We start from the raw sequence: 71,263 nt of genomic DNA on the forward strand, positions 1-71,263 counted from the left end.
AGAGGGCCAGGTCTGGCTCTGCCTTTAGGCAGCTCACAGTCTTCTGGGAGGACTAGCTAGAGGCAGATAGGCTGGGTTAAAAGTGCAAAGCCCTTGGGGAGGTTCAGATGGCACGTGTCTCCTCTTGGGGGAGAAGAAGCACCTTTAGTGGGTGCTGTCCTGCAAATACTGTTGGAGTACCAGGCAGAAGAGAAGACGGGGTCCTGGAAGAGGATTCATTAAGGTCTCCCCCACCTGCCATCATTTACAGGACTCTTGGTTCCAGGGATTTTCCCTGCACCCCACCCGGGGCTGGTCTCCCCTGGCCGAGGCCCTTTCCCTGGAGAAGCAGGGCTGAGGGTGTGGGAGGGCACAGGAGGCTCCCCTAGTGCTGGGGGCAGCTGAGCCCACTAGGCCACACCAGGGTGACATCCAGTCCCGGTTCTCCCTCTCCTCTTCCTGCCTCTGACTCACTTTACTTGGAAGTGCCTTCCTTTGTCAACCTGCTTACTCAGGGAGTCTCCACCCTCCACACACAGGCCCGTGCCCTTCCCTGGGGGAGGGAGTTGTCGAGGAGCCCTGAGGTGTCCCAGTGAGCAAGCCTGACCCCCTCCCTCCCCAGCCGGGCCTCTCCACCCATCCCGTTAGTGGGAGCTCCCTGAGGGCAGGATGCTTCTTGGCATTGAGACTGGGGCTCCTGCAAGGCCTTGAGGAGCATTTTCCTCCCGGAGGCCTTGTTTCCAGGAACCCCCTGCTCCCCATTCCCTCCCAAAGGCTCTGAGGCCCCCCCTGGTGTACAAGATGGTGGGTGGCAGGTGCATCTGTGGGGCCCCAGCTCCTGCCTCCCCATCTGTTCCTGATGCTGAGGACTGTCTGTGGTTCTGGAGGGCTTGGCGCCCTGGCTCTGGGGAGCATGGGCAGACTTGGGGTGCGCTTCCCCATCAGAGCCCTCTCTGCCCATTCCACCCATAAAGCCCCAGGGCCCACTCCTTGCTGTGGCTCGGGTGGGGCTGGGACTGATGGGGCTGCTGGGGACCCACGGAGTCAGGCTTCTGGTCTCAGGCTGGCTTTCCTGTCTGCCCTGGGGTGCTGACAGCAGTGCCCTGCCCCCGGCATCTGGCTCCCTCCTCAGCCTCCTGGCCTCATGGGTCTGCTGTATAGACCAGCAACAAATCTGCACAGGGTGCTGAGAGCTGCTGTGTGGTCAGCACTGGGGAGAGGGAGAAGAGAATCTGCCGACCAGTACCAGGGTTCTGGGGCAGCCCCACCACTGGTCCCAGGGCTGAGACCTCAAGGCCATCCAGTCCAGCCCCTGCCTTCCAGCCAAGGGACGGGCTGTCTCCAATGTAAGCTGTGAACCGAAGCAGACGCCCATTCCTTGCTCTGGTCTTAACTACATTTTGGTGTCCACCCAAGCTGCTCAGATCATGGGGAGGGTGCTCAGGAGAATGGGATGCCTGCTTCCCCTGCCTGCTCCACCCCAGCACTCTCCTGTTCCACCAGCAGCCTTGGATGGAGTATCATGGAGACGCAGGACTTTAGAGAGGCAGCAGGGTGTGACAGCTGTGCAGAGGTGGCGAAGGGAAGAGAAAAGGGAGCTGGTTTGTCACCAGCAAGCATTCTAAGTGGAATCCTTGACAACTGGTGGAGCCGGCAGCCAGCTCCACGGGCTCCACTGTGTGGGTGAAGCAAAAAGACCCTGTGGGAGCCAGGGATGCCCGAGGGCTGTGGGAAGGTCAGAAGGTGCTGGGGCAGCCTATGTCTTTGAGGGCCTCAGAAATATCCCTTACAGATATTTCCAGAAGGACCAAAGAACAAGCTCTTGGGAGTAGCATCCAAATTGGGCGGAGCAGAACTGCTGGGGTTACATAAAAGAGAAAGACCAGAAGGTTGAGATATGGGGGGTGGGGAAGGGGGCCAGTGTCCAGTGCAGGTGGCGTTAAGGAGAAGCCATGTTTTTAACACTTCTCGTACCAACAGTGGGGGTGGGGACAGGGGTGGGGGGGACCCAGGAGCAGTGAAAGTGTGAAAACTCCCCTAGGATTCTCCTCCGAAATGTGCAAGAAAATCCTTATTTGAACACAAGCAACAGAAAAGGGCCATGAGCAAATGTGCTACAAAGATGTTTGCAAGAAAAAGGGTGGAATGCCAGGACCTTCTCCAAACAGAAGCCTACTGGTAAGTGCCGACCAATAAAACAAGGTGACGCTAACCCAGCTGGAGGGGATGGTGGAGCGGGCACTGAGGAATGGGCTAAGTGCCCAGCTAGTCAGCCCCTCCAGCTCCTGCACCCTCTCCCCCACCCCCGACTGGGGTTCTGTATGTCATGATATATTCCCACCTCCTCCTGTGCGATGAAGGAAGGAGGTGCAGAGAGGGCAAGTGGCTTGTCCAAAGCCACCCAGGGTGCTGGTGTGTGGCAGAGCAGGAAGTGGTTCCTGATGGACTCCCACCCAGCAGAGAGAGGGTGAGATATACACCTGTCTCCTCCTCACCGGCAGCCTGGCCTGGTTATGGGTGCGGTGTAAGTAGAAGGTCTGGGCTGAAGCTTCTTTGGGCCTCAGTTTCCTCACTTGTAAAATGGGGCCACACCCCCTGCCCTACCAGCCTTGTGTTGTTGAAGGGAGGCTCCAATGAGACCGAACCTTCAGTTCTGTAGCAAGTTGCTCATGAGTGAATTACGCTCTCAGTCTGGCCCTCAGGAGTCCGCAGACTCTGGCTCTGGAGGTCCTCTGGTCCACTCTGAGCCCTGGTGAGAGTCAGCTGGTACTTTCTCCAGTGTTGGGCCCTCGCAGGCCTCCCCCAGCCCTCCCGATCCTCCTCAGGATGAGTGCTCCACATGGAATGTCCTCCCACACTGTGAGCAGTAGGAAGTGGAGCATGGCTGGGGGACTCCCTGCGGTCACCTCCCCCCACCCCAGACACACACAGACACAAGCACGCACATATCCTGAGGTCTCGAAGAAGAATTTGCCGCGCCCTGGAGAAGTCTTTCCACAAAGCATTCCCTCCGAGCCCTGAGTCACCCAACTCCTTCACTCCAGACACCTCGCTGGCGACAAGGAGTTTGGCCTTTCAGTTGTATCTCCCTGTGCACAGGAGTCAGCAGGCTTAGGTTCAAGTCCCCCTGTCCCACTGCTTACTAACGACATGCCCTTGGTCAAATGTTACTTGCAAAGTTCAGTTTTTCATTTAAAAAATAGGGATAATCGTGTCTATCCCATAAAGTGGTTGTGAGGATTAAACGAGATACAATGTGTGCTACAGGAGGGAAGCCATTAGTGCGTGAGGGTCCCATCCCAGTCTTCCCTTCTCCCTGCTTACTGGAGGAAACCCTGACTCGGCTTACTCAGGATTTCTGTCTCCCTCGCCCTCTGCAGAGGTGCTGATCTACTGGAATAGTCCTTAGGCATATGTGATGCAGGACTGGGAGGAAAGAGACGGAGGGAGGAAGGACCAGGGGCAAGTCTAAGGGAGGAGGGGGGGGTGACAGCAGCTGTAACACGTGAGGGGAGAGACTGGGCGAGAGAGAGGAGATTTGGAAGCATCCCTGAGACCTGTGAATCTCTGTGGTCAGGGTTAAGAAATTCAAGTGAACAAACAGTTATTCTGAAATTATTGTTTTTTGGTTGCCATCCTTGATGATGAATGAATGACACAGCTTTGAGACTGGACCATTTGGGTGATGGCCTCATAAGTGACACATGTGTGACTTGCTTGGCATATAGTAGGGACACACTAGGCACACTAGACTGGTACTGCAGCCTCTCAGTTTAGAGGATGCCTGTGTGCAGTGCACTGTTCCCACACTGGACTGGGTCTGAGAGTGGATATGACCACATCGGCCTGGGAGCTACTTGAGGGCTGGGACTATACTTTGTCTCCCTGCCCCCATTAGAGTGGGGGCTCCTTGAGGACAGGGACTTTGCATTCATCACTAGGCCAGTGACTCCGGCATTGGTGGTGTTCTTCAGCACTTTGGCTCTACCTGAGGCCCCAGAACAGGGTCCTGTTCACATCTCTACATTTGCATGACTAGTGGCCTGACCCTACCTGGGAGAAGGAGGGGAAAAATCAGGGCACAAGATGTTTCCTTCTGCCATGTGCTGCCCAAGGGGGTAAAGAGAAGAATAACAGAGAAAGCATCCTGCCCCAGCCCTGCCCCATCCCTGCCCCAGAGCTAAACATGTTATTCAGGAGAATGAAATATCTCATCCCCACCCAGCAGATTCTCAGAAATCCAGGTGAGCTCTGTCTGGTCCAACTATCTTTCTTCTCCTGACTCTGTCTCATGGGGTAGGGCAAGGGCCAAGCCAAATCAAGGTTCTGTCTTGTGGAATTGACGTGTTTACTCGTGTTTGGCAAAGTGGCAGGGTTGGGGGCGGAGGTCATTATGACAACAGCTCAGAAGCTCCTGCAAGAAAGGAACAAAGTGTTTGCATTGTGGACAAGTCAGAATCTGTCTGTCTGGGTCATAGCTTGGTTTTCGTATCTCAGCCTGGTGGTGGGTTAAGACTCTCCACGATTTAGTTCAGTTTGTTGCAGTCCAATTAGATTCCAACACTTACTGAGTGCCCGCTGTGTGCTGCTACAGTACCGTGTGCCATGGGGAATACAAAGAACAAGATCAGGACACTGACTTTACGGAATTTCTCTCTGCCAGAGGGACAGGCATGTACACAGCTCTCTCTGTAGCAGAGAGGTTGGAGCTACAACAGAAGTGTGAACAGGTGCTGGGGGACACAGCAGACAGAGCAATTAATCTTCTGGAGGGTTGGAGAAGACTTTGTAAATGTGGGGATGTGTGATCTGAACCTCGAAGAATGAGTAGGGACCCAAGAAGTGAAGAAGGGGGGAGGTGAAGAAGAGGGGAGGAAATAGCACAAACAAAGTGGGACATGGTGAGTGGTCCAGCATGAAGTGGGAGGAGGAACAGTCATCAGCGCTTACTGAGCACCTCCGAATCACCAGGTTCTGTGCTAAGTGCTTTGCATGTACAGTATATTATCTCATTTAATCCTCACAGCAATCTAAGGAGGTAGGTACTAATGAGGGAACAAACATTTGGAGAGAACAGATGGCTGAACCAGGATTTGAATCAGGTTTGTTTGACTTACAAATTCCATGCTCTTTTTTTTTTTTTTTTTTAAATCATGCCAGTGGTTTCCTGAGTATATTCTAGGAATTTTTAGGGTTCTGAGGAAGTGCTTTAGGGACATGTCTGATTTTAGTCTCATATTTAAAATGTAATCAACAGACACTGAAATATGTTATATGACAAGAAAGCTTTCCTTCCATCTTTGTGCATAGTTTTGAGTTTCTTCTTCATGTGTCATTGATTAGAAAGACTGCACAGTCTGCTCAGGTCTATGCATGTAAAATGACAAAGGAGAGCACACTCCTATGCCCCCGGCCTCCATTACAACTCAGGCAGGACGTCCAAACTTCAGTAGTCAACCTTCTAAATGCACATGGGCTTATCTCCTCTTCTCTAGAAATGTCTTAGTAATAGACAGTAAACGTATAAATCCTTTCAAAGAAGAGAATTGGAATGGGGGCACCTGTGGATAAAGTGCTTTGATGCAGTGCAGTGCCTGAGCAAGCAGGACAGAGGAGGCTGCAGTCTGGAATGCACATGGTGGGGTTTGCAGCCAAGGAAGGAGCTGATGTGCCCACAGAAGCTTGGAGAAGCTTAGGACTTGGATGTGCTGGGTGTAATGAAGGGTGGAAGGAGACATGTGGCTGAAAGTGGGGGGCTTAACTGAAAGTCTGTAAACGAAACAATCAACTTCCGTGACTCTTGTATGCAGACGACTCAGCCAGCAAGATGCTTGCTCTGCCTCCCGTGTTGCCTCTTCTCCCCAGAAGGGAGGGTCTTCTTTAAAGAAATTAAACTGTCTGAAGAAGATGAGGACACTGGGTTTTAAGGTGGCATCCTAGAACAAAGCACATTGCAGGCTGACATTTAGAAGTCCCAAGGCATAAAGACCAGCTTACTGTGAAACAAAGCCCGCCATTCATCCCCTCTTATCCATGTACACAGAGCTTCCAGGAAACTTTTCTACTGCCTCATTCTTAAATATGAATGGACAACCATAAGCCAGAAGCTATTTGAGGGAGGCTGAAATATGAAATAGAAAGACTAAGATAAACAAACTGAAAATAAGACCTCTGAGGAAACAGAGACAGTTCATAGGTAGAAGAAAACTTAGAAAAAGAATTCAGGAGGACACTGTATATATCAAACATGAGCAGTGCTATGAAAAGGAATAATTAGAGAACAAAAAAGCCTTTGGATATGAAAAATATATTAAAATTCAGTGAAAATGTTGAAAGTTAAGGTCAAGGTAATCTCTCAGAAAATAAAAGAAAAAGGGAAAGAAACAGAATTTTATTAGAGAAAAGATGAATCATAAAAAAAAATCTGTGCAGGAGGTCCACATTTGATTAATAAGTATTTCAGGAGAAGAGAAAGCAGGAGAGGGAATTTCGAAATAAATAATTGAACAGAATTTCCCAGACCAAAAAGACAGAAGTCTTCAGACTAACAGAGATCACCAAGCCTCCAGCATAAACAACACATAAGATTTTGAAATTTCAGAATACTTAGGAAAATGAGAAGATGCTAGAAGTTTCCAGAAAGAGAAAAAGTCACCTACAAAGAAATGAAAATCAGAAAGGCACCAGACTTCACCAGCAGCACCAGATGCCAAAAGAAAATGGAGCAATGTCTTCAAAGTTCTGCAGGAAATGACTTTCAATTTGGAATTCGATACCCAGCTAAACTGTTTACTAGGGATGAGGGCATATCAAAGACAGTTTACGTTGCATGAGAACTAAGAAGGTTTACTTCCCACAAACTCCTCCAGAAAATGCCACTGCCATAAAACAGTAATAAATTGTGTGCTGCAATAAAACATAGGAGAAGCCAAGAAAGGGGGAAACATGAAATTTTTGTCAGCTTGTAAGTTAGCTTGGTATATGGTTTTAACTAATTAATTTTTCAATTTAGTGCACGTTTTCTCTCTATTAGGTTTAGGTATCAGGTTATGCCAGCTCTGTAAGATGAACTAAGGTTTCTATCTTTTTATGCTCTGTAAGTGTTTGCACAGGAAATAATATCTTTCTTGAATTTTGCCAAAAACAAAAACAAAACCAAAAAAACCTGTCTACATTTTTTTAAAAAAGCACTTCATTGACAGAATTTCCTATGTTTTCTTTCATCATTTTGTGACCTTTGTGGCAGGTCATTCTGCTACTCAATATTCATTCTTCTTTCTTTATTTAAAATAATCCAACTTTGCCAGGTTAAACATGTAATTTCTTAGACTCCCCTCCAGATAGCCAATGAGATGTGAACACACACTTACTCTGAATGAAGTTTCTGGAAAAGCTATTGCTTTCTTAATAAAAAGAGAAGACTTAGCTGTCCCTTTGTCCGTCCTTCCTCTTGCGTGGAATATAGACAGGATGTCTAGAAGTGGAAGAGCAATGTCGTGAGAATGAGGACAAAGTCACTTTCTAAGGATGGTGGAGCAGACAGACAGGAGGAGCGCTGGTCCCTGGTGTCTTCAAGGAACTTACACCAACCTGCCTACCTCTGGATTTCCTTTTATGTAAGAAAAATATATCCCTTTTCAGTTTGTTACCAATTGTTGAATTTCCTGTTGCTGTGTTTGCAGCAAAGTCACTTTCAATGGATACAATCTTTAACTTCAGAGCTGCTTCCTGGAACACAGGGCTTTTTAGATTCTATGAAAAGGTATTGAGTGAATTGAGGGCTACCATTAAGGGAGACAACTTTCTCCCTTCCTGTTCTCCTATCAGCCCGTAAAACAGAAACTGACATCCTCTTGGAAGTATTGGAAGGAAACCTTTTGACTTTCTCGGCACCTCCCAGCCTTCCTTCACTGGTTCCACACTGTGAGAGGACAAGGGACCTCTTGGGTTGGTGAAGATGGGAAAAGGTAGGTATTAAGTGTGCATTGTGCAGCCTGTGTCTGGCTCTCTCCCTGGGACTGACCTGACTGCAAGCAGCACGTTCTCTCTCTGCTCCTGCCTCCTCTGGGCAATGAGCATCAGGGCTGGCCTTCAAATGGGAGGACTTTGATAGTCCAGCAGCTGTGCTGTGAGTGGGTGGGTAAGTTCAAGTCAGGGGAGAAGGAATAGGAAGAACATTTGGGCCTTGGGTCTTAGCCACATCCTTCAATCCATCTGGACCAGCAATAAAGCTGACATTTTAATCCCTCCTTGTCTCCTGTGACTATTTCTCAATTGGATCAGAACCTGGAGAAGCAAGGGGTGTGATTAACTAGCACCCGCAAACCCCAGCAGCTGTTGAATACTTAGCCCCATGGGGAAAAGCCAAGGTTAGATGAAAACACTGGTTTAAAAAATTTGATGAGGATTAGATAGTACTTCTTTATACTTGTTTATATATTGTTTGATCTTACTATAAAATGTGTATCCCATTTTTTTTTTTCTCTAGGTAGGAGCCTCAGTTGAGAGAGAGAAGGCTTTTCTAGTCTTGGCTACCACTAACTTACTCTGTGGCTCAACTTTTCTAGGCTTCCATTTGCCAGTTATAAAATGAGCAGGTCAGACTGGATGCTTGAGAGGGGCCATCTCAAGTTTTGATGTTCTTTTATTCACCTTTTCATTGAGTACCTGTAGGTGTTGAGTGCTGCACTGGAGTCTGGTCATACAATGTTATACAAAACAAACACGGCCCCTGTCGTCTTGGAGTTTAGAGTCCAGTAGAAGAAACAGATGTGAAATGCATGCATAAATAAATGAGTAATAGCCAATACTTCACTCTCTTGATCAATCACATCTTAATAAATTTCTACTAGTACTCACTTACCCACACTCAGGGAAAACTGCTAGTTGGTCTGACAGCCACACGTGGTGCTGTCACCACTGACACAGCTGGGTCCCCATCACTGTGGTCAGGATGACACCACAAGGAAGATTCCAAAGGACTGGCCTTTTGGATTAAACAGAAAAGATTAGACATTTTAAAAGTTACAAATGAATAACATGCTTGTAATAAAAATTTAAGCAATACAGAAAAAGTAAATTAAAAAGAAAAAACTTTCCCCATTTCTCCCACAAACTCACTTAGAAATAAAAATAATGGGTAGATGTGTGCCCTCCTGGCAAGCTACATGCTGAACTGTAGGCTCGAGGAGGGCAGGGATGGGATTTGCCTTTTACTCACTGCTGTATCTCTGGTGAGTGCCCAGTGAATATTTGTTGACTGAATTAATGAAGAAGTAATAATCACACACAAAGGCTCATATATAGTTGTTTTTTTTTTTTTTTTAAGATTCAAAAGGACATCATGCTACATACGTTTTTTTCTTGCATCTTGCTTGTTCTTTTTTCCACTTAAAATTCCATAATGGGCATATTCCTATGTATTGATTCCTAATTTATCCATTCCCCTTGTTATGGATTGAATTTATGTCCCCCCAAAAGAAACAGTGAGGTCTTAATCCCTGGTAACAGTGAATGTGACCTTATTTGGACATAGTGTATTTACAAATATAATTAAGTTAAGATGAAGCCATACTCAATTAGAGTGAGCCCCAATCCAATGTGACTAGTGTCCTTATAAGAGGAGGAAAACACCGTGTGAAGATAGAGACACGAAGAATGCCTTGTGGTGACAGAAGCAGAGACTGTCATGATGCAAGCCTAAGACTGCCAAGGATCGACGGCCGCCACCAGAAGCTAGGAGGAGGCAAGGAGGGGTTCTTTCCAGAGTCTCAGAGGGAACTTGGCCCTGCCAAGACCTTGATTTTGGACTTCTAGCCTCCAGTATTTTGAGAGAGTAAATTTCTGTTGTTTTAAGCCACGCAGTTTGTGCTACTTTGTCACAGCAGCCCTAGGAAGTGCATGCCCTCCTCTTTAAGTATATTTAGGTTGCTTCCAATATTGAACTAAAATCATAATAAAAACTGCTGCGTTTTCTGAGCAGCATGGCCTATTTGGAGAGGGGAGCCCTGGGGGTTTGTTCTTTACTCCAAGAAACCCTTGGAACAATCATGTACCCCAGCCTCAGGGCCTCAGCATCAACTCATAACCTTGGCAGGAATATTTGGGACATATTTACAGTAGAAAATTATTTGTTGCTTATTTGAAATGCAAATGTAATGGGGCTTTTGTATTTTTATTTGCAGAATTTGGCAACCCTAAACCTTAGGCTTTCTGGTTGTAATCCTGAGCAGTGGGGCTGTGGGCAACCCACACTTTGCCAGGAGCCCAGGGATCTTGGTTTTCTCCTTGGTGACTGCAGGAGCTCTAGGAAGATCTCTCCTAGTCCTGGATCCCTGCCTCTCTCCAGCATCCTGATTGTTCTCAGTGGAAGCTGGATGTCCTACAGCACCGCCTCCCCCAGGACCCAGCTGGGCCTGTCTCCTGCTCACGTCAGGAGCAGCGTGTTCATTTGCTCCACTCCACCTTTGCATAGGCTCTTCCTGTCCTTCCTTTCCTTCCAGCCTGCCCTCTCCCTTCCCACTCACCGTCCTGGGCTTGGAGGAGACAGATGTGAGTCTGGCCCACAAGGAACACAGGGTGGAATGAACTAATCAGTCCCAGGGGTGCCGAGAGGGATGGGAGAGGGCAAGGTGCTGCGGGGGCCTGCAACAGCTGTAGGCAGTGCCTCCCAAACGTGCCTATTCTAAAAATCCCCTGGGGGATTGTTGAAAATGCTATTCTTGGTGGGAATCAAAAATCTCCAGTGAAGGAGTCACTGAAACTCGGGGGCCTTACCTGGTCTGCAAGGAAGTGTCCAAGCTGAGGACTGAAGGCCAGTAGGAGTCAGGCAGGTGAGGCTCTGGGAACAGAATGGGGGGTCCAAGAGAGGAAAGAGCATGCGCAAATGCCGTGAGGAGGGAGAGAGGAGTCTGGCCTGTTTGAGACCAGCAGCCGTTGTGGTTGGAGTGCAAAGAGCTCAGAGAAGAGTGAGTTTGAACTTGGAGAAAGCAGAGGAGGCCACATCTGGTCAGACCTTGTTGGGCTGGTTAAGATTTCAGCCTAAAAGCAATGAAATGTCCTCAGGGCAGGGACCAACTGAGCCTTTTTCAAAGGTGAGCCCTGGGGTGCCTCCCTCTTCTGAAATTGGGTTTCTAGAAGTGTCTACCTTACCTCCCTCTTACCCCCCTTTCTCCCCAGTCTGGCAAAGAGCCACCCACTCACCCAGCAGGGGTGTCCGCAAGTCTGGTGGGAACTCGATGCCGTGTGCTTTAGCTTCATGGGGCAGGGGCTGGGGGACCGGGGCTTGTGGGAAATGGAAATGGACATCCACCAAGAGATATAGAACATTTCCATATTACACAAGAAACTTTAGAAAATACTGTTCTTAGGGGCAGCCGGTTTGCTCACTTGTGGGGAGTGGTGCCGATAACACCAGTGTCAAAAGTGAGAGAATGTCAATTTTGAGATCAGACTATAAAGGACGGGGCCTCCGGTCTTGTTGCGCTCATTTGCCATGACTCTCTCCTGTGTCTGCTCTGCTGAAGGCAGTTGCCATGGTGGGGTGGCCCCGTGGAGAGGCCCACATGCCAAGGAACGGAGACAACAGGCAGGAAGGAAAGAGGGGCCTTCAGTCCAGCAGCCCACGAGCAACGGAATCCTGCTGACAACCACCCGAGTGGACTTGGACACAGATCCTTCCCCAGTTAAGCCTTGAGGTGACTCAGCCCGGCTGACACCTTGATTGCAGCCTGCAGAGATGCTGACGTGGAGGACTTAGCAAAGCTGCCCCTGGATCTATGACGTGCAGAAACTGCTATAATAAAAGTTGTCATGTTAAGACACTAAGCTTCTGGGTACCTTATGCAGCAATAGATAACTAATGCAAAGTGTGACTTGGAAAAGGCCAGCCATCCTAACATGTATTTACATAAGATGAAATGTGGTGCGTGCACTAATTTTGAAGTCTTTTTTTTTTTTTTTCTTTTTGTCTTTTTTACTGACCGGCAACAGGATCGCAACCCTCAGTGTCGCGCCCGCACCGGGGACCAGCAATGGGATCACAACCCTCAGTGTTGCGCCCGCACCGTGCTCAGCCAGTGAGCGGGAACTGGTCTCCACATGGGATCCGAACCCTCGGCGGGAGCGCCGCCGTGATCCCAAGCGGCGCACTCTCCAGTGCGCCACCGGGCCGGCACTTGAAGTCTTTTTTTTTTTGTCTTTTGTCTTTTTTCCGTGTCCGGCGACGGATCGCAACCCTCAGTGTTGCCCCCGTACCGGACCGGGGACCGGCAACGGGATTGCAACCCTTGGTGTTGCTCCCGCTCCTCGCTCAGCCAGTGAGCGGGAACCGGTCTGTATGTGGGATCCGAACCCTCGGCAGGAGCGCCGCCACGCTTCCCAAGCGGCGCACTATCCAGTGCGCCACCGGGCCGGCCCTTGAAGTCTTTTTTTAATCTCACTTATCATTATGAGGGAGCTATTGATCAGCGTCCACAGCCTGTGTCTGTATCTTTTAGGGTCCAGTTAGAAAACAGAAACCACACCAGTTATCTCAACAGAATTTAATAGGAAAAATTATGCTGCTTAATAACGAGTACAGTCTGAAAGGTGAAAATCACCAATGACCAGTAATCAAAATCACGCTCAGAAAATTCTACACATCAGCAGGACCTGGGGCCTGGAAACTCAAAAGCCAAGAGTTACTTAGGTTATTGTTGTTGCAATTCAGCTTCTCTTCTATTTCTTTGGGGCACTGGAGGCTGAGTCAATTTGGAACATGAAGAGAGAGATTTATATCTTTTTCTCTTTGCTAAGCATAATTAGTTGAATTAGCTAGTTAGGTGGGAGTGTGGTGGTGACGCTGTTTATCAAAAGCATTTTCCGAGTTCCCTGTCACAGTTGCACAGCTGTGGTTTTCCAGGCCCGATTGCCCATGGTGTTGATGGTCCAGTTTACGAAACCACTTCCCTATTGTGGTTCCCAGTTTTTGACCTTTAGAGAAAGACTTCAGTGCACGCATGTATGTAGATAACACTTGGCTTTTGTTTGGATGAATTCCTTGAAATAAGTTCCCAGAAACGAGATTATTGAGTCAAAGGGGGAAGAAGAGCTTTATGCCTTTTGCTAGAAATTGCTTTATTGCTTTCAAAAGGCACAATCCTAACTCAACGTCAACAGTTTATAGAATGAGGGATCCGCTTTGGGGCAACAAATTATTCACTCTTAGGAAATCTGCTTCCAGGTCCTTCAAAAACTACCCAAAGTGTCTAGGGTCGAGGGAAGAGGAGTCCAGCACAGAGAAGCCTAGGCTGAGAAGTAGGGCCTCTGAAAGTCCATCCCGGGGCAGCAGAGTTAGCAGCATAAACTATGGACAACAGGTCCTGAGTTCGAATTCTGATTATCACTGAGTGATCCAGGGCAAGTTACCTAATTCTCTGAGACATTAGTAATACTGAACCTTGCGGAGGCGAGAGGAGGATTAAATGAGTTGTTACATGTGAAGTGATTAGACTGGAGACCAGCGCGTGGTAAACATTCAGCAAATACGCAGAGCAATTATTCTCATCATTTCTATTACTCAGTGACTGAGCCTGGGTGACCACCTCCTCCTCTGGGTTTTCACGTGAGACCCCATCCAAGGATTTCCTTGTCCCTGAGGCCAAATAAGTAGTAAGCTTGGCTTTGAGACATTGACTCCCATGGTCTTTGGATGCCCCCTTGTGGACAGCTGGCTCTCTTTTGCTGTCCCCCAGCTAAAGGGGAAAAACCAGTCCTGTGTGCGTGTGTTTATCTCCATTTTTGCAGATAAAATAGGAAATAGACTGTCATGGCATCTTCCTTGCTGGCTAGGAAGGGATGGGTTTATAGGTCTCTCTACCCTTCCATGTATGCATGGATGGGAGCTGCATGTGTTGGTTTACATGTGTGTACATGTGTACATGTGCATGTTTGTGTGCACGTGTGCATACACTTGATGCCACTCTTCTTGTCACAAGGGTGTCATGTGGTTCCACTGAGACAATGTGATTCAGAAAACTAAAGTACCGTGGCATGGGAGGCCATTATTATTATTATGTAAAATAGCGTCTACAACCACCCAGTTTATCCATTCGCTCATCTGCACATTCAATTCCACAGATATTTACTGAGTACCTGCCACGTGCCGGGTCTCCCGAGGTCTGGGGAGACGACAGTGACCAAGACAGAGCCTGTGTCTGTCCACTCACAGTCCAGTGGGTGAGGCAGACAGGTGAGCAAACCACCGCAGCACAGAGGAGTGGCAGAGATGCCGTGCAGAGGGAAGGAAGGCTGCCTGGAGGAGGTGACATCTGAGCTGAGCCGTGGAACTGTGCGTGCTCTAGCTCTGCCTTAGCTGTGGGGCAGAGGGGTTGGTGCAAAGAGCACTGGTGGGTTTCAGAAACGCAGATTCTAACCGCCACTCATTGAGCAAGTCCCTTTCTTTTATTTAATTTATTTATTTATTTTATTTTATTTTTTTCCTTTTTGTCTTTTTTTTGTGACCGGCCGCAACGGATCGCAACCCTCAGTGTCGCGCCTGTACCGGACCGGGGACCGGCAACGGGATCGCAACCCTCGGTGTTGCGTCCGCACCTCGCTCAGCCAGTGAGCGGGAACCGGTCTGTATGTGGGATCAGTGCGCCACGGGGCCGGCCCGCAAGTCCCTTTCTTTGGGCCTGAGTTTCCCACTGGTTTAAGCTAGGGGGGTTGGCCATGATACCCATAATTTCTATCACTGTTGATGTTTTCTGATCTTTTACTCCCTCAGCCTGAGGAATTCTCTTTCCTTCCATCCTCTGTCATGCTCCACCCGCTTCCCTGAAGAAATGAAAACCAGACTGATGGAAGGCAGTAAAACATTGATACAGTCACGTAGGACACGCACGTGTGTACACACACCACACACACACACACACACACTCTCCTTCATTCCCACCCTGCCCTGCTGGAAACCTCCAGCTGTGTCCTGGGTCAGGAGTGACCTGTGGGGCAGCGTGGAGGTGAACACTCAACAGACAGTTGCTTTTATGCTTGGCCACTTGGGCAGGTCACCGTGGGAGGTCACTGAGCTTCCCAAAGCCTGCTTCCACTTCAGCAGAATACATACACCCCTGGCAGGGCTTCTGTGATGACTGGAATCTTCGATAAATGAGGAGTGGCCCCCACTCTGGGTAGGACCTAGCAGGCTCTCAGAAAATGGGAGCTAAAAGGCAATTACGTTAAAAAACATCTAGTGTGGGTCAGACACTTACTGGGGGGAAAGGTGGGACTAAAACACCCCCCCCGACCTTGCTGGTGATAATGATCCAGGGGAGGATGTCAGGCAGGTACCAAACTCACTGTAGGTGGCTGGGATCTCTGGTTCCAGATAAATGCAGCTTATTAACTGAGTAACTTTGGTCAAGTGACTCAACCTTTCAAGCCTCACTTTTCTCAGCTGTAGAATGGGGACGTAACAACAGCTCCCTCGTAGAAGTGCTCTAAGCATTGGCTGAGATAGTGAATGGAAGAGCACTTTGTGGAGCTCCTGGCACACAGTAGGTGCTCCACAAGTGGACAGCTACTTGTACTGGTCAGGATGGGCCAACTGGTGTAACAACTGAGAGTGGACAATGGCTTAGAGACCATGAAGTTTGTTTCTTGACCCTATTATGGTCTAAGGAAATACCGGGTTGGCAGTGGGGCTCATTCAGAGACCAGGTTGCGGACAGCTCTGCCATCTTCATGTGGCTTCCCAGATCATTTTGGCCATTGGCATCCAGCTAGTGGATGGGGAAGAGAGTGGAGAAGGCACATCAGCGTTTTAACTGCCTTGGCCCAGAAATGCCACATCTGCTCACATAGCAAGTGCGAGAACTCCTCACATGGCCCATCTTAATGCCATGGGGCTGGAAATATAGTCCCTGGCTGGGCAGTAGCTTCCCAGCGTCAATCCTACAGGTATGCATTATGGAAGGGGAAGCAGGGGCCTTTGTAGACAAAGGTGTCTATTACTGTAATTGTCGTTGCTGTTTCCATCCAAGGCAGAGTGACCGTCACTGCATGGGAGGTGAAAGCCTGGTGGGAGCCTAGGCAGGGGGTGATGTATTCTGACTAGGGGATGAGGCAGTGCTGCCGGGGGAAGGGGGAGTCTGAGGGGTCTTGGAGGGAGGCAGGATTTCCAGAGGGTGAGATGGAGAGAACAGGGAGGGAAGGTCACTGTGAGCTGAAGGAATCACGTGGACAGGCCCCAAAGGCAGGAGAATCTAGGCGAGGGGACTCCGAGGCGGGAAGGGGTGGAGAGGTGTGTTGGCAGCCCACCAGGAAGGCCTGCCATGTCAAGATAAGGGTGCGGGGATGTGGTGTGACACATGGCCTTTCTGCAGTGGAGCCCAGGGTGGTCGTGGGATAAGGAGTGAGCGATGGGGGAGGAGGAGGTGAGGAAGGAGAAAGAGAAAGGGGATGGGGGAGGAAAGTCTGGGGTCCACAAACAGAGGCTGGAAGGCGCTGAGGGGAAGGGGGAGAAGGGGAAGGGAAGGGGCTTGACTGACCCCATGGCTGTCCTTCTCCCTGGGGTTCCCCAGCTTCCCTGGGGCCCCATTGTCGCTGGCAGACTCCTTCCTGGACGTCTGCCCACTTGGGGCCCAGGCCTCCACAGCCCTCCGTGCAGGGGAGGCTTTACCTCCTCTTTGTGCTTTGTTCTCCTTCCAGGAAGGAAGTGGCTCCAGATGCTGGGGGTGGGACATTCCTTGGCTCTGTTCTCTGTTCCCAGATTTCTTGTGATTTCCAGTGACAGAGCCAGCATCTCTAACCTTGGAGAGGGGCAGAGTTTTGCTCAGGAACACCTACACCCCAGGGAACCAGAGTCTTGTTTTTAGCTGCCCCTCTGAGTGCAAGACCCACCTGCAGCAATGTGTTTTGCAAGGCGGTTCCACCCAGGCCTGCCAGCCACCTCCTGTGCATGTGTCGCATCAGGATGGGCACTAGCGGAGAAGCAAGGAGGAACAAGACCGGCTCTTGCACTCAGGAGCTCACAAAGCCTGGAGAATGAGATATTGCTTAAGGAATGTAAGCCCGGAGAAGTACCACAAGAGAGGCAAAGGCCAATGGGGAACTAAAGGAAGGAGTGTTCACATTAAATAGTTACTTGGAGGAGGTGACATTTGTAACGGCTCATGAAGGAGACATAGGGCTCTGACTGGTGAAGTGGGCTGGAGGATATTTCAGGGGGCTGAAGGGGCACTTTCAGGCCGGCCCGTGGCTCACTGGGTGAGCGTGGTGCTGACAACACCAAGTCAAGGGTTAAGATCCCTTTACCGGTCATCTTTAAAAAAAAGAAAGAAAAAAAAGAAGAGGCACTTTCCTAGGTGGAGACAAAGGAGAAGGCCAACCTCACTGGGGGACACAGACCTGGCCAGTTCAGCTGAGACAAAAGGAATGAAGGAAAGCCAGGGGGCTGCTCAGGCTGGGGGCAGTTGGGGTCAGATGGGGGAGGAGGGCTGTGTGGGAGGTTGTGTTTCACTGAGCAGGCAATGGGGAGCTTTGCACGGTGTTGGAGCAGGGGAGGTACCTGGAGGCTTCCTCTCTATTGGACACATCTTCTCGGCTGCCCTCGCCCTGTAGTGAGATCCTGCAACCTTTGGGCAGTGCAGAAGTTCCGCCCAGGTGGCACTGACTCTATTCCAGGGGCCGGAGGACTTAGAAGCAGGGAGGCTCTGCTTCTGGTCATGAGAATCAAGTCAGGTTCACTTTTAAAGGACCGTGGTCCTGGAGGAAATATCAGGCCAGAGTGGTTTGGCAACCTGGGCTTGCCTTTCATCTTCAGCAGCTGCTGGCTCTGGGTCTTGGGGCATGTTGATAAAAGTCTCTGAGCCTTGGTTTCTTCAAGGTGACATGGAATAACAGCACCTGCTGGTCATGGTAAAATGACATAGCCACCCTGGCTTACTTATAGTTGTGTTTAGTAAATATTAGTTTCCCCAATATTGGGATTGGCATGACGGGGGGAGGGGGAGAGGCTCAGCCCGCAGTGCTGCCGAAAGCTCATCCTTGGGGTGGGGGGGAGCTGGTGGTGTTTGGTGAAGAAGTTCAGTGGTGGCTGGAAGCCCTGCCCCCTTCTCAGGCCTAGCTGGCTCCTTCAGCTGCCCTCCTGCCACCTGGAGGGATGGCCGGGGACCTGGGGTCTGTGCCACTCTGGCTATTGTCACATCACCTGCGGCCCAGCCAGGCTGGCAGGAGCTGGGTGGCAGCAGAGGCTGTGGGCTCCTAGGAGTGACAGCACGGAGAGAGGATGCATGGGAGGTTGAGGTCCCAGGGCCCCAAGCCCATGCTGGCAGCACTGCTGGGTCCAGAGAAGGGCCGGGGATGCAGGTCACCAGCAGGTGGTACACGGGCTGGTTTGCCATCTCCCCTTTCTACTGTTAACCTTCTCTAGGAGGAGAGAGAGTGGGGAAGAGTCTGCAGGACGGACCTCATCTTGCCAGTTTTTTCCCCAAAGTCCATGAGGAGGGACATGTCTGAGCTGCCATCTGTCGGCCAGTCTTGGAATGAGGGCAAATGGACTCTGGCCTCACTCCTCTCGAGCTGGCAGGTAGTGGGAGAGTCGGACAGGTCATAGTTCTAATCCTGGCTCTGCCACTTATTAGCTGGGTGACCTTGCGCACATTATTAACTTCTTCCAGCCTCAGTTTCCTTGACCATAAAATGGGAAAACAGTGGTGAGAACTGTTAGCGGTGAGAACTAAATGAACTAGTGGTTACAGAGTTAGCATAGTGACCAAAACACTAAGGAGCCCCTTAAATATGTGTCCCTCCCTCTCTCCGTCCTTGGCTCTGCTTCCCGTTCCCACATTTCTTGTGACTCTCAGTGACAGAGCTGGCATCTCTAACCTTGGAGTGAGACTCCCTCCCTCCCTCCCTCCCTCCCTCCCTTTCTTCCTTCCATTCTGGAGAATATGATGCCCTTCTCGAGGGCCGAGCTCTGAGATGGGAGACCAGTGGGTAGGTGGAGGCAGCCCCCCCACCTCCATAGAACCCCTCAGAATCCCAGGCCAGGAGACTAGGGAGCAACAGGAAATTGGTCATCTGACCCTCAGGTGCAGACCTCTAGCACTGGGGTGGGGTCTATTACAGCATGACCAGTGCTGGCGCAGAGGCTTCTCAGCACCCCGGGTCCTGAGCCCAAGTGAGGCAAGCAGGAGTGGCTAGCTGGGATAGGTGGGAGATGTGGAAACTAGCTGGACCTGGGCTTTTACCTTCCTGGCACCCATGTCTCCCATGGAAACTGGACAGTTCCAGTTCACTCTCGGCCAGCCAATTAAGAAAGAGCCAATGGCTAATTCACACTAAAATGTTACCAGTAATAAATGAATCAATGATATTCACACCCTAGGGGTGTTGATAGCTGATAGTGGCTTTCAGGTTGGACGAATTGCCTTCTTAACAGCACAACTCCCCTCCCTGAAGCTGCCTGGGGCTCCGTTGGAGTGCTGAGTGTTGGCAGGGAGTGGAGGCCCAGGTTTTGGCTCTAGTCTGGGGCTGGAGGGCCGTCAAGGGGGTCTGAATCAGAGCTAACCAGGGGAAACAGGGAAGGGACAGAGGCAGGCAGAACTGGAGTACGGGGCCACCTTGGTGACCACCATCTGCTCCTAAGAGTGGGTGAGCCTTAAAAGTTTAGGTCAGACAAGATGAGACCTTGCACGTGGCCCACTGCCCCCCACTGCCGCCCACTGCCCCTTGCTTCTGGGAAGTCTGGAAGGTGGAGAGGAGGCAGCACGGGGAGGCAGGGCAGGGTGTGGAGGTTCCCCACGCACAGGAAGGGGCTGTTGTGTCCTGTTCTTCTTCATGCGGGCAGCTGGGACCTGAGGTTATGACCGCATCGACCTCATCCGACTCTTCAGGCTCTTTCGGCTGGAACCAAAGGGCAGTGGTGGCCGTGGCCGGCTGGCTGTGGCCTCTCTTGGGCATAGCTGACCAGCTCTTTGGCCGGAACATAGCTCTCGGGAGGCCTAGGCCTGAGCTGAGTCCAGGGGAGTTGCGGGTCGCAGTCTTATGGGGCTAGAAGGACCTGGGTTCTTGTTAAGATGCAGATTCTGATTCCCTTGGTCTGGGGCCAGAGGGTCTGCATTTCTTATGACGCTGAGGACTCTGAGCAAAACACTCTCCTCTCTGTGACTTCTGGCGTCCCTTCCATCTCTGATACCCTGAGCATCTCCAGGACCGCGTCCTGGGTAGGAGGCTAGGGTGCTGAGCTCATGACACCTGCTCCTCTGGGTGCTGTCTCAGGCTGGTATGAGGATGGTGGCTGGCCTTCGATGGTGATTAAAAATAAGAACAGTGACCAATCATCGAGAACTCACTGTGAGTGCATTTCATCACTTTTAAGTGCAGAATCTGGCTCAAAGATGTTTTTGAGGCCCATGGGACTCTGGGTTTGGAAAAAGGGCAGGGAAAGAAGATACTGGTTTATTTGGGAAACATTCCCACCTGGGACCTCTCATGCTCTTTTGGGGGTTGAGGCTCTTCTTAAATTCTTTCTGGGTGCCCAGCACAGTGCCAGGAGCCCAATGGGAAGGAGACTTAGATATGCTAGAGGCACTGTCTCCTGGCAGGGGAGGTACATCAGATCGGCAGTGCCCATGCGGCGAGGGCTCTGGGAACTCAGGCCTCCAACCGACCGCAGGTAAACACTGAGCTTTGTACCCGGGGAAGCTCCCTCTCAGGGTTGGGTTCCTGTCAAGGAGACAGAGAAAGTTTCCACTGTGTGTGTGCATATGTGTGTGTGTGCATGCACGCGTGCACGGAGGTGCCCCATTATCTTTTCCTCTCTGCAGAAAATCAGGTCAGTGGTTTGACTGTTGTCGTTAACCACAAAGTGCAGTGGGGAGGTGGCCCGAGCTGCTGTGGCTTCAAACAAGTGCTGGGCTGGAGTGTGAGGTGGGGGTCTGGGGCCTCCTGCCTATGGGGTCCCCAGAAGGCAGTGGGGACAGCTGCCAATGTGGGAGAGGACGCTGCCGCCTATGACCCGTTTCCTGCTTGGCATTCTTCCTGCCTGGCATGAAACATCCCTGGTAGATGCTGTTCAGTTGTGGGGGACTGGCACTCCACCTTGTGGCCCAGTACCGCAGGAGGGTGGCGAGTGTGGAGAGCGTTGGGGTTAAGCTGGGGTGGAACTCTCCCCACGGGTCATGGCAACAACAAGAGCCCTGCTGCTAAGCACTTTCACACCGGTGTCCTCACCTTGCCCACACGCTGGGGGCAGGGCACCAGCCAGCGCTGCGGCCAATGCCCCATGTAGCTGACAAGGGAGCTGGAGAGGAAGAGCTAGTTCAAAGGCGTCCCACCCTGGCCTCAGTCAGACTCCCCTCCTGGGGTCCCTGAGGGCACATGGGCCCCACTGCTGCAGGGGCTGAAGCGGGGGTGGAAGGAGGCAGCAGCAGCAGCAGCAGCGTTGGGCCAGGAACCTGAGTGGGCTCTTTTGGGTCCTTTGGCTCTGGGTGTCTTGGAAGCTGCAGTGGAGGTGTCAGCCAGGGCCCCGGTCATCTTGAGGCCGTAAGCTGGACTGGGATGGGGGACAGGGAGCAGCCCATCCTCTGGCACTGGCAGCCCCTCCATCCCCTTCTCATCAGATCCTTAAAGTTCCTGTGGCCTTGCCCACCAACCTCCTCCCCGCCCTCCTCCCCGCGCGTCTCCCCCAGTCCTGCTCAGCTTTGCTTTTGCTTCCAAGGCTGTTTCCTCACAGAGGCTCAGACAAAGAGGCTGATGCTCCAACTGCTGAGAGCGCAACCTCCCCCCTGCAGCCAGAATCATCTGTTACCCATCGCCTGCCGCCCCTCCCTGGGGCCCAGGCTGCCAGAACGAGACCTTTTCCTTCCCTCCCACTTCTTACTGGAAATGAGCCCCACCTCCCCTCCCCCTTCCCTCTCTCCAAACCTCCCTCAGGGAGGTTCAAGGACTCCTCCTCTCTGGCTCCGCCCACCTCCTGGGCACCCCTCTGCAGAGGGGAGGCCCTTCTGAGGGGGGGTTTGTTATGACCTCGCTAGGTCAGCTCAGCTGTCCTGTGCTGGACGCGGACCCAGAAGAGCAGCTCGACAAGAGCTTACGAGGCTGACGTTGCACAGGCTGTGCTGGAAATTAGAGTGCCTCGGAGGGAAAAACAAACTGAGGTTTCGGTTCCCATGGAAACAGCATCTATTTGCAGAGGTGCCTGCGTCAGAGCCTGGGACCCTGTGCTTGGAGGGGATGAGTTGGATATCAGAGGGCAGGGTCATCTGGTTACTGTCTGGGACTCTTCCAGGACAGCGTCTGAAAGGGCACCCTTACCTCTAGCCATGACAAACAGCTCTTCCCACACAGGGGCCCATCTGCCTGGGCATGTCTTGGCAATGCAGGGGTTTTTAGGTAAATTTTAAACTTATGAGTCAAGGGCGTGGGAAGACCCCAAATTCACCATTCATACATTTATTCCACGAGCAGTTTTTGACCTATGATGTGCCAGGCACTGGGCTAGGCCAGCCAATCAGGAGTTAGTCTGTACCTGCTAAGTTTGGTGCCTAAAGTTTCCCTTCCTGGAAGGAGCTGTGGTCTGATAGGCACAGTGGGGATCTGTGTGGGACCACGTGACCTGGGAGGACACAGGCTCAGCAATGCCATTCCCTTCACTCCAACCAAAGCAAGTGACTTCTGTTCTCAAGTGTCAAGGGGGGCTAATTCCTACATCTCCAGGGGAAAGATGATCCTACAGTGTCAATTGAGGTACCCGTGGGAGAGGGGATTCTTCCAGTTATTGCTATGAAAGGGTGCCCATCAGTGCCCTCCCCATCACTTTACGCTTTCCAAAGAGCTCTGTGTCCACTACCGCACTTAAAGTAATTCTCTAGGAAAGTTGCTGTAACAACATCATGCCTGCTTTCAACTGGGGAAACTGGGGCTGGGGAGGAGAAGGCACTTCTCAAGGTCACACAGATGATAAACAGTGAAACCAGTATGGGAATTCGGATGCCTGATCCCTTGCTTTACCCTTTCTCCCTGTCCAGGGCACCTGGTGACCAGGCCTCTCCAACCAGCCTGGCTGCTGCCCTCTTCTGGGTAAGGGGAACCAGCTGTGTGCTGGTGGGATGGGGTGGGGCATGGATTGTGGTGTAGCTGGTCTCATCGAGGCTACATATCAGAAGCGCCACTGGCCCCAACTCTCCTGCTCTCCTAAGTCATCTCACTCTTGAATGCCTGTTTTCTTCTCAGCAAATTGACAATGAGCATGTGCAGGGATCTAAGTGCCTCACGCCCTTGTGAGAATTCCAATGAGTTCTGTTTCTTGTTGGTGGCCACCCAGTGCCCCTTCCTCTCTCGTCTGTGGGTGACTGTAGTTGGAATGGGGCACAATGGCACACTCTTCAGAGCTGATTTGTTTTTCTGATGCACCCCTTAAGCATCTGTTGTCACCTAATAGAAGGCTGGGTCTTCAGGGAAGGGGCAGAAACTGGAACAGTCTTAAACAAGGAAGGTTAGAGTTGGGGTGGAGAGTAGAGGAGGAAGAAAAAGTTCCAGCGCTTGGGTTCCAGCCCTTGGCTTGGCGGAGTGCAGTGAGATCAAAAGGAGCCGTGGGACGCTGACGGTCCCGAGGGATGGTGGGCCGTGAACTACGTCCACCTCCCGTGCTTGCACCTGGCCTGGAAGCCAGGGGAGGAGGAGATGAGAAATAAACAGGTTCTGAACATCTGCCCTTAACGAGGGGGTCTGGAGTTTCTGAACCGACAATCAGATTGCAGGGCCTGGCAGGGACACAAGCTGCTGAACGCGGGGGGACCGGGAGGCGCCGTCCCCGTGCGTGCCTTACAGCCCTGCACCGCGGACGTTGTTCTCCCGGTCCACAGAGGCGGGCGTGCAGGCTGGGAAAGTTCAGTGGCCTGCCAAGGCCAGGTCCTAGTGAGAAGCAGAGGTGGGATCTTCTGATTGCCCCTCTGAGCTTGTGGGGAAGGACAGCCTATTGTTCTTACTGCTTTGGCTCCAGGAACTTCTAAGCTCTGACGGGACCACCGTTCGGGCTGGCTCACCTGGAGACTCGGTTCCCGCCCTCGCTGTCCACCCCTCGCCTGCCCCCCTCCCAAGCTCTCCCTTTCTTCTGGTCTCAGGGGCTGGACGGGGTCAATGGGCCCAAAGCTGCTGAGAGAGTCCGGCTGTGGCTGTTGGGGATGTTCGGAGGTGAAGGAAATGAATCGGTTTTCCTCCACGCCCCTGCCCCAGTGCTTTGTTCTGCTGTCCCCAGCATTAATTGCATCAGTGGGCTGCAAGTGAGCGGCTTGTGCATCTGAGTGCTGCTTGTGAGTGCCCATGCCCCTTCTGGGCAACGGTGTGTGCGCTACAGTGCGTGTACACAGGGGGACTATGATGGTGTGTGTGGGTGTACATGTTTGTACTTCTCCGTGTGCGTGCTCTTGTGTATAAATGCTGTGTGCTTCTTAAGCATACTGTGAATGTTCGTACTTACAGATACGCCAGCAGGACTGGCTCATCACTTGCAGGGCCCAATGCAAAGTGAAAACGCTGGGCCCCTTGTTCAAAAAACATTAAGAATTTCAAAACTGAGGCATTAAATCAAGTGTGTGCCCTTGTGAGTGTGGGCACGATGTGACTGTATAGGTCGCAGCCCATGAAGCCGGCCCGTATGCGAGTGAGAGTTCCACGTGTGCGTGTGCGTGTGTGCTGGTTGTGACTGGTGTGTGTGTGTGTGTGTGTGTGTGTGTGTGTGTGACTTATGCAGCGGTGTTCCTTGCATGAACTTGAGCATCGACTCGTGTGGGCTCTTCAGAGGCTGGACTCCTCTTGTGAGTGTGTGTGTGTGAGTGTGTGTGAGTGTGCTTGGGCAGGAAATCTGCTCTTTCCTCACCACCCAGAGGACAGGCCCCTCGGCAGCTGCTGGTGCCTATCAGAGGAGAGGCGTATTTTATTTTTGGCCCCTTCACTACGTGTTCTTATAGTGCCTGGGAGGCTTTTGTTTGACTGCCTTTGTTGGAAGGGTGACAAACACTTTCCTCCACCTGCTGCCACGGTGGCCCCACCAGAAACCACAGCTGGGGGTGGGGCAGCTTCCTCAGCCCCTCGCCACTCACCCTGCGCCTCTGCCAGGCAGCAATGTGCCCAGAGACCTGCCCGCCGAGCGCAGGCTTCCAGACCCCACCCAGACAGCGCATCAGAGCTGGAAGGGATGGGCGGAGATTATCTAGTCCAGCTGAAGAGGTGGACGCCCAGAGAGGGGAGGTGATCTACCCAGGTTGCCCAGTGGCTCTATGGCAGAGCTAGGATCCCTGCCTCCCAGGTGGTGTATAGCCTTGCAGGGTGGGCCTGTGGGTGAGAAACCTGGGTGAGAAGCAGGACCTGGAGGGGAGAAAGGGGGATCAAACTCTGGGGAGCAGCAAAGACCTGGTTGCTGCCTGGCTGTGGGGACCACACCCCCCGGAAGATGAAGGCTGTGTCTTTGTTATCGAATTCTTCCTCCCCCCAGGTCAAAGTTCTGCATCCAGCACATTTTTGAGAAATATTGGTTGTACCTAGCACAAAGTAGGGGCTCCATAAATATTTGGTAATGAATAAACAATTAGTTAGTTGGAGAGTAGACTAGGGTGGTGAGAACATGAACTTTGGAGGCCAGCTAGAATTGACTGAAATCACTTAGTAGCTTTATCACTTAGTAGCTGTGTGACTTTGGCAGAGCTGCGGCTTCCTCAAGTGTAAAATGGAACTTTAGCAGGGTTGTTGTGAGGATTAAATGAGATAAGATATGGTGCTTAGTACTGTGTATAGTACATAATAAAACCCTGATAAAGTTGTAGTTATCCTTGCTAGCTCTGCAAACCTGTTTCCTCACCTGTTGTGATAAGAATTCAGCAGGAGGTGGCATACCCAACACAGTTCCCGGCACCTCACAGGCACTCAATACATGTTAGCCTGTCTCCCCTCCTAGGTTCATTTCCCACTCCCCTTCCTCAGGGTCTCGACCCCCTGAGCCTTTGTGATCCCCGCAGTCGCTTCCACAACACCTGTATTAGTCTGTTTCTTTTGCTTATAACAAAATACATGGAAATGGGTGATTTATAAGAAAATGAAATTTACTGCTTACAGTGTTAGAGGCTGGGAAGTCCAGAGTCCAGAGAACACAGCTGGCAAAGGCATTGGTCTTGACGGTGACCCAGGGGTCTTGCATTGCAGAAAACGGCGGAGCAGAGAGGAAGACAGCTCCTCCTGCACTCTCTTTTTAAAGCCCTCAGAACCACACCCATGACCACCATTTTCAATCCATCCACTAGGCATGGTCCCCAGAATCTAATCACCTCTTCAAGGCCCCACCTCGCAATGACTATAATAGGGTTTCCCACCCTCTTAACAGTCACAGTGGAGATTAAGTTTTTTGGGGAAGTTCAACCCAAGACAACACCTCACCTCCTGTCTGCTAGATTCTGTCTGACACTCCCAGGGACAAAAGCTCACAAGCTTTTGTAGTCCATGGTCTTCTTAGGGTCTGGCTTTGATGGGGGTAGGGGGGAAGGGATGGAAGCAGAGTGACTGAGAAGGAGACTAGGGCAGAGCAGGTGTAGTTCTTGGTTAAAAATTCAAGTTCTGGGCCGGCCCGGTGGCGCACTGGAGAGTGCACTGCTTGGGAGCGTGGCGGTGCTCCCGCCGAGGGTTCAGATCCCATGTGGAGACCGGTTCCCGCTCACTGGCTGAGCGCGGTGTGGGCGCAGCACCGAGGGTTGCGATCCCGTTGCCGGTCAGTAAAAAAGACAAAAAGGAAAAAAAAAATTCAAGTTCTGCTTTTGACTAAGGATCCAGGTGGGTCTGGGCCTGTGTCTTGCTCTGGGGTACGAGGGCACAGGGATGTCTCCCTGAACGGCCCTGGCACAAAGCTGCGCATTGTTCTCCCCACTCCCTTCCTCTGACTTCAGGGAGTCAGCTGTGGGAGGATGCTCGGGCTTCCAGGCTGGGGGCAGAGCTGTTTCCCCCATAGGTGACTACTGGCACCCAGCTTGATCATAGGCCTTGGGCCACAGAAAACCCCTCCAGGCCTGGGAAAAAGAATGTACCACTCAGTCTTTGCACGTGATCAGGTTCTTGCTTCAGCCACTTCAGTGCAGTTGCATAAACCATACAAGAGGAATGTGCCTGCCTTTCCAGGCCTCTTTTTAAACATTGGGAAAGGGTTTGGGGGCATTTCATCTACAGCATCTGTTGAACTTCACAATGTCAGATATTTACTTAGAACAAATATAAACCATTCTGTCCTAAGCAAGCCCTGACACAGGCGCGAGAGGATTTCAGGGCAAGACCTGTATCCTTACCTGCCCTCTTGCTAGTGGGCATTGATATCTGACCTTAGGACCTATTGCCCCATGAGGGAATGAACAGAGCCAGTCAGAACCTGGCAGAGCAGGACCCCACCCTGCTCATGTGGGCAGATGTTTATTTATCCAGAAATGAGAACCTGGAGGCCAAACTGTGTGGTGGTTATTGTGACACATAAAACAACCCAGCCTGTGAATTCTCTGGGGTTAGTGAACAATAGACGAGAATAAGGTTCTATCCCTCCTCGAAGTGAATGTGGGCAGCAGAGAAGTCTGAACTGGGTCACGCACAAACACGGAGAGAGAAGCCCACGGGGAATTCACATCTTTTCATTTCTGATTTTGCATAGGATCAGTTGAGATTCACTTAGTCTGCAGCAGCCCTGGCTGGTGAGCCAGGGGCTAGGGAGCCTCTTCTGCAGACAGACCCCTCGTCTGTGTCTCTGACTGGCCCAAGACGAGTTCCGGGATGCGGGTTGCCCGATGGGCCAGACCTCTCCGGTGTCTGCTCCTGTGGGATGAGGGCTTGGAGCGCTTGTTTTCCTGAAGACTCACAGGGTTGTTCTTTTGAGTTTAGGGAGAGGCCCCCCTTTTTTTGTCCCTTGGGGTTTTTCTAGGGTCTCAGATCAGGGAAACTTGGACATTTCTAACTCTCCTCCCCGCAAAGAAGCCCATGGACCCACCTGTCTCTAAGACTAATATAGCCCCCTTTCTCCTAACCTGAGATTGGGAGGCGTGGGGGGCTGCATGTGTGTGCACAGATGCGTTTAGGCAGGGGCGTCAACCCACCTGCTGAAGCTTCTCTCTGCGTCCCACCCCCAGCATGTATCCCTAGGATCTACCCCTGCCCCACCTTCTCCTGCCTTCTACTCCGCACTCAGAATTGCTCCCCTCCCTCCCCATCTCCTTTGCCTGAATCCTCTCCCCCTACTCTCCACCCCCTCGCCCCCTCGTAGGTCTGTTTCTTCTCCAACTGTTCATCGTTGACACAGCAATGCAACTGGGAACCTAACTCCCGGAGAAGATGGCCTTTCTTCCTTTCTTAAAAAGATCAGTAGGGGCCGGCCCGGTGGCGCACTGCTATAGTGCGCCGCTTGGGAAGCGTGGCGGCGCTCCCGCCCGAGGGTTCGGATCCCACATACAGACCGGTTCCCACTCACTGGCTGAGTGAGGCGCGGGAGCAACGCCGAGGGTTGCGATCCCGTTGCCGGTCCCGGTCCAGTATGGGGGCAACACTGAGGGTTGCGATCCGTTGCTGGACACGAAAAAAGACAAAAAGGAAAAAAAAAAAAAAAAAGATCCGTTGCCTGATTTCCTTTGGGCCCACTGCCATATTTCTTTTGTATTTCATTCATTCTCCCAGACTCAATGGCAAGGACAGGAACTATTTAAGGGGGAGAGGGAAGTTCTTCTTAAGGACCTGGTTGTAGGGCAAGATAGACGGCGTCTGCCAGGGAAGAACCAGACAGTGTGGGATGGGGGTGGCGGATGCCAGGGTGGATGTGTGTGGGTGTTCACGCGAGTGCAGCGAGGTCTGGAGGGAAGAGTCTGGGTGGGAGCCCGGGAAGTTGGGTTCAAGTTTGAGCATTGCCAACAGCGCCTCAGGTGAGTGGTTTCCCTCTCTGAGTCTCAGTTGACTCCCCGGTGCAATTGGTGAGAAGGCCAGTCTAATCTCAAAATTGCCTTCCAGCTCGATTTATAAATTGTGTGGAGATAGAAATAGGGCTAAGAAATTTAATTTCGTTCTCTTGTGGTCAGCAATTTGTTTTTTAGCTGCCATTTCTTAAACACACAGCATTTATATAAGCATTTCTAAGCATTTTATATACAGGGATTAAATTCCTCTTCACAACAATCCTGGAGGGTAGGTACTATTAATATCCCCTTATACAGATTAGGAAACTGAGCCATGGAGAGGCTAAGTAACCAGCCCAAGTAGTGGAGCTGGGATTCAGGCTGCAGCGTCTGTGGTCCTCACCACCCCACTCAACATTCCAGACATTGTGCTAAATGTTTACCCAAATCCTCTCCATTTTGCAATTGAGAAATCTGAGACTCAGAGCCGTTGAGCAACCACTGAAGGTCACACAGCTGGGAAGCGACAGTGATGAGGCTCAGCGTCAGCCAGTCTCTAGAGCCTTTGCTCTCCCCTACCCGCTCCTGAAACGCTGCCAGACCCGCAGGCTCCCACGGCAAGTTTAACCAATACCCTTACATTGCAATGGCTCTTCAGGCAAGCCTAGCTCCTCTCTCCAGGCCTCAGTTTTACCATCTAGAGAATGATTGGGGGCTGGCCCAGCTGATCTTTAAGTCTATGAAGCGAGAGGGGTGGTGCTTCTAGTCAAAAGGGCAGGTTTGTGGCCTGGGAATGCCTTGGGCTTCCCCTGGAGCTGTAGCCAGGAAGGGTGAAGGGGAAACAGCAGAAAGCCTGGGGACCGTGAACTTGGGATGACAGGGCAGTTGTATGAGGCAGATGAGTGAGAAGGAGAGAGAGAGAGAGAAGCCCTGAGTGGGTCTCCCAGGGGGTTCTTTCCTTCTTCCCAGGGGTCCCCACAAAGCTCAGAGTAGGCGCGTGAGAGCATCGGGCCGGAGAGCAGGGGTCAGGCAGCACTGAGCTGAGGACAGAACTTCTGAGACACGACAGTTTGGGGAATTAGCACTGCTGGGGGTTTTGTTTTCTCTGCAAATATTTGGAGACGTCCAGTTATTCTAGAAAAATGTATTTGAGGCCGGGGTGGCGTGTTTGTGCGGCTGGCCTGGCTTCCTTTTCCATGACCGCTCTGTTACATTCCTGGCCGTCAGGAGCAGAGGGTTGTTTTCCCATCTGTAGCCTCATTAGGAGGTGCACACCCGCAGGCTGCACACCCACGCACACTCAGCAGGTCCCCCTCAGGGACACACACGCACGCTGGCATGGCCAGGGACACGCAGCCGCGCTGCACCTTTTAATATTTAATGCCCTCGTGCGTGCGTGCTGCTCCATGCTGACCTCACCCATGTGAGCCAGGCTCGTTCCTGCCAGGGCACCGGAGGCAAATCTTGTTACAAACCTTCCAGCCAATGCACCCCGCGGAGGAGGGTAGTGTCTTGCAGTTACCGGATTAGAGGGTGGGCGTCATTACCAGGCAGGCCCCACTTTCAGCTAGGCTCTTTCTCTTGGGGAAATGGATGGAACCATATTTTGTGTGTGTCTCAGCTTCCGTCGTGGGCGCCCTGCCCAGAGTGACTGCAGCACTGGGCCCTGCAGACACCTCCGTTCATCACAGGCTGGACCAACCTTCTCTCTGGCTTGGAGACATCATGGCTCGGGGTGGGCACCGGGGCCCCTGCCTGTGTGGGGGGCAGGGTTTGTTACTTTCCCTGCCCATCCGCACTGGGTATCTGCACTGCTGTGGTTTGGACATATGTGTCCCTCTAAAATTCATATGTTGGAACTTAATCCTCAATGTGATGGCACTAGAAGGTGGGTCTTTTGGGAGGCAATTAGGTCATAAGGGCTCCACCCTCAGGAATGGGATAATGCCCTTATAAAAAGGTGAGAGGGAACTAGCTAGGCCCTTTTTTCCCTTCCACCCTCCTGCCATGTGAGGATACAGCGTTCGTTCCCTCTGGAGGACACAGCAACAAGACACCATCTTGTAAGCAGAGAGAGAACCCTCACCAGACACCAAATCTGCCAGTGCCTTGATCTTGGACTTCCCAACCTCCAGTCTGTGGTATTTTGTTCCACAGCAGGAATAGACTATGACATACGCCATGGACAGCCATTGCTGCTAGTAGAGAGGGTCACGGGTGGTTCCAGCTCTCAAGCATTCAGCAAAAGGTCCGTCCCATCCAGCTTATGTCACGATCCCTATCCTAGACCCCTTAACCCAGCATGCCATGGTCTCCAAACCCAGGGAAAGGCCCTTCCTCCAAACACCAGTGTCGGGAGTTGAAGGGACTGGGAGAGGGTCAGGGGCTCTAGTTCCAGGATAAGCAGGACAAGAGAGCAGACCAGTGTGCAGACGCTGAGAAGGGTAAGACAGTTCCCAGGCATCGAGGTTACAGGGACAACTTGGTCTTTCCAAAGTTCCACTCGGATCAGTGTTTCTGGTTCAGTTCTGACCATACAGGCCTGGGTTCTATCCCACGAGCTCTGGAAGGGCATTTGCAAAATGGAAATCCTCCTACCTCATTCAGCCTCTTGGCCCTGTGTCACCGTACGGGCTCAGCGTACAGCCAACCTTGTGGTTCTGAGCATCTCTAAGAAATGCAGATGGGGCAGGCAGGAGAGGAGGGAGATGGAGGGGGTTGGGGGCGTGGGGGATTGCAAACCAAAAACACTTACATGCCATTTACCAAAGTTTTTCCTCCTTTTTTTTTAAAGCTGTGTTTCCTCAAGGGAAAGCTTTTATTTGTGTGTGAGTAAAATTTTGCTCTCTTAATGAATTGAAAGCAGAACATGACGACAGTGTTTCTGTCCCTGTGACAAAGAACAAAGAAGCAGCTCGCAGGCCTTCGGCAGCCAGCGTTGTCACCCTCTCCATCCCCTACCTCTCTCCCTGTCCTTGCCTCCCATCCTAGCAGAGTGGAGACCCGGCAACACATCACCCCAACTCCAGAGCCCTGGCTGAGGCAGCTGGCCTGGCCTGCAGGAAACGCCACAGCTTCCCTTGTTGAGAGCCTGGGAGGGGGACAGCCTGAGGAGGGGGCAGGTGTGGTCTCGGGAGGCTTGGGGGCTGCGTTTCTTGCTGATTTGGAGGACTGTGGGGAAAGGGATGGAAAGAGAGATTCACAGAGTTGATGTCCCACTTTCCTTGCCAAGACCACCATCTCTGAGGACAAGGCCTGCTCTTCTGGGAGACCTGGCCTCAGCCCTTGAATCACTGGGATGACTTCTCTAGGTCAGAAGAAGTTTCGTCAGAGGACTCAGCAGCCCCCTTCTGCCGCCCCAGTGCTCACCCACCCTGTCCCCTTCCCTCCAGGAGGTGTGAATGGTTTCTTGACTTTCACTTTTGGCTTTTGGTTTGGGGGACCACAGCCTCGGTTTTGGAGTGTTGTCGGTTCTGGCGTTAGCTTATCAGCCACGTCTCTTTCCAGCCTTGGTTGAGGTAGCTAGGGTGTGGGTTAAGCTGTCTCTGGGGCATGGGTTTTCACTCTGAGGTCAACCTTCACAGCCAGAACTGCTTTTCCCTCAGCAGCTTTTGGGCGAGTCCTGAGTCATTGCATCTGTTCCCGTCCCTACCCCAGGGCCCCTGGGAGAGGTCCCTCTAGTCCCAGCAGAGGCGCCACCTATGGGGAGAAGGTGGTGGTGGTCTCGGCCTCCACACTCATGGAGGAACGCCGGGTGTGCCTGCAGGAAGACCACTGCCGGAGCCGCTCCTGGCTGAGGCAGCCCAAGTCCTTGAAGAGCTTGAAGAGGTCATTGCGGAACTTGACGCCGATGAATGCGTACAAGAAAGGGTTGACGCAGCAGCGGACGCAGGCCAGGCTGTAGGTGACATCGTAGGCGATGTTGAGCTGCTTGCTGAGCTCACAGGTGCTGCTGGTGATGTTGAAGGTGGCCACCGTCTGGGCCAGGACCACCCCGTTGTAGGGCAGCTGGAAGACTACGAAGACCACGACCACGGCGATGATCACCTTGATGGCCTTGTTGCGCTCAAAGTTGCGTGCCTGGAGCAGGGTGCGGATGATGACGAGGTAGCAGAAGCTCATGGCCAGCAGGGGCACCAGGAAGCCTATCACCATCTGGGCCACCTGGATGGTGATAAAGGCCTCCACGTGCTCAGTGATGAGGGAGCATCGCCACGTTTGCTCGCTGCTGCTCTTCTGGATGCCACTGTACAGCACTTCTGGGGTGGACAGCACCGTGGCCAGCATCCAGATACCCACGCAGGACAGCTTGCTGATGAGAAGGACACGGGCGCGGTGGCGGTGGGCCGAGACGGCCTGGACAATGGCCACATAGCGGTCGATGCTGATGCAAAGAAGCAGGAGCATGCCACTGAAGAAGCTCATTTTGTAGATGCCAAAAATGAGCTTGCAGAAGTAGACACCAAAGGCCCAGGGCCTGGCTGCACTGTAGGCCCAGAAGGGCAGGGTCAGGAGGAAGAGGATGTCTGCCACGGCCAGGTTGAGCAGGTAGGTATCAGTCATGGTCTTGAGCCTCTTGAAGTAGATGTAGGTCAACACGACCAATCCATTGCCCAGTAGGCCCACGAAGCAAATGACTGAGTACATGATCGGGAGGAACCAGGCCTTAAAGTTCCGCACGTCCTTCTTGAAGCACAGAGACTCATACAACGTGTAGTCCACCGTGGTGTTGTCTCCGATGTAATCATCCGTTACCTCGTCTTGGCACAAGCACACCTGCTGGGAAGGAAATAAAAGCAAACAATCCAGCTTAGCCAGGTGTGTCCAAATCCGGCTGGGATTCAGCTCACAGCAGTGGTTTCAAAGTGTGGTTCCCATCACCAGCGTCACCAGCGTCACCAGCGTCACCAGCGTCACCAGCATCACCTGGGAGCTCGTTAGAAATGCAAATTCCCAGACCTTACATGATTGTTGCTGAACCACAAACTCAAGGGGTGGGGCCCAGGAATCTGTATTTTTCTAAGCTCATCACATGATTCTTTGGTTTGAAATTAGGGCTTTTTAAATTTTAACTTCTGTGTGAATGAACTGGGGATCTTGTTAAAATGTACGTCCTGATTCAGTAAGCTGGGGCAGGACCTGAGATTCTACTTTCCTACTGATAAGTAGTAGGGGTCTGATTTTTTCCAACTCAGAGACTGTACCTTACACGTGTTTTCAGTGGATTAGAAATAGCCTGAGGGGCTTTGGGGTCAGGTGAGACTTGAGCTGGTTAAACACACTTACTCTCTCTGTCTCAGTTTCTCGCCTGTGAAGTGGAGATGACTCCTATCTCCTTCACATGGTTGTTGTGAGGGGCCCGACCTAGCTTCTGCCACCATTTCATCTCCACGGAGGAAGCTCTGTGAGAGCAGGAATGTGTGTCTTCTGGAACCTCCTTTAGCAACTGGTGGAAAGAGTTTTCCAAGAGGCTACAAAATCCCTCAGCCTTTGACAGAAAACCCACCTGGGAGTCAAGGTTGCGGAGGGCCTGGAGTGAGAGAAAGGAGGCCATGAAGCCCGGGGTTTGGGGCAGATGGCTGGATGGGGGGTGGTGAGAGACCTGGAGACTTTATGGATACCTGGTGCCCACACAGCACCCAGCAGGAGCCCACGCCAGGGCCCTAGTGCATGCGCCGCACTCCGTGAATGGGTGACCGGCTGCAGGCTGTGACCGAGTTCCTACTGGCAGCTGTGCCCCTGGAAGGAAGTGTGGCTCCCGCTCTCTGTCTGAGCTCTCCCCCCCTCCCCCACCTCTCGGCCTTGCTCTTCCTCACAGTTTCTTCCGGCAGATCCCAATCAGCCAGGCTCAGCTGCTTGGGCTTTTTTTAGCCTGTCTGCAGGGCCGGGTGAAGGTTCCACAGCCTGCTGTGATTTTATCAGTGAAGGAGGGGACGCACGTGCCTCTGTGCACAGCGATGGATGGGCACGGAGCTGGGCTGGAAGACCCGCCTCAGAAGCTCAGGGTGCTTCCTCTGGGAACTGGACTCTTAGCAGCGCAACAAAAATAGATTTCTATACAATTGGAGAGCTGAGCAGACCCCCCCACATCTTGTCTCTGAATTTCTCACTTCCAAATTCTGGATTCATTGCTTATCCTGCTTGGGGACAGGGTGAGGACAAAACAATGTCCAGGGGTCTTTTCTTTGGACATTATTAGCTTGAGAGGAAAAGTCAGGGGCAACCCTCTTTCCCTCGTCCAGGCGTGGTTGCAGCTTAGGTTCCCTGGGACAGGCCCAAGGCCTTACGTCTGGAGTCCCCAGACATAAGGGGATCTGGGCCTTCCTGAAGGGCAGTACTCCCAGCCTCTATGAAGTGTGCTCCCCAGCACCCCGTCCTGCCTTCTCGTCTCCACCCCACACCTTACCCCTGCTCCACAACCCCCCACCCAGGTCTTGACACCTCTGCAGCCCACAGCCCCACCACATCCTGCCCTGTCTGAGCCCCCCTCCCCCCAGTGAAGGAGAAGAACGAGCCACAACTGTCCTCCTCCCCTCCCCAACTTTCCAGCCTCCACCACCAGCACCAGTGATCCAGCCCCCCCACCCCCCAGAGTCCTGGAGACAGAGGAGAGAGGGGGAGGGAGGGGATGGGGAAGGGGCCAGGCAGTGGGCTGTGGCCCAAGCTCTGGGGGACCTCTGGGATGGGGTTTTGGGAACAGTGCCCAGCTTGGGGCCTGCCTCTGGCTTGAGCTCCTGGAAAGCTGCCCCTCTGGCCTCCAGACCTGGGGAAGAGCCAAATTCTGAAGCACTGCCTCTCCAGCTCTGGGCTCAGCCGGGCCTCCCCCCACCCCCCAGGAGAGCTCCCACCTCTAACACTCGAGGGAAAGCCGACTCTGTGAGTTACAGTTTCTTCCAACTCTGGCACTTGGCGGGACACATTTTCTCTTTCCATTTCTGGGATAGAGAAATGGAACCTCGTAAGGTGGGGGGGATCTTTGCTCCTGCAGAGTTCAGGCTCCTGTAAAGTATGTGCTGCATCTACCATGCTCCCTCCGGTGTCCGGGGCCCCATCCTTTCTTCCCTCCCCCCACAGGGAGGCCAGATGGGTCTCTATTTCGCAAAAGAAAAGGGGCTGCAAGGGGAGCCTTTGGTTGAAGGTTGGGGGGAGGCAAATTTGGAGCGATAGGATAGTAACCAGGTCACCAGACCAAGGGTTCTTTTCTCAGCTCACTTGTGGACTTTTACACCTGCGGGTGTGTGCACACGTGTAAAACCTGGTAACCTCACAGCCTGTGCATTTTGCAGCTCTTCCCTCTCCAAGAACTCAGTTGGATTCTATGTTTCTGTCTCCTGGGTGGGGAGATTAGAGATGGGCTGGGGAAGGTGGTGGTAAGTTATTTCCCCCCATGTTTTAATTTAAATTCAGTAAAGGAAGTCCAGAGAACATCGGTGGCTCTCCAGGGTCACTCAACAGATGGGGGGTGGGGTGGGGGTGGGGGCATCAGCTTAATGAATGGCGGGTGGGTTTGTGTCTGGGTCTTCTGTTTCCTTCTAGCAAATGCCTAGCTCCTCCACCAGAATCCCTGGCTTGGGAGCGGGGTGTGGAGAAGGGAACAGAGCTTTCCTTGGCAGGAAACCTCACCTGGAAAATGACAAGCAGAGCCACCACCAGCACGCTTTTCATTGGTTTCCCTGTAGGAGACAAGGCGAGAAAGTTATTGCTTGGCAGAGACAACTCTTTGTTATTAAAGAAAGCAGTGGAGGGGGAGACACTCTTGGGAACTTTCCTCCCAGGCTCCAGGCATGCGTTTGCTGAAAAAGAACATCAGAACCAGATTGTGCCTTTGAACACCTGGCCCGCTGCCTGCATCGCTGTCCTCACCTCCTTCCCGGCCTCCTGCACTCCCAGGTCTCGGAAAGAAGCAGGACCAGGGTGCAGGGCAGCCCCTCCCCACCTCATCTTGGCCCATCTGGGGCTTCTTCTGGAGTTGGAAAGTCCACTCTAGCCCAGACCGCCCCTCAAGACTCAGCATCAACTGACCCTGCCTCTTAGGGCCGAGCACCCCCCACCTGCCCCAGATTCTGCAGGAGGAAGCAAGGCCCTGAGGTGGGGGCACGTGCGCACACATGTCCTGCACTGCTTGGGGACCTGGGAGCATCTCTCCGGTGTCCAGGTGAGTGGGCGGTCATGTGTGAATTCCTGAGTGTCTCCTGGGGAGGCAGGCAGAGGAAATAGGGTGATTTCACAGGGCTGGGTGTAGGAGTGAGGTTACTTATTGGCTTTTCAACAATGGGAGAGTGCTTTAGGGGACCTACTGGCTCCCCAGCACCCCCTCATTCAGCTGACATTCTTTCAGCACTGACCATTGGCTCATGGGGCCCACCCCTTAGCTTGCCTTTGGGGCAGGCACCTCTTTCCTTTTACCTACTGCAGGCCCAGAATCGAGGAGGTGCCCAGGAATTATGTGCTGAAGAATAAATGAATGAATGGAGGAATGCCCTGCCAAGGGAGGGAGCATCAAGGTGGCCTGAGAGGACACCGAGAGGGCACAGTGCCCTGTGGCAGTGTGGTAGGATGGACACTATTCCCCGATGTAACTCTGCTTTTTCCCCTGTTTAACTGAAGTGTGTGTATGTATTTTCTCTCCTTCAACTTGTTTTCTAATCCAAGGCCTTGGGTGACAGGTAGAAGAGGGAGCAGGGTCACCCTTGGTAAGGGACACATTCTGGAAATCAGGTGGCTCTCCCTGGGTCTGAGGAGCAGATGGAGGGCCAGGTTAGCCCAAGGCCTGGACGTGCTGTGGACAGCTGCTCAGCTCTGCTTTGTGGCTGAGCCTTGGGCCGACCTGTACTTTATTTCCTCCTCGGGGCTGAGCAGGGAGGACAGGTGACTGAGTAATTGATGCAGAAGTCTTATCCCACCTGCCCGTCCGAGAGCACCCCCAGGGCAGGAGCTGTGCCTTCTTTGCCCTGGCAGCCTCCTCCCCGTACCCTGACCCTCAGTTCCCAGCCACAGCCTGGCCTACAGGAGAGTCAGTAACTGTGATGTTACATGTGGACGCTAAGGCAGGACTTGCAGGCCCGTCACAGCTCCAGTCTCAGTAGGGACAGGAGGCTGGGGGCCTTCTGGAGGCTATGGAAGTGGCTCAAGCCCAGTGGATTCATATCTTTGGCCACAGTACCACCTGCTGGAAACCTAGCTGCATGACACCCAGTTGCAGTTTATTAGTGGCTTCAGGGGCACAGCATAAGGTCAGGGATTCAGGGCTTGTGAGTTCCACAGGGAAGAGGAAGGGCACCAGTTCACATAAATAAATAGATATTTCTCCCACCTCAGGCAAATTATCCCGCATGCTAGACATGTCTTCCTAAAGCATTGCTCTGATGCCAACCCCCACCGTGCCTTCCTCTTAAATCCTTAGGGGCTCGACCCAGCCCTGAGGATGAAGCCCCTATTTTCAGCATGGCAGTCAAGTCCTGCACTGTCCTTGAACCTACCTTCCTAGCTGTATCTTCTCTTTCTTGGGACAGGCACCCGCTGATCCAGTGTCCCCATGTGCCTGAGCGTTGTGGTCCTGGTGAATATGGACCCTTGGGCAGCATAGCTCCCCCTCCTCATCCCCCTTTCTCCCTGAGTCACCCCTTGAGCCTCTGAGCTTGAGTCCGCGTGTCTACACCTCACAACACTGTCTTCAGGGTCCAGTGCACCACCCGCCTTCCACTGACTCATCTTGATGTCAAGTGCTCGAGGTTTCTTTAAACACGTAAATGTCCTTTGGCTACTCTAGAGAAAGCCCACTCTGACTGTCAGTGAGAACTGAGAAACCTCAAAATTTTCACAAGTCACACCGAAGAAAATTCGAGGAGCACGAACTGTGTTTCTGTTTTAGTCTGTTGCTCCTTCTCCTGGGCCCTGGCCCCTTCCTTTTGCTACTGTTGGGAGGAGGGGGAGTGTGGGGGTGCTGGGCTGCGTGTGCGTGTGTGTATGTGTGTGTGCGTGTATGTGTGTGCATGTATGTGTGTATGTGCGTGTGCGTGTATGTGTGTGCGTGTATGTGTGTGCATGTATGTGTGTGTATGTGTGTGCGTGTATGTGTATGTGCGTGTGCGTGTATGTGTGTGTGTGTATGTGCGTGTGTATGTGCGTGTGTGCATGTGTGTGTATGTGCGTGCGTGTGCGTGCGTGTGTGTGTGTGTGTGATTTCTCATTCCAGGTGTCTTGGAGATGGGTGAACGGGGGTCTTGTAGGTTCAGAACAGGCTGTTTTCAAGAAAGGTAACAGGGGAACTTAGGGGATCTCTCGCGTGTGGCAGAGGAGTCCGTGGCCATGAGTCAGACCATTCCTGCCTGTTACAAAGTCATAAAGCAACTGGTCTTGGGCAGCAGCTTGGGTGGGACCAAGGAAGTCGGGAATCTTGGGGTTAAAGAGTGGTTGACCTGGGTTTTGGGTGTTTTCAGAGTTCTTGAGTTTTCAGTAATGATCATCATGAAAAGAAAATTCCCTAGAACTCCAACTCGAGCCCCCAGCATGAGACATCCTGCCTGGGAGGAGGCGGTTGCTGGCTGGCTAACACCCCAAACCCCGAGCTTACATCCCCACATTTTCTAGGCCAACCGGGCTGCTCAGGAAATCACGGCTGACCACCAGCTGCTCCCAATAGCTGCCCCGAGTTTTTCTCTCTCTGGACTTCCTCACCTGTCAACATAACTTTTCTGTTTTTGGGGGGCAGAAGGAAGCAGGGAAGCAGTAAGAGATCTTGGGAGGAGGTAAGAGGCTTGGGGGACCCCCTTTCAGACAACTGGCAGGGAACGGTGAGAGCCGGCTGGCTCTTGCCCTGTGATATCACTGCTTTATCCAGTGACAGAATACAGTTATTGAGCTTTCACTGTGCACCAAACTGTCTACATGTACAATCCTGTTTCATCACAAAAACCCTATGAGGAATAACTACTATTCTCCACTCTTGCCAATGAGGAAACTGAGGCACACCAAGATTAGTAACTGTCCCAGAGTCACACAGCCGGCCAGGAGTGGGGCTGGGCTTTGAACCCGTCTGAGTCTGGAAACCTTGCTCCTAACCACTCTTGTGTGCTGCCCCGTAGTCTGTATGTTTCTCTCCCTCATAACATCGTGTGAACTACCCCTTGTGATTCTCATTCTATATTCCAGAAAATAGAGGTCCAGAGCGGTTAAGCCACTTGCGTGGGGTCACGCAGCTGCAAAGAGATGGATCTGAGAGGTGAATGGGGCCACGTGATACGCGCTCCCACTGCTGCATCAAGCTACACCTCTGGTGAGTCTGCTGTGTGTAGGGTCCTGCACGGAGCACAGAGGGAATCCTCAGTGCCCCACATCCTGCTGGTCACCAGTTCTGTTGCTTCTGTCCCCTAACATCTCTCAGGGCCAGCTCTGCCTCTGCCCTGACATATGGCTTTGTGGCCCCCTTGCTGCCACAGAGTTTCTTCCAAAACACAAATCTCATCCTTTAACTCACCCAATTAAAAAAGACAAACCTTCACTGGCTCCCCACAGCTTTCAGGAAAGAGTCCAGACTCCATAGGGATGCACCACACGCAGTTTAGGGCTTGCCCACCCCTCCATTTTATCTTCCTCCTTGGCATGGCCAGCTTCTTTATACGCCCCTCGCCTTGCTCCTTTCTCATCTCTATTCCTTTCTCCGGAGCTGACCATCTATGATCCTGCAGGCTGAGTCCCCAGGTGACTCTACTTGCCTGCATGGAGTTTTAAAAATATTGAATTTAGATGCCTTTAGGTGACCCAAACTCCCTCTGATGCACTCTCCCCCACTTCCTGTATCTTAGGCTCTTTCCCTCTTTTACCTTATTGGCCTCTGATGGAAATAGAATTTGCCTTTCCTGCCATGTCCTGGGTCCCTTGCTCCTCCTTGTTTCATGTGACAACTCCTACACACCCATCAGAAGTCAACGTAAACACCTCCCTGACTCACGTTTACGATCCCCTTCTTGTGTTGCCCTTACCCATCAACACCGTGCCTCGCTTTATCTCAGTGGCTTATTGATGTCCATGTCTCTCTCCCCACCACACTGGTCATCCCTGAATTCATCAGGCAATGACAGTTGACCGAAAGAAAGTACCAGGAGTACGAAAGAGGAGAAATTTTCCCCACGTCTACCATTGGGTGCAGTGTCTCCTCCCCAGCCAAGCTCCTGGAAGGCCAGGAGGGTCGGCCCTGGGTTCTTTCAGCATCCCTCTCTGCCACCATTACGACTGTGCCGTGAGACAGAGGTCTCTCAAAAGTCTGTCTATCTTTGCTTTTGACAGTTCTGACTGAGATCTTTGGCCCCACTGCTCGAAGGTGGAGAGGGTGCCTCAGAACAGTTCATTCAAATGGTGAAAGGCCAGCTCAGCCCTGCTTTGGAGTTTTCATTCTGTGTAACAGAAACCCTGCCTCCTCACCCACGATTTGCTCCCTGCTGAGCACACGAGAGTGAAAAACAGTTCTTCGTGGCTTGCCCTCCCCACCAACGGCCCAGAGCCCGTTTTGAGCAAAGCTTCTCAGTGGCTGACCCTACTACCAGTATTTCGGGTTCAACCGTTGGGGCTCTCTCGAATTGAGTGACAAAGCAGAACCTCCCTTCCTCCCGGACCAGAGATGGCCTGCCCTTCCCCCATCAAAGCCTGTGAGTCCAGTGCCCCCAACCCTGGTCTGGGGGGAGGCACGAGGTGCTGTGCTGGGGCTGGCTCTCAGGCTCCCTGAGCCAATTGCACGTCTTCCCACCTCCGTGTTAGCCGTGTGGATGGCTGGAAATCAGCTCGGGTGGGAGAATGTGCACTAGGGAAACTGGCAAGCGCTGCAAATTCAGGGCCTTTCCTCCACCCTGGGGAGCTGCTTTTCTAACACTTAGCACCACACTCCTGGGCCATGCTTGGTTTTCTTCATGGGGAGGCTGGAGCAGGGTCTCCGGTGGATGCCTGCATTCCAGGATTGTGGTCAGTGGGGGTGGATATTGGGGTGTGGGATTGGTAACTGGGAGGACAGGAAGCTGGAAGAGATTTTGAAAAACTAAAATTTACTGACTTCTTGATACCATTCATTCATTCATTCATTCCACAAGCACATCTGCTCTCATCCCCAAAGCACATGGGGATGCAGAAATTCAAGAATCAGACCCGGCCTTCTAGGAGTTCATGGTCAGTGGGCGGGGGTGACCGCGTTAACCCTTTCACAGCTGCTCGCTAGGGCCAGACCCAGGGTTCAGGGGGTTGCGGAAGGAAGAGATCAAGTCAAAGAGGCTGTGGTGTGGCAGGGAGGGTGTGAGGACAGCACCAGGGAACCTTCACTTTTAAAGCCAACGCCTTGCGGCTTTGAGGCCGCTGTGGTGCTTCGATTGCTGGTGAATCAAGCCATCCAGGAACCGGGCTTCATAGCCTCAGCCGGGTCTGACTTGAAAGCTGAGATTTATAAATGGGGTGTCTGGACCTGGATGAACCCTTTGGTGCTTCCCTTGTACACCCCCTGGTCAAGTCCGAGGTTAGACCAGAGGAAGGACTGTTTACAGAGAAGAGTCATCTGCCTGGGTAGAGTAAGCGAGTTTTGCTCAGGAACAGAGGGCTACGCTGGAGGCTTGGTGGTGACGTCTGCAAGCTGAACGCCCTTTCCTTTGCCATCCCATTGCATGTTGCCCACCCACCCCTGAACCTGCAGGAAGCAGCAGCAACGGAGCAACCACAGCTGGTACACGCAGTGCACTGAATCATCCACACAACGCGGTCACCTTGAACTCGCTCCTCCTCCTAACCCCAAAAGAGCAGGGATTCTACTACCTGTGTAGTAGGGGAGAAAGGTGGGAATCACAGAGGGAGGTGGCAGGTCCTGATTCCCAGGAGGAGACTTTCCCCCTGATGGAACTGTCCTCAGAGGTCCCAGATAGCTTTACCCATTGCCCCAAGCTGAAAACACGTTCAGTCCAAGCCCAGCCCTGCCACTTTCTTCTGTCCCTGCTGTTATAGAAAGACACGACCTCGGCTCCCCTTGTCCTTCCTGGCACTGATGGTTGCCCCCTCCTCCAGGTCTATCAGGGCAGGTGCACCCGTTCTGGAACGACAGGGTGGCATTTTCTGGAAGCACCCACAATTCCCGCCAAATCAGACCCACTTTCTCCAGGAGGCTCCCCCATGCACCACCCCCATTCCACAGGGTCAGTTTGGGTGCCAAGACCCCGGTGCTATTCCCTCCATGCGAGGAGACTCACTCACCCAGGTCCATGACACTTTCTGGGCCGCTGAAACCACACAGGAAGGCTGTGCCCCGGCCTGGCGCTGCCCCTGTCTGGGGAGGAAGTGGCTCGAACCCCTTTTAAGTGTGAGAGGAGCTACCCTGTTCTCTGCCCCTCCCACCCCTGCTCCTCCCTCCAACCCTCTCTGCCTCACTCACAGCCCATCCGGTGCCTTCAGGGACCACAGAGAATATGGAAAGGTGACTGAGTGACAGTTCCAGTCACTGGTCATAGGATCCTGAATCATAGGATTGTTTACATTCAAAAAACCCCCTGTGCCATGTGGGAGAGCTTAGATGAGGGGCTACTTATTGATACAACAAATGTTTATAGTGTGAATATTACATTCCAAGCCAGGGGTTAAGTGCTGTGGAGAGTCAGAGATGAGTGAGAAATGTGTCCCCATCCTTCCCTTGCCCTGCTCAGTGTCACAGGGAACATCGTTTCCTAGATGACTTTCCCTCTGGCTTCTGGGTTGAGTTGGCTGAGGGGAGGCACTGACAGAGGATGGGAGGTAGAAGGAAGGGACGTGCCAGGATGTGTCTTTTTTCTTATCCTTTCCTTTCCTTTCTTTTTTAGTGACAGCTCTATTGAGATATAATTCAGAGACCATAAAATTCACCCTTTAAAAGTGTACAATTCAATGGTTTTTGTGTATTCACAGAGTTGTGCAACCATCACCACAGTTTTAGAACATTTTCTTATCATCGCTCGCAACAACCCTGAAATCATTAGCAATGGCCCCTGTCTCCCCTCAACCCCTCCCCGCAGCACCCGGGAACCACAGATCTACCTTCTATTCTGGATATTTCACATAAACAGAAGTACTGTATGCAATATGTGGCCTTTGTGTCTGGCTTCTTTCAATTAGCATGTTTTTTTTTTTCCTTTTTTTTTTTTTGTCTTTTTTTTTTACTGACCGGTAACGGGATCGCAACCCTCGGTGTCGCGCCCGCACCTCGCTCAACCAGTGAGCGGGAACCGGTCTCCACATGGGATCCGAACCCTCGGCGGGAGCGCCACCACGCTCCCAAGCGGTGCACTCTCCAGTGTGCCACCGGGCTGGCCCTCAATTAGCATGTTTTAAATGTTCATCCATGTTGTAGCATGTATCAGTTCTTTGTTTCTTTTTATGGCTGAATAATATTCCATTGTACGAATATACCACATTTTGTTTATCCATCATTGGCTGGACATTTGGGTTATTTCTACTTTTTAGCTATTATGAATAATGTTGCTATATTTGTGTACAAGTTTTTGTGTGGACATATACTTTTATTTCTTTTGGGTATATGCCTGGGGTTGGAATTGTTGGATCATATGGTAACCATGTAAATGTTTAACATTTTGAGGAACGATCAAACTGTTTTCCAAAGTGGGCACACCATTATACACTCCCATCAACAAAGTATTAGAGTTCCACATCCTCAACAACACTTGTTATCGTCTGACTTTTGATTCCAGTGATCACAGTGGGGATGAAGTATCTCATTGTGGTTTTGATTTGCATTTTTCTAATGACTACTGACGTTGAGTGTCTTTTCATGTGTTTATTGTATATTTTCTTTGGAAAAATGTCTATTTACATCCTTTGCTCATTTTCCAAATTGGGTTATTTGCCTTTTATTGTTAAATTGTAAGAGATCTTTATATATTCTGGATACAAGTCCCTTATCAGATATATGTTTGTAAATATTTTCTCCCATTCTGTGTCTTTTCACTTTCTTGTTAGTGTTCTTTGAAGCACAAAGTTTTTAATTTTGAAGTTCAATTTATTTATTTTTCTTTTGTCTCTTGTGCTTTTGGTGTTGTAGCTAAGAAACCATTGCCTTACTTTAAGTTCATGAGAATTCACTCCTATGTTTTCTCTTAAGAGTTTAATAGTTTTAGGTCTTACATTTAGCTCTGATCCATTGTGGGCTAATTTTTGTATATGGTGTGAGGTAGGAACCCAGCTTCATTCTTTTGTATGTGGATGTCTAGTTTTTCAGCATCATTGTTGAAAAGACTATTTTTTCTGCATTGTTTTGTTTCCTTGTTGAAAATCAACTGATCATAAAAGTAATGGTTTATTTCTGGACTCTCAATCCTATTCCATCAATCTGTGTTTCTGTCCTATGCCAGTACCACACTGTCTTTATTATTGAGGCTTTGTAGTAAATTTTGAAATTGAGAATGTGTGGCTGCTCCAACTTTATCCTTCTTTTCAAAGATTGTTTTTGGCTAATCTGGGTCTCTTTCCTTTCCATATGAATCTCAGGTTCAGCTTGTCAATTTCTGCAATGAAACCAGCTGGGATTTTAATTGGGATTGCATTTAATCTGTACATCAATTTGGGGAGTATTGCCATCCTAATAATATGATGTCTTCCAAAGTCCATAAACTTGGGGTGCCTTTTTGTTTACAATCATGAGTTGCTTAATGACAGGGATACGTTCTGAGAAATGCATTGTTAGGTTATTTTGTCATGTGCAAACACCATATGGTATACTCACAAACCTAGAAGGTATAGGCTATTACATACCTAGGCTGTATCGTATAGTCTGTTGCTCCAGCCACCATTGTATATGCAGTCTGTTGTTGTCTGAAATGTCATTATGTGGTGCATGACCACATAACGGTCTTTAATTTCTTTCAGTGTTTTATAGTCTTCAGTGTGCAAGTCTCTCATTTCTTTTGTTAAATTTATTCCTAAGTATCTTATTTTTTTTGATGCTATTGTAGATGGGATTGTTTTCTTAATTTTCAGATTGCTCATTGCTAGCGTATAGAAATACAATTGATTTTAGTACATTTATCTTGCAACTTGCAATCTGGATGAACTCATTTATTGCTTCTAATAGTATGTCTGTGTGTTTGTAATCCTTAGGGTTTTCTAAATATAGGGTCATGTCATCTGTGATAGTTTTACTTCCAGTCTGGATGGCTTTTGTTTCTTTTTCTTGCCTAATTGCCCTGGCTAGAACCTCCAGTACAACGTTGAATGGAAGTGGTGAGAGTTACCTGTATTGTTCCTGATCATAGGGGAAAAACATTCAGTCTTTCACCACTTAAGTATGCTGTTAGCTGTGGGTTTATCACAGATTGATGTTATCATGTTCCCTTCTCTTTCTAGTTTGTTTGATTTTGTCAAATGAGTTTTCTGTGCCCATCAAGATGATCAAGTATTTTTTGTCCTTTATTCTATTAAATATGGTGTGTTACATGGATTGATTTTTGTATGTTGAATCAACCTTGAATTCCTGGAATAAATCAGTTGGTCATGGTATATAATCTTTTAAAATGTATTGCTGGATTTGGTATGTTAATACTTTGCTGAAGAATTTTGTATCTATATTTAAAGAGAATATTGATCTATAGTTTTCTTGTGACATTTTTGTGTGATTTTGATATGAGGGTGAGTCTAGCTAAGTGTTTGTCAATTAAAAAAAAAAAAGAGATAGCCCAAAGAAACCTGATGTTAAATAATCAGTTATTTTTCTATTGTTCTGTATTGCTGTCCCCACCTTAGAAGGAAAGTAACTTTGAAATTACCAATTTGCTTTTTGTTCTTTGTTTCTGCTTTCTTCAGCCTTTTCTGTATTTAAAACCAACCTTTTCCAATGGGTACAAAATTACAATTAGACTGGAGGAATAAGGTTCTGGTGTTCTATTGCACAGTAGGGTGAGTATGGTTAACAGTTAAGTTTTGTATATTAAATAATAACTGGAGGAGAGGCTTTTGAATATTTTTGCTACAAAGAAAGGATAAATGCATGAAGTGATGGTTACATTATCTACCCTGGCCTGATCATTATACAGCATATATATGTGTCAAAACATCACATTGTACCCCATAAGTATGTACAATTACAATGAGTAAATTAAAATAAATAAAATAAAATAAAACCAACCTCCTATGCTCAACTCATTGGAATGCTTATCCTATTTTATGGAATGAAGTGTTGCCCAATATTATAATTGCAATAAAGCTAAGTGATATCTTTAAAAAAAAGTTTGTCAATTTTATTAACCTTTTTGACTTAGCAACTTTTGATTTTTTCTATTTTTTTTCCAATTCTCTGTTTCATTTATTTTTATTCTCTTTTAAAAAATTTCCTTTCGGGGCCGGCCCGGTGGCGCACTGGATAGTGCGCCGCTTGGGAAGCGCGGTGGCGCTCCCGTCCGAGGGTTCGGATCCCACATACAGACCGGCTCCCGCTCACTGGCTGAGCGAGGCGCGGGAGCAACACCGAGGCTTGCGATCCCGTTGCCGGTCCCTGGTCCGGTACGGGGGCAACACTGAGGGTTGCGATCCGTTGCGGGACACGGAAAAAAAAGACAAAAAAAAAAAAAATTTCCTTTCTTCTGTTTGATTTGGACTTTGTTCTTTTTTTTCTTAAGTTAAAAGCTTAACACCGAGGGTTGCGATCCCGTGGCCGGTCCCGGTCCGGTACGGGCGCGACACTGAGGGTTGCGATCCATTGCCGGTCACGAAAAAAGACAAAAAGGAAAAAAAAAAAGCTTAAGTTCTTTATTTGATATCTTTCTTCTTTTTAAAAGTATAGGCATTTATAGCTATTAATTCCTCTGGAAGCACTGTTTTGGCTGCATCCCGTAAGTTTTGGTATGGTGTGTTTTTATTTTTATTAATCTCAAAGTATTTTCTAATTTCCCTTTGAGTTCTCCTTTTACCCATTGATTGTTTGAGTGTGTTGTTTAATTTACCCATATTGGTGAATTCCTCAAACGTCCTCCTGTTACTGACTGTGGCCAGAAAATGTACTTTGTCTAGTCTCAATTCTTTTAAATTTATTGAGACTTGTTTTACGTCCTACATATCATCTGTTCTGGAGAATATTCAATGTGCACCTGAGAAAAATGTGTATTCTGCTGTTGTTGGGTGAAGCGTTCTTTAGATATCTGTTAGGTCTAGTTGATTCATAGCATTGTTCAAATATTCTATTTCCTTGTTAATCTACTGCCTAGTTGTTGTATCTATTATTGAAAGTGGGGTATTAAAGTCTCCAACTATTATTGTATTGTTGAATTGTGTATTTCTCCTATGTCTTGCTTCAGTTCTGTCAATTCTTTCACGTATTTTCGGGCTCTATTGCTTAGGTGCACATACAGTTGGCCCTTCATACTTGTGAGTTCTACATCCACAGACTCAACCAACAGCAGATCAAAAATATTTGAAAAAAAGAAAAACAAATAAAAAATAACAATACAGCAATAGAAAATAATACAAATAAAAAATACAGTATAAGAACTATTTATATAGCATCTACATTGCATTAGATATTATAAGTAGTCTGGAGATGATTTAAAGTATATTGAAGGATATGCATAGGTTATATGCAAATACTATGCCATTTCATATAAGGAACTTGAGCACCCATGAATTTTGGTATCCATGAAGGGTCCTAGAACCAAACCTCTGTGGATACTGAGGGACAACTGTATGTTTACAGTTATTATGTCTTTCTGATGGATTTACTCTTTTAGCATTATAAAATGTCCTTCTTTGTCTCTAAATAATTTTTTTTTTAAAGGTGACTGGTAAGGGGATCTTAACCCTTGACTTGGTGTTGTCAGCACCACGCTCTCCCAAGTGAGCTCACCGGCCATCCCTATATAGGGATCCGAACCCGTGGCCTTGGTGTTATCAGCACCGCACTCTCTCAAGTGAGCCACGGGCCGGTCCTCAGTTTTTGCTTGAAAGTCTGTTTTATTTGATATCAGTATAGCTGTTCCAACTCCCTTTGGGGTACTTTTTGCATGCTACATCTTTCTTCTCTCTGCTGCTACAGGCAACCAGCAGTGGCTACGTGTCTTTGACCTCGGCGTCCATCAGCCGGCCAGCCCCTATCTCTAGGAGCCAGCACCTGATGCGTAACCCACATCATGGGTCCAGCTCCTGCCCCAGGTTCCGGGCTATGGTAACACCACCTTCTCCTTGTGTCCCTCCAGCTCTAGGGATGGTGGCAACTTGCTGCTGTCATTAATCTCTGGGTGGTTTTGCCATCCCGTTTGGCCTCAGCTCTTCCATTACCTGTACAACTGGTCCCCTATATTGAATTCCTCATTTGGAATACCTAGAGTGGCTCTTGTTTCCTTTCACACTGAGTGATATAAGGTAATTCCTGAGTGATATAAGGAGTTTAAGAAGTTAAGGTTAGATTATACCGCTGTTGTCTATGGTTATGACCAAGAGCAAGTGGGACATGATGCTATACCTCAAACAAGGGAAGGAAGCCAAACATTGCCTAGGGCTGGAAGGGAGATGAACAAGCAGGTTGAACAGCTTTTCTTTTCCCCAGACTTTTGAAGGACATTCAGTTGGGTTGTAGTGCAGTGAGCCCAGCTCTTCACCAGCAGCCTGCGTGATCTTCAGTAAGTTGCTTCCAGTATTAGTCCATTTCTGTTGCTTATAACAAAACACACAGAACTGTGTAACTTATAAAGAAAATGAAATTTATTGCTTATAGTTTCAGAAGCTGGGAAGTCCAAAGTCCAGGGAACACATCTGGTGAGTCTTCTTTGGTGGTGGCTTTACAGCAGTGCAGGGGTCTCACATGGCAGAAAATGGTGGAGCTGAGAGAGCAGGAGAGAGATAGCTCCTCACGTGCTCTTCTTTTAAAGCCCTTAAAACATGCCCCTGACCACCATTTCTAATCCATTCACTACTGCAGGGTCCTACAATCTAATCACCTCTTCAAGGCTCCACCTTTCAATTTCCATAATAGGAGTTCCCACCCTCTTAACTGTGACTACAGGGGGGGCCGAGTTTCTAATACATAAAACTTGGGAACACAATTCAAGCTTCAGTGAGTTTGGGGGGACATAATTCAATCCACTGTACTTCCCCTCTCTGAGCCTCAGTTTTCTCAAATGTAAAGTGAAGTGATTAGATTGCCTAGGAGGTAACTAAGCTTTGCTATCCTGAGACTCTGAATTCTGGGACTTTCCCATGGAACCCTGTGCATTGCTTAGCCATTCTCCATTATTCCAAATTCTCCAAATGGAAGCATGAGAAGCCCTACCAAACTTTCCCTTCAGTCCAAAGGTTTTGGTTGCTCTCATCACTGGCATTTGGATCTCACTTACTTTTAGGGATATCAACAATCTCTTGAACTACTGGAAGGGAGGGACTCAACTGTCAGATGTGTTGTTAAGAAAGGTCAGGGCAATTTCAGTTAGGAACTATTCCAGAAGTTTCTTCCTGGTGCCCCTTTCCATGTGCCAGATGCTTTTAAGAAAAAATCAGCTTACGGCCAGAAGACCTGTGTTCTAGTCTTGCCTCTCCTATAACTCACTAGGCAACGCTGGGCAAGTCACTTTCTCTCTTTAGTTCCTGGATGACCATCTGAAGAGTAATGGGATTGAACCACATAAGCTCCAGGCTCATTTCTCAGGATAATCCTTGTTACTCATAGCAATTTTCTTGGTTCTCCAGCTAGCATAGGTCCCCATGGAAGGTCCCAGATCAGAGAGTCCATGAACAGGCCAGCACTAGAGAGCTTGGTGGCAGGAGCACCACGTTGTCAGGGGTAAAGGGGTTGCTCCTGGTTTTGATTTCCTCAGCAGCCTCTGCCTGACGCTAAGTGGTGTTTTCCAACCCAGACCCTATTCCTTCTCTTACTGTGCTTTCCGACCCCTCCAACTCCAGCTGCGTGGACGTTGTGTGCTTTGTCCTGGGTGACTTAGGTTTCGGTTTCTTAACTGGTCTCTGAGTGAGGTGATGGGGATTCCCTAGTGTTTCTCAGCTCTGCTCGTGAGATTCCCCTTTGTGTGTTAGCATGCGGCCAGTGACCACTCACTGCAAATCTGATCTCTCTGAGAAGAACAGCACAGGAGGAGCTCAGTGTCACTTTCCAAATCCTGCCCATCCTCCAAGGGCCAGGCAGGGCCCACGTTTACTGACCTTTCTCCTCTTAACTCTGACAGTACTCAACTTCAGGGACACCCAAACTGGAATATACAGAAGGGCACGTGAACTATTTTTTGTCCTAGAATAGATTTTGTGCTTCTAGAAAACAAGATTGTACTGTGTATCCAACAGTGCAGATATTATTTACTTATTTATTTTGGCAGCTGGCCAGTAAGGGGATCTGAACTTGACCTTGGTGTTATCAGCACCGCACTCTACCAAGTGAGCTAACTGGCCAGTCCCTTGACAGTGCTGATTTTAAAAACAGATTTTGAATATAATTTGGTACAGTTTCATAATTTTCCTGGGTTTCATGGGCTATGTCTTCTATCCTAGAAGGTTCTCTCTCATCCCACTTGTTAACAGCATCTGTTGCATCCCTGGCAAAAGACTTGAAGCCGGCTCCTTGAGATTGCTGCCCTTTTGCTCTGGAGAATCCCAAAAGTCAAAGCAGGAACTCTAGAAGTGAAGCCCCTTATCGATGCTCAGGGAGTCATGAGAGTGGGTACCGTTGTGTCCAAGCTGTGCTGAGGATGTAGTTGGTGTTACAGGTGGAGATGAGCTCTCTGAGTTTGTGTTTTCCAGCTGGAGAACCCTGGGCATGCCAATGTGTCTGTACAAAGGACACACCCATAACAGAGGCCAAAAGTCATTGTGCTTGCTTATATCTGGGCCATCTTTGGACTACTTGGTCTTTGGTCTTCCAAAGACTGATTGCCTTATGGAAGTAGAGACTGCTCAACACTGAGTACCTAATGAGCAGGTGCTTAATAAACATTTGATTGATTGAGGAAGTAACTTCAACCTTTTCTGAAGATGCCACCACTCCCTCTACCCCTTTTGTGGGAATGCTTTTCTTCCCACACCATTTCCTTTGTTAAAAACTGACTGCTAACCATGGTCTCAGTAGCAGCTTGAGTAGGGCCTGTATCACAGCAGAGCAGAGAACAACCTGATCCTAGAGAGTGGATCCTAGGACACCTGCTTTGCTTCGGTAGTGACTTCATTCATTCATTCATTTAACAAATATTTGATGAACACTATGTACCGGGCATAGTGCTGGACTCAACAGATACAAAGATGGACACACACAGTGAGGTAAGCCTGGCCTTGCCAAGCACACATGGAGCCTTGTGGAGGTATTAGTCTGCTTGGGCTGCCTTAACAAAATGCCACAGAGTGGTGGCTTAAACAATCGACGTTTATCTCCGCACAGTTCTAAGGCTGGCGGCCCCAGATCAAGGTCTGGCAGTGCTGGCTTCTGGTGAGGGCTCGCTTCCTGGCTTGCAGATGACGGCCTCCTCACATATCCTCACTTGGTCTTCCCTTGGTGTGTGTAAAGAGAAAGGGAGAGAAAGGGAGAGAGAGAGATGTCTGGTGTTCTTATAAGAACACCAATCTTATTGGATCAGGACCCCACCTTTGTGCTCTCCTTTAACCTTAATTACTTCCTTAGAGAAGAGGGAGATCTCCAAATGCAGCCATATTGGAGGTAAAGGCTTCAACATAGGAATTTTGGGGAGATACAAACATTCAGTTCATAACAGTGGGGAGCATAGACAAATACAGAGGCAATTACCCATAAGCAGTAAAAGCATAAAAGCATGCATGAGAAAGTGTACACTAATTTCAGGATGGGGAGGGAAGGGGATACAGATAGACAGAGGTGCCCAGGAGCTTAAACCATATTTACTTATAATGCTTTGTTGGTGGTGGACAAAGGTCTTCATTGTATTATTCTTTATAACTTTTTATATTAGATATTTTATAATATTTTAAAAATAATGGAAGACAAAATTATAGAACAATGTAGTGAGAGCTAACTGGGAGTAAGCCCAACATGCCATAGGAGTACACAGAAGGGGAATCAGGACAGCTACAGAAAATGTGGTGTCCGAGGGGGAGAAGGAGTGGCCCCGGTGCAGGGAGGGAGGTCGTGGCGAGCGGTTAGTAGAAGTGCCAAGGCCAGAAGTCTTGCCTGGCTGACCTCAAGCAGGTTGCTTCTTTCTCAGAGTCATTCAAGTTTAGGAGATGGGGAGAGCCGCGCTGTTTAACTGGGTGTTTTAGTCCGTTTTGTGTTGCTATAACAGAACTGCCTGAGACTGGGTAATTTATAAGGAAAAGAGATTTATTTGGCTTATGATTCTGGGACAGCTGCATCTGGCATTGGCCTCGGGCTGCTTCTACTCATGGCGGAAAAACAGCAGGCAGCCATCAGGTACAAGCAGATCACATGGCGAGAGAGGAAGCAAGAGAGAGAAGCTAGAGATGCCAGGGTCCTATAAACAATGAGCTCTCGCGGGAACTAATAGAGCGAGAACTCACTCATTAATCCCCCCTCCCCCAGGGAGAGCGTTAATCCATTCACGAGGGATCCGCCCCCAGGACTCAATCAGTTTCCAACACTGCCACACTGGGGATCACATTTCCACATGAGTTTTGGAGGGGACAACACATCCAAACTCCATCACTTGGGCCTTCTTTTGGGGGTGTGTGGCCTGAAGGCCAGATTTCTGGCTGTTGTTACCTGCTCGATGGGTTGGCTGTGTTTGGCACATGAGATATTTTGACTTCTGCCATGTCTTTGAAGTGAATCTCTCTGCTGCTGTGGCACATGAAACAGATGGTATACAAAGCGTTTCCAAGAGGTGACTGTTCTCCATTTGTCCATCCGTCCATTCATCCAGCATGCATTTACTGAGTACCTACTCTGCCAGGTACCGGGCCAGGTGCTAGGTTTTGATAGCCCATAAGCCATGGTCCTGGGCCTCAAGGAGCTTGCCAACGAGTGGAAAAGAATGTCTCCACATTTGTATGGAGCTCCTGTATTTCCAAGAACATTCTTATATCTTATCTCATGTAACCCTCGGGCTACCCTGTTTGATAGGTTTCTATTCCGTAATTGAGGAAACTGAAATTAGAAAGAGAACAAGTGACCTTTGACTCCAAGCAAAGGGGCTTTTCCCATGGTTCCAGGCTGTCTTTGTTGATACCATGGCTGCTTCCTCCCTGCCTGGAAAAGATGCCCTCAGATAAGGTTTACTGCACCCAACTCTGTTCCCTGAGAATGTGCACCACTGTCCTTTGGGGAAGACCTGCCAATGAACAAAGGTTTCTGAGAATGAGCAGGGAACAGGACCTGAAAGTGACCTTCACAGTCATTCAGACCAACCCCATGGATGGCTTGGTTACCTAGAGGATAAAGAAGAACTTAGCCCACCATAAACATAGCCCCCTGTTATCATAAGAAAAAACAGGGCAAGCCTTGAGACCCCTAGAGAAGGTCCCTAACCTGGAAAGACCCAATAGAGGAGCCAGAGCTAGAGTCCCCTGGAGGGAGACGAGTCTGCAGAAACTTAGTCCTGTCATTCTTGGGTATGGAGTCCTGGCCAAAGTCCCAATTTCTAGGCTCTACTCAGAGTGTCGAATGGCTTCCAGTCCCTCTGGGATTATAATTCAATGCACAAAGTTCAAGATCACACTTCTCACCCCTGACCCTACCTCCAACCCGTGTTTTATCTCACTTGGGAATGATTTGTTCTCATGTGAAGCCAAGGAAATGGCCCTCCATTGGTGCTGGGCAACCCCATAGGCTGATTTGGCATGGATTTAGGGCCCCACCCAGATGGGGGCACCCAACATTTGAGAAATGTTCTGCTTTGAACTTAGCTAGAATTTTTGTAATCAGAAAATCTGAAAAGAAGCTCTTTTAATTTCAGCATATGTGTACATGTTGTGTTGTCTGGCCAGTATTAGGAATTATATTCAGAGGGAGACTATTATAATCTTTTTAGGGTTCGGGGCTTTTTAAGGTCTTAATCAGATCTTGGGCCACCAAGAAAGAGAAGCCCAACAGGTGTCAGGTGAGGAGTTTGTCAGGCTGCAGGAAGGAGGGAAGGGTTCTTCGGGAGAGAGAGAAGGGAAGGACGGCTGGGCACCGGCGAGTGGGGGACCTCAGTCGCCCTGACACCTGCTGCCGCAGCCTGGTGGTGGTTTCCTGCACTTGTTAGGACGAGTGCACAGAGAGAACAATGGGTTTGCCTTGACAGGAAGATGCTTCCTGTTTTGCTGCGTGGGTTCACGGTTGGGCATCGAGAGGGAGGGGTTTCTGCGTCTGTGCTTTTTATGTTGCCAAGCTCCTCGAGGGAAGGGGTGGGGGCAGCTGAGGCTGGGGGTCTGAGGGAAGGTGAGAGGGAAAGCAGGGGAGCAGTTTATTCTTCCAGAATTGCTCAGCAAAACCTCACACCATTCTAGTTTCAGCCAACCAGAGAGGGTGGGACCTGGCCACGCTGTCCCACTGACCTCAACAACTCCAAGCCAGAGCCCTTGTGTATGGCTGAGGGTTGCCCAGGATCCCTCTGGCTCATTTTATCCTCCAGTGAGACCTGGTATTGACTGCTGCAGTGACCTTTATCTCAGCAGGGTGGCAAGGGCTGCTGGAAGCCTGGACTGAAATAAACTCTGTGGTGAAGGCAGGGACGGGAGATGATGAGGTTGGTCCCATGGCAAGGGATGAATTAGAAATCCAGAATGCCCATTCCCCACCCCTCAGCCCGCCCACCGCCAGGCCAACCCTGCACATTTCACGACTGAAATGGCACATTTCAGTCACTAGAAAGCCTAGGTGTCTTCATGCTTGTTTGGCCTGAGACTGCCCTGCTGCAGTGGAAAAGAGTGTGGGGTCCCAGCGTGGGCTTCAACCAAATTTCTCGGAGGCCCCTTTCTCTTGTTTCTTCATCCACAGCTTGGATCAGTTGATCTTGGCTGTCCTCTCTGGCCTCACAACTGTGGATTCCATTGATTATCTCCTGGAGGGGCTGTGGGCTCAGAGAATCTTAGGTTATTGTGTATGTTTAGGAAATCGGGGTAGAGATTTGGTCAGAAAGTAAAAATGGCGGGAGTCCTGAAACCAACATGTCTACTTCACCCTCTTCCTGCGCCCCCTCTGTGGACTTCAAAGCCCTTCTCAACACGGCACATTCAACATCCCTGGCCTCTGTCCCCCAACGTCCCACCTGTACCCACTTTGTGCTCCAACCATTTTGGACCAACTTTCGGTTCCTCAAAAGCACTGAGCACTTTCATTCTTCTGAGATTTTCCATACGCTCTTCTGTCGGGCTAAGGTGGCTCTGGTGCTTTCTCCCTCTGTCGGACTCTAACTCATCATTCAAGACCGTCACCTCCTGAAGACCTCTTGAAGCCCCTGCACCCACAGAACACTGTTCACCTGTTATGATAACATCTCTTGGTCAAATTCGTATCATAGGCAAGTAAGCATCTTTCTCCCTTTATCAGGTTTTAACCAAGTGGCACCTTACTTGTTTCTTAGATACTTAACACAGCACCTGGCATATTCTTGGTGCTCAACAAAAGGGCGAGTTAAACTGAAGCATATTTCTGTTGATTTGGCCCCAAACAAGCTCCACCTAGAGCTCATGAAATAGTGGCCTCTCCTTGGTACCACCAAGGAGGAGCTGGGCAGAGGTGGGAAGCTTAATGGGCATACCTTCAGCTACCTGTATGGCCACCTGCCCCCTGCTCCTCAAGGGTCAGCGTCAGCATCAGCTTTAGCTTCTGAGTAAAACTCACGTAGCCCCTGTTCTGGGGCTGCTCCCAGGCTGGATGAGGGGCCATAGCCCAGCCTTCAGGGAGCTACTACACTGAGAGGCAGATCACCAATTTCAAGGATCTTCTGTACTGTAAAAAAGGTTGGGCGCTAATGCTTATTCAGCACCTACTGTATGCCAGACCCTGAGTCACCTCACTTAATCTCACAGTAACCCTTGTAGGTAAGCAATCATGATGCCCATTCTACAGATGAGGAAATAGAGACTGATGGAAGTTAAAGACTTTTCCAATAGCAGCGAGGAGAAATGGAACTCGCCAATCAATCCTCTTTCCCCTATACCACACGAGCTGATAACCAGGGACTCGACTTCACAACCACTGAAAGTCCCGAAGTCGGATGCCTCTGTTGCTCCCACACCAGCAGAAATGGGAGCCCCATGCAGCCCTGGTGTCCACAGGTACTCAGTTCTGAATCAGTCTAAACGAGTGCTTCTGACGGGTGGAGAGTAGGTCACATGCCTGTCCCTAGCTGCAAGAGAGCCTGGGAGTTTGAGTTGTTGACTTCTACTTGGGGATACAGGACAATAACAAAGAAGTTTCCTCCAGGAAGAAAGACTGGTCATAAGATGATGGGCAGCTGTGAATATGACAGATGTCCACTACACTGACTCACTCTAAATGCCACACCAAGGGAAGCTAACTTAGATGTCTGAACACATTCCCCCCTTTAAATCTTGCTCCTTTCTAAAAATGGTTTGGAGCAAAGAATTTTTATTACATAGTTTTTTGAGATTTAATTTATATATAGTAAAATTCACCTGTTCTAAGGATCTTTACAAATGCATGCAGCTGTACATATAACCACTACCACAAGCAAGATACAGTATGTAACAGTTCCATCACCACCTTCTCCCCAAATCCCCTCATACCCCTTTGTAATCAATCCCTTCCTCCACCCTCAGCACCTGGCAACCACCGATCTGTTTTCTGCCTATAGTTTCTGGAGCAAAGACTTTTTAAGCAAAGAACAAAAACAGAGCAGAAGAGATTCTATGTGTAAATACCAAAGTATGCATGCTGGAATCCGCCTCTCCTTGGCCCCTGCCCAGGGTGGAGAAAGAAAGATGATTGCAAATAGATTGAAATGATCAAAAGTATAATTTCCTTTCAAAGGTCAGGTCTAGGGCCTAACTCAGGAAGAAGAATGAGGTAACTCTTGTGGCTCCCGCTCTCTGCCCCAAGAGCTGGGTGGAGGAGACCTGCCCCTTAGAGACCTGTCTCTGGTCTTTCTCAGACTGTACTCCTCTCTGTCAGGTAAAGGATGGGGCCATGGGGGGTCTGTGTCCCCCTTCTATGTTTCCCCCAGAACTTCCTACTGCTATGGGTTAAATGTGTCTCCCCCAAATTCATGTACTGGAAACTTGACCCCCATTGTAACAGTGTTAAGAGTGTGGAAAATTCTATTACGGTAATTGAAAGGCGGGGCCTTTAAGAGGTGATTAGATTGTGAAGACTGTGCCCTCACGAACGGATTGATCCATTTATGGAGTAATGAACGTGGTTCCGATGGCTTTAAAAGGAGAGTGAGGGACAAGGTTGGCTCTCTTGCTTAGTCCATTGCCACCAAGAAAAGGGTGCTCACCACGTGTGTTCCCCGGACCTTGGACTTCCAGCCTCCAAACTGTAAGAAATAAATTTTGTTTCTTTACACATAACCCAGCTTTAGGTATTCTGTTATAAGCAACAGAAATGGACTAATACACCTGACCAAAGATCCCTTAGCCACCTTCAGGCCTGCATGGACCTCTTCCCTGGGAGAATGCCCTCCAGAGCAGACTGTGCAGATGGTGTGTGTGCCACTAGACTCAAGTGGTGGCCGAAGGCTGACTGTGGACGGAGCTCAGATGTGCAGACTGGGGAGTAGAAGAAAGGGAGCTGGGGGAGAAGCTCTCCAAGGAATCTGAGAATTCTAAATTTGAACCTGGCCTTTTAGATCATTATGAAAATGTATTTTTGCCATTTTGGCATTTTGTAGATATTTTCAAAATGGGATAGAATCTATTTTATTTAACGGTCTATTAGCTTGATTTATGAGGTAACTCTCCGAGCATGTGGTATGTAAGCCTCTGTTTGTGCTCTTGCCTGGGCCCTGAAAATGTTTGGGGGAGGCCTAATTGAGGCTCCTCAGGGAGAGTTAGCAAAGATCTCTACAGGCCAGGCTCTCTGGTCGCAACCCTGTGCGCCACTCCTGAGGAGGTGACAGAGGAAGAGAAGAAGGAGACATTTATGGGATGTCTACCATGTGCTTGAGTCTGACCTGGGCCCTTTCCCTTACATGATCTCATTTGAGTCACTTGACTATCCTGCAAGGTGGTCATATCACTGCCAATTTATAGATGAGAAAGCAGAGGCTTAGCCATATTTAAGTGCCTTAAGCACCCAAGATTGGATTCCCACCTAGATCTGTGTAGCTCCCAGCCCAGCAGTCTTTCACATGGCAGTTAGAGAGCTCTGCCTCACCTTGGCTCTCCCACCCAGAAGGATTCCTAGGGGTCAAGGAGTCAGTCACTGACATGGGTTGGAATGAGGCACATGCCACTGCTGGAAAAAAACAAAACAAAACAAAACAAAATCAAACCTTGAATTTCCAGAATCTTCTCCGGTTGGCCCTATTTTTGTTTCAAAGCAGAAAAGGGCCAAGTATGGAGGTGGCTGGGGCAGAGAGAGTGCAAACACACAGGTAAAGAGGTAGATGTGAATTTGCTGTGGGGGCCAGAGAGAGGGGGTGTGGGGGGCTCAGCACAAGGAACTTCGGCTTTTGAGTCAGTCCTGGTTTCAAATCCAAGTCCTGCTACTTACTAATTGTTTGACTTTGACCAAGTTGCATAACTACACAGAAACTCAGTTTCACTATCTGCAAAAATGCAATTCATAATAGGATTTCTTCTAAGAGTCTTGGTGAGGTTGAAATGAAATTGCATCTGTGAGACGTGCGGGCCCCAGAGCTTCCCCACAGCATTTATTCTCTTGTTCCCTCTCCTTCCTCTTGTTGACTGAATCACCCCAACCCATTTTGGCATTTTGTACATTTCTACAGCTGAGAAAACTAAAAATAAACTCGAATTATGGTGGGTTTAGTGCTGAGGTCCCTGGCAGGGACTTCTGTCTAAATAGCAGAAGTGAAAAGAGAAAAAAAAAGGCCATTTCATTTCTAGTATAAAGAACCCCATGGTGTGGGCAACCCATCATCGAGTGGGCGGGGGCGGCAAGGGAAAGGTTTGGTATTTTTTCTCTGTTGTTTTTGTTTTTGTTCTGTTATGATGTGGGGGACTGGACTCTCCAGGGACGCCATGCATCATGCAGGGCTGGGAGAAGGGGAGGTCCGAGCAGGCAGGTAGGGAAATTTGACTCTGTCTCTGACGTCACAGGGCAGAATTGGGGAAAGGAGGGGTGTCGGTTAATGCATGGAAAAGGTCCCGTGGTTGTCATGCCCTTCGTAGACACACTTGGGCAAGTTCCTTAATTCATTTTTAGTGAGTTTCTCAAGAAAGGTCATTTTTGGGGACTTGCGTTATTCCTGAGGGACTACACGCTAGACTCAGTTTAGAGGGTGTGTGTGTTTGTGGGTCACAGAGACTCACGAAAAGAGAAGGCAAGGGGCTGGCCAGTTTGACCCTGAGCCCACATTGATGAGAGTCACTGGTTGTGATTATTATTATTTTCAACAATATGCTTTTGCTTCCCCTCAAACCTAATTTTTCACTGTTCTTATAATCCACGTTGTATAGGTTCAGTGAGATGAAGTGAATTCCCCCCAGATCCTAAGGAGGAGAGCCAGGACTTGAACTGGTTGCCTCCTCCTTTACACAGGGCTGACACTGGCCATCCTAATAACGGTGGGTGAGTTGGACTTGGGACTGGGGGCCTGGGGAATCCAGATCACTATGACCTTTACCCTGTGGCTTTGACTTCCGCAACTCTTTTTTTTTTTTTTTAATGGAAACAATGACATTACTAGTCAATATTCTTTTTTAAAAAAAGAGTGAATAATCCCAAAAGTCCTCAACTCATCAATAAAAACATATCATATCATGCTTGGTATTTGTCTTGGTCTAGAAGTCTCTGAAGGAGACTCTATGGAGATGCAACCAAATTGTCTCCCATTCCCACTACAAATAACCAGAGGAAGGGATTTAAGCTGTGACAAGAGGCTGTTGAATAGACCCAAGGAGAAGCTTCCTGACTATGGCGGTTGATAATTGTAGGAGCCAGTGGAGGGTGGAGGTGACACCCTTCTAATTCCATGCACCTCCAGCACCTTTTGGTGGTTGCCAAACACTACCACCTCCTACCTCTCACCGGTGCCTGTTTTCATCCTTCTAGAGCCAGCTGAAGTGCCACCGCCTCAGACTCCCCAGGAAAGCCATGAAGAATGACGCGTTTTTCTTCTCTGCTCCCCCTTGTGACTCTGGTACCTCTGTCTGGTATCTATGTTGTTCTTCTCTGACTTAGAGCCAAGTCCTTAATCCTGCCCTTTTCCGGGATGCGTTCCACTCATCCCTATCACAGATCCCCAAGGCAGTGCCTGGTACACAGTGCTCCTTAAAGGTGTGCTGAACTTTGGAACAATGAGTGGTCTGGTGGTGGTTTTTAAAAAAATTCTTTTCCAAGCTCGTTAAATTTGGAAAGTCAGCTCCAGCGTGCCATAAACATAGGTTCTCTCATGCTCTGTTGATAGGAATGTGAACTGGTTCCACTTTTCTGCAGAGTTATTTGGTAAACATTCAGGAAAAGGCTTAGAAATCTGTGTGCCTTTTGACCTAATTCTTTTCTTTTTCTCTTTTCTTCCTTTCTCCTAAGGGGTTAGTGAATGGCTTTTCATAAAAATATTGCTATTATTATATTCATGGCCATGTTTTTTAAAATGATGGAAAAACAGGGCCAATGTTAATATGAATTCAGATAAATTATGGTTTACATATATGATAGAATAACATGTAGCCATTGCAGTTGATGACGTAAGAATATTTTTAAATCAAATAAACAAAGTGACAAAAAACAATTACAAAATAAGAAGCATAGTATGATCCCAATTTTGAAGGAAAATAAGGAAGTATCTACGGGAAAATGTCTGGAAGGATATATACCCAAATGTTTAAACCCTTTATCTCTGCGTGGTGAGATTTTACAGAATTTTAACTTTCTTCTTTTGGTTTATTTAAATTTTTTCAGTTTTCTACGATGAACATGTATTACATTTAGAACATGAGAAAACATTTTTAAGGGTCTTGAGTTGATTCTCTAAGTAAATTTCTTTCTTTCTTTTTTTTTTTTTTCCTTTTTGTCTTTTTTTGTGACCGGCAACGGGATCGCAACCCTCAGTGTCGCGCCCGCACCGCGCTCAACCAGTGAGCAGACCGGTCTCTATATGGGATCCAAACCCTAGGCGGGAGCGCCGCCGCGCTCCCAAGCGCCGCACTCTACCGAGTGCGCCACTGGGCCAGCCCTCTAAGTAAATTTCTTGCTCCTTAAGTTCTGAACACTGTAGAAACCAAATCAACATGTTGAACATAAGTTGCAAGAACTGTTGGAAGTCCTTTGGGCTGGAGAGTCTCAAACTTGGCTGCATGTTAGAGTCACCTGCGGGGCTCTCAGAACTCTGCGGCTCAGTCCCTACCCAACACCAACAGACCCCAGTCACCAGGAGCGGCTCACCGCATCAGTGCTTTACAGCGCCCCAGGTGATTTTAATGTGCAGCCAAGTTGGAGAACAACTGCTTTTAAGCTGCACAGTCCGACCCAGTAGCTACTAGCCGCTCTGGCTATTTAAATTTCATTTACATTAAATAAAATTAAAAATTCAGTTTCTTAGCCATACTAGCCACATTTTAAGCACTCAATAGTTGCATGTTGCTAGTGGCTACCATATTAGTGCCAGTCAAGATCTACCCATCAATTTTCAGGGGACCAGAAAGTCTTCTGCCAAGATCTACCCGTCAATATTCAGGAGAGAGACCAGAAAGGCTCCTGGTAGGTGGACGCCCTCCTTTTAACAGGCTCGTAGCTCATGGGAGGAGAAGGCCCGTATTCTTGCCTGCTTTAGGGCTGTGGAACAGACCTGACTTGGCCATCAATAAAATAATTGTGTGCCTAGAAAGTTCCTTCTGCTCTCTGGTGTCTACCCTATCCTCCTCCTTGAGCATAAGGAAGCTTTATGCTGCATGCTTATTTTCAAGGGCTCAACAGGCCCAGGCCCCTCCTATGTCTTCAGCCTGGTCAAGCCACCAGGCGAGCTGTTTACATGGAATCCAAGTGCTCTGTGGATAGCAGAACGGGCTGTGTTTTCCACGCTGCTGAGAAAGACAAGTGAGCGGAGGCAGAATAACAAAAAGCCACTTCAAAAACACATCAGAAAAAGTCACCAAGCAGAGACAATCAGAGGTCTGAAACACACCCCCCTCCAAAACCCTGACAAGAGAGTAAAAACAAGTCACGAGGGAGCTTCTAGCCCTGACGGTTTCGAGACAGTCGCGGTTGCTGACTTGAAAACGGGCCTGTCCCAGCACTTCTGAGAGGAGCCAGGACCTGAGGCTGTGGGGGCTCAGAAACCTCACCTGAGTTCTGAGAATTGTAGGGTTTGGGTGGTGGGACAGTCCCTCAGTGCTCTGTGTCTCTGGGAAGACTGGGGTGTATGTGTTTGGGGGGTAGGGGGGTGGGAACAGTAGGACCAGGCTGGCTGGGTGAGAGTGCGGGGCTGCTCCAACCCAGAGAGCGACAACTGGTTAGGAAGCAGAGTCCACCTGGCCCCAGGCTTCTGGCACCTACAACCTGGGAGGGTGAGGCCTCCGTGCACATAGTCCATCTGGGAATGCACAGGTGTAAGGCCACCCACATCCAGGAAGCTCCTCCTTCGGGACCTGAGCTGAGGACACAACCACGACAAAGCCAAACCAGAAGGGGAAGGCTGGTGGCCCCCTCGCCTTGCCCCGTTTCCCAAACTCTGCCATACAGCAGCGAAGTACTGTGAAGTGAGCCGTGGTGTTGGAGGACTCGGGCTCAAGTCCCAAGCACGATTGCTCACTTGCTTGGGCAAGTCCGTTTACCCCTTTGGACCTTAGTTTCTTGACCTGCAAATTATAGGGTTGATCTAGACCAGTGGTTGCATAATGGAATCACTGGGTGAGCTACAAAAATAAACACGATTCTAATTGTTCTGGGATGCAGCCTGGGTATCAGGAGTATCAAGCTCTTCAGATGATTCTAATAGGCAGCCAAGATTGGGAACCACTCTTCTATCCGGTGTTTCTCAAAGTTTAGAGTGCACAGGAATCACCTGGGCATCTTGTTAAAATTCAGATTCTAATTCAGTAGGTCTGGCATAGGGTCTGAGACTGTGCATTTCTAACAAGCTCCCAGGTGATGTGCACGGACCACACCTTAAGTCGTAGCAAGTCTACCTTTAACGTCCCCTTCACTTGCACTAGCAAACTGGATTCTATGCCCCAGCAACTCAATATGTTTTTGTTCTGGCAGCTGGCAATAGTTGTTTATTACTGCCAATAGACATCACTGTTTCTGCGTTCTTTCTTTTTCCTTGTCTCTCATAAGAATCATTTAAATTCTCACTCATCATTTGAATTCTGATTAGATGCTGTAGATATGAATCAAATAGGGATCTTCCCTTCAAGGGCAGAAAATGAAAGATAAAGCCAGGCCGTGACCTGAGTTCACGGTGGGGCAGAGGACATTTTTAGCTGGGAGGATTGGAAGGACTCTACGTAGCTGATAGGAACAGTTAACGGGCACTCTTCAAGTACGTTACACCAGTTGTCTCGCTTTACCCTCACAACAACCCTATGGGTTGGGAGACAACTGATAATGTCCTTCAGTTTACACACGAGGAAGCTGAAGCTTAGAGAGAATCAGAAACTTTTCTAAGGGGGAAAGCAAGCAAGGTGCAGTGCTGGGGCTTGAACCCAGGTCTCTGTACTGGCTACTAGTCCGCATAGGGCACGGGTGGTATTTGAGCTGCATGCCCAACCGGACCTGACCAGGCCTGGCCTTTTGGCATCAAGTTGTTGCTGGGGGTGGGGTGGGGTATGCACAACTGAGTCTACTTAAACTACCCCTCTGCTCACCTTGTATATCTCCCCAACCAGAAGAGGACAGGTGTTGGGCCCAGGCCTCAGGGTTCTTGCCCAGAGCCTGGGGCTTTTCCCCACTTGGCTGCTGTCCCAGCCTAACTCTCTGCTGCCTGTGTCTTTCTCCACTTGCAGCCTTTCCTTTTCTCCAGGGAAGCAGGTGGTATGTCCAGCTTTTAGTAGGCTTGTCCCTTACTAGGAGCATAATCCCTAAATAGTGTCGCGTAGAAAGTTGCCTGAGGCTAGCAAGACTGCTGCAAATTCCAAACGTCTCAGATTCCACTGGGTTCTTTTTTTTTTAACTTCACTAATTTGTGTGTCATCCTTGCCCTGGGCCATGCGAATCTTCTCCGTATCATTCCAATTTTAGTATCTGTGCTGCCCCAGCGAGTGCTCCACTGGGTTCTTAGTGAAAATGGTAGCCAACAGCCCAGCCCAGTGACTTTTCCAAGTTGACTCAGCCCACCCTGTCTCAGCTCCTGGTTGCAGGCTCGGGTGGGGATAGGGGCTGAGAGAGAAGGAATAAACCTCCTTGTTACTCCACCAGATCTTGATTCACCTGGCACAGGCTTCAGCTTATGAAGTCCCCGGAACCCTGTGGGCACAGTTACTGGGAAATCTTTTTCTTTCACCACATCTTCTCAGGTTCTGAAGCAGCTCAGGAAGGTGAGGTTTTCTTACAGAGCCCCCACCTGTTAACATGCTGGGCGAGTTTAGAATGGCAACTTTGACAGCAATTGCGAGAGGCTCAGTATTACTTAGGCAGCCCCAAGATTGCAGAACAGGGGGTCCGTGGAAGGAAGGGACCCCTCTCTTCCTGACCTTCCAGAGAAGGGATCATCTTACTGTAGCAAACATTTCCTAAAACTGCGTTTGGATAGTTATCCTTGGAGTCTGGGATAAAAAAGGTGAAGGGTTCGATCCACATGGAAGACTTTTTTGCTGCAGATAGTTTTCCTCCCATCATTAAAACAAACAAACAAAAAGAAACCAAATATGTACCAAGGTGCTAAATGTGCTCAGGAATCTAAAGCAACTTTACATTGGTCAACTGGATGCAGCCAGGGAAATGTTCCTATTTATTTAACTTGGGAACTTAAGTAAGAAAATGTAGTTGAGCCAATTCCTTAATACTCCCTCTTGTCTCTTGCGTCTTACAAGAAATAAGCCAACAGCCTGTCTCCCCGTTTCTAAGAGGCCTGTTCCAGTGGGAGAGAGTTCAGAGAGAGGGACAGAAGCTGGGAAAGGTTCACACAGTTTTAGCTCTGGATTCAAAGCGGGCTGTTGTTGGTGTCACATCTGTGCTGTTGTTCTTGACCCAACCCTCTTCGTCCTGCTCTCCCAGGGCCCTGCATGGCTAATTCATTTACCCCGTCTCCTCTGAAAGCATCACCTGGCCCCGGGAGAACGCTGTGACCTGGCTGGGTCTTTCACCGTGGGGCCAGGGATGACAAGGGGTGTGGGCTGGTGATTGGTGCTATTTTCATCCCCTTCTTCAATAAATAGGCTACTTTTCTTTATTTGAATTATTAGGGTTAGACTTTTTGATGAATAGAACTGTGAGATGGGCCTGGGAGAATGGAAATTGGGTATAAATAATTGAAGCGGGTCCACAGAAGACAATCTGCAATGCATATTCACTGACTCCATTTCCAGGTGTGGAAGTTGAGGCCAGAAGATGGGCTGTGATTTGCCTAAAGTCTCATAGAAAATTAATGGCAGAAATGAGTTCACAACTTTCACTTCAAAGCCCTGAAGAGAGCGTTCCTATGATGGCGATGTATTGATTCGTTTCGTCTTGGTTCAGCCTTGCCCAGGAGATTGAGCTCCTGAAGGGCAGGGACCTTCTTCTAATCCTCTCTGTGTCCCTGCACCTTCCAGCCTGGTGGTTGGTACATACTGGGTGATTGAGATGTGTGTGGGGAGTTGAACTGGGTGGTTACATCTACCTTGTAAGTCTCTTAGCCTTAAATAGCACTAAGCGAGGCAGACGGGCCCCACCCCATCCTCACCACTCAACCATGTCCGAAAGGCTTAGTGCAAGTCTCACCTTATGTAAGAAGCCTTTCCAGACCAATGCAGCCTCTGGGCTTTGGAGCAATACCTTTCTGTTCCCCTCATTTAGCACCTTTTATGTACTTGTTAATGTGGTGGTGGTGGGGGGGGCAGTGTGGCATATTGGTGCTAAGTATGGGCTGTGCATATATAAACTTGGGTTTAAGTCCAAGCTCCACCCTTTTCTAGCCATGCGGTCTCAGGCAACTCCTCTGAGCCTCAATTTCCTCACCTGTAGAATGGGTCTAGCAGTAATTCCTCCTTCCCAGGCTCATTGAGAGGATTAATGGGGACAAGGCATGCACGTGAAGGGTTTGGTGTGGTGCCAGGCACCCGGCACATTCTAGCTGTTATTGTCATGTTTTCACAACTAAATGTTTTGTTCCTCACCTTTTCTGAGGATGGTTACCTCACCTGTGAACTGGAGGAAATAATATGTAACCTTGGTGGAATTGTTATGACAACCGGATGAGAGAAAGCATTTGAAAATGCTTCGTAAATGCTTAAGGTTTATGTGTGAAGTATGACTGCCCCTAAGGTCACACAGCTGGTAAAGGTGGTGTCCTCCTGCAACAACCACACCCTCTCCAATGCACATATGCACGCACATGCATACATATACACAAAACACACATGCACACACGTACACATATATGTACACATACCTATGCGCACACATAGGCATACACACATAATACACATACATGCGCACACACATACACATGCACACACACACGTGTGCACATATACACATGCACACACAACACACATACATGCACACATATACACATGCACACACACAATACACACACATGCGCACACATATACACATGCACACACAACACACATACATGCACACATATACACATGCACACACAAAATACACACACATGCGCACACATATACACATGCACACACAACACACATACATGCACACATATACACATGCACACACAACACACAGGTGCGCACACACAACACACACATGTGCACACATATACACACGCACACACAACACACACATGTGCACACATGTACACACACAACACACGCATGTGCACACATACACACACGCACACACAACACACACATGTGCACACACACGCACACACAACACACACATGTGCGCACATATACACATGCACACACAACACACATACATGCACACATATACACATGCACACACACAATACACACATGCACACACATATACACATGCACACACAACACACATACATGCACACATATACACATGCACACACAACACACATACATGCACACATATACACATGCACACACAACACACATACATGCACACATATACACATGCACACACAACACACATACATGCACACATATACACATGCACACACAACACACACATGTGCGCACACAACACACACACGTGCACACATATACACACGCACACACAACACACATGTGCACACATATACACACGCACACACATGTGCACACATATACACATGCACACACAACACACACATGTGCACACACACATACTACACATACACACACCACCAGCACTAGCACCAGCACCAGCACCAGGACGCACCCGGGTGGTCTGACCCCTACTGGCCTCCTAGGGAAGTGGCTCCACCATCATCCGTAGCCTCTCACTGAGCCCCTGCGGCCACCTAGGCAAGCAGTGATGGAGTAGAAGAAGATGGATAAGACACGGGCCTGGTTCTTAAGAAGCTTAGCAGGGCAGAAGTGTGAGCAAAGTTACTCTGAACAAGGCTGAATGACATAAAAGCAATAAAAACAGGAGGCTGGAAGGAGAGGAAGTTTCATGGCAGGGCTGGCATTTAAGCTGGTTTTTGAAAGACAGGGAGTGTCTTAGTTTGCCCGGGCTGCCATAACAAAATACCACAGACTGAGTGGCTTAACAAACATTTATTTTCTCACAGTTCTGGAGGCTGCAAGTCCAAGATCAAGGTGCTGGCAATGTTGGTTTCTTCTGAGGCCTCTCTGCTTCACTTGCGGACGGCCACCTTCTTGCTGTGACCTCACACGGTCATCCCTCACATGGTCTGTGTTGCCTGGGTCCCAGTCTCCTCTTTGTATAACGGGACTGGTCATATTGGACTAGGGTCCATCCATATGGCCTCGTTTACTGTAAATACATCCTTAAAAGCCCTGTCTCCAAACAGTCACATTATGAGGTACTGAGGGGTTTAGGACTTCAACACATGAATTTATTTTGGGGGGAGGGCGACATAATCCAACCTAAGACAGGTACAATGTTTTCTCTTTATATCAATTCAATTATAAAAGTACTCGTTGTAAAATGTTATAAAGCACAAAAAGGAAAAAACCATTTAGTATAACTCTCTAATCTTTTTTTAAAAAAAATGAATATATGCCTTAAAAATGGGTTCATACTTTACAGCACCTGCTGTTTTGTAACCTGCTATTTTCATGTAACAAATGTATCATGAACTTTCCTCGTTGTCTTTAAATATTCTTCCACTACATCACTTTTAATGGCTGCACACTGGTCCATTGTAAGGTGTATTGAATGCATTTAACCAGTGGAGGGTGGTATTTTGATTAGCCAAGATTAGGGTGAAGAATCAGTTTTGGCGAAGGGACTGCTATGCACTCCCAGGGTGCAGTGCTCAGTTACATAGCAGCAAGAGTTCTCAGAACCAGGTAGATGACACTTATAAGAATGTGTATTTGGGGGGCAGGGTAGGGAGGTGCACTGTGGACGTGATGGTGCCGCTGCTTCTGAGAAGTCCTGAAGGTTCCCAAGAATGAGCCAGCTCCATAATTTATGTCTGACTAATTAGAATCTAAACTAGACCCAGCAGAGCAAAATACTCAAAAATTGACTCTACGGAGTGAGGCTGAACTTGATGAACATTTCATAGTTTTAACCGAGAGACTGCTTTTTTTAGTAGTGGCTTTTAGTGATTAGTGATTATTGCTTTTCCTACCCTCACTCCTTTCTTTCTTTCTCCACTTTTCATCCCTGATGAAAGCTTTGGAGAAACAAAACAAAGAGACAGGGACTTGGTGAGAAAGATTTCTCTCGTTTCATTGTGAAGACTTTGACTTCTCCAAAGGAGGAGCTCAAGTTGAACCAGGAGGGACTTTAGGAGAGGCAGAGTGATCGGGGAGAGAGCACAAATCTAGAATGCCCACCCATGGTGGATTTTGAATGGTCCAAAATAGGTGATTTGATAGGAAGAAGCTGCTTAGCCCTGTTAATTTCAGCAAACGAGCCTTTCAGAGTGTGTTTCTAAAGGCAGCAGAGTCTTAGGTTTCGTTTGCTCCATCGTGGGAGTGGAGGAAGAGGAAAGTGCCAGCGACTCTTGTGATTTGACAGTAAAAGGCCACAAAACAGTGCAGGGATGCAGAGATGTTGGCTACAATGCTATTTCCAGGACACTCTGTTCTCAAGTGAGAAAACCAGCTGGAATTACAGGCATCTTTGCGGGTTCTTTTTATAGGACATAGCAACCATTTCTAAAATCTTTGGAATCTTATCAGAACCTTTTGTTGAACAAACGAGTCCAGGGATAGATTTGTTCTAACCAAGGCCAGCTGGGAACAGTGATGAATACTCACACAAATCCACACAGTGCCCAGAAGGGTGGGATTTATATTCTTCAGAAACTTTTCAACTGAAGACCTTATCAACTCTGATTCTGTGAACCGCTTTTTTGGTGTAGGGTGGCACCTCTCCCTCCCAGCTGCAGGGGAGAGAGGCCGTCTTCTGCGGCGCCTTCTGAGACACCGGCGTTAATGACGAAGGCTTGCATTTGGCAGGCGATTTCACAGTTGGCATTATAAGGAAAATAGCAGGCCTGCCAAGCTCCATGTACTGGCAGGAACAGAAAAGGAATGAAGAGGATGTTACTTATTAACTGTGAAATGTGGAGTGCATAGTGCTTTTGTTTGACAACACTGTCCTTTGAATTCCTCTGATTGCAGAATTGCAAGGCTTTCTTCTGGTAAGGGATTATACTGCCACCCCTCCCTCGTGCTGTGGGTATGAAAAGGGTTATGTAAATGATTCCTACTTTCAGGAGCCGTCAGTCCCTCAACTTCAGCGAGGATATGGGAAAAGTTAATCCAGAAAGGGTGCTATTCACTTCAAACCTTTAATAAATCCACATCGTGAAAACCCAATTAAGAAAAGATCATTTGCTATAAAAAAGGATTTATCACTTTGCAACAATTCATCTCATGATTACTTAGACGGTCCTCCTCATGCATTTTATATCATTTGTCTCAAATTAGTGAGTCTTTATTGAGACTGTGCTATGTGCCTAGCTCTATAGGAAAACCACACTGGCCAGGTCTCTAAGGCTGACTCATGCCCCCTCGTCCTGTGCAAGTGAGTTTTTCAGAGCCTTTCAGCACCCGCCTCCAGTGCCTAGTGAAGTAGTCATGCTGCCCAGGAAAGTGCGAGATGCTGCCCAAGAACAGCGCCCACATCCCAGCAGGCAGTC

General features: G+C 49.4%; 1 protein-coding gene across 1 annotated transcript; it reads right to left on the reverse strand.

Moving 5' to 3' along the window:
* Nucleotides 1-32,531: 32,531 nt before the first annotated feature.
* CCR7 (chemokine (C-C motif) receptor 7) lies at nt 32,532-43,150 on the reverse strand. Its single transcript, XM_008585352.1, has 3 exons — nt 43,086-43,150; nt 36,489-36,538; nt 32,532-33,641 (listed from the first exon to the last, which is right to left on the reverse strand). The coding sequence occupies exons 1-3, from the start codon at nt 43,093-43,095 to the stop codon at nt 32,565-32,567; spliced, it is 1,137 nt and encodes a 378-aa protein (XP_008583574.1). The 5' UTR covers nt 43,096-43,150; the 3' UTR covers nt 32,532-32,564.
* Between the last annotated feature and the right edge of the window lie 28,113 nt (nt 43,151-71,263).

The sequence above is a fragment of the Galeopterus variegatus genome, unplaced genomic scaffold (assembly GCF_000696425.1).
Source record: "Galeopterus variegatus unplaced genomic scaffold, G_variegatus-3.0.2 Scaffold3536, whole genome shotgun sequence".
In the NCBI taxonomy this organism is placed as follows: domain Eukaryota; kingdom Metazoa; phylum Chordata; class Mammalia; order Dermoptera; family Cynocephalidae; genus Galeopterus; species Galeopterus variegatus.

Bases quoted from the DNA above. Each gene is read 5' to 3' on its own strand.
- CCR7 (XM_008585352.1), bottom strand. The intron at 33,642-36,488 runs GTGAGGTTTCCT...CCTTCCCAGCAG, and splicing joins CTCTGCTTGTCATTTTCCAG to GTGTGCTTGTGCCAAGACGA.